Source organism: Magnolia sinica, chromosome 3, assembly GCF_029962835.1.
Source record: "Magnolia sinica isolate HGM2019 chromosome 3, MsV1, whole genome shotgun sequence".
NCBI lineage: Eukaryota > Viridiplantae > Streptophyta > Magnoliopsida > Magnoliales > Magnoliaceae > Magnolia > Magnolia sinica.
In genome coordinates, this window is record NC_080575.1 from 14940690 (window position 1) to 15012778 (window position 72089).

At 41.1% G+C, this 72089-nt stretch overlaps 5 protein-coding genes and 1 pseudogene across 23 annotated transcripts; 1 reads left to right on the plus strand and 5 right to left on the minus strand.

Moving 5' to 3' along the window:
• Positions 1-11177: 11177 nt before the first annotated feature.
• LOC131238814 (glycine-rich protein 2-like) lies at positions 11178-12688 on the minus strand (annotated as a pseudogene).
• A 722-nt stretch (positions 12689-13410) lies between these two features.
• LOC131241429 (putative germin-like protein 2-1) lies at positions 13411-14464 on the minus strand. Of its 3 annotated transcripts, none has more exons than XM_058240226.1 (2): positions 14228-14464; positions 13411-13949 (listed from the first exon to the last, which is right to left on the minus strand). In XM_058240226.1, exons 1-2 carry the CDS (start codon positions 14321-14323, stop codon positions 13446-13448), a joined length of 600 nt encoding a protein of 199 aa, XP_058096209.1. In that variant the 5' UTR covers positions 14324-14464; the 3' UTR covers positions 13411-13445. The 3 variants fall into 3 exon arrangements, with proteins under 3 accessions (XP_058096209.1, XP_058096208.1, XP_058096207.1); XM_058240225.1 differs by having other exon boundaries at positions 13411-13993; positions 14212-14464; XM_058240224.1 differs by having other exon boundaries at positions 13411-13988; positions 14204-14464.
• Positions 14465-31058: 16594 nt separating this feature from the next.
• On the minus strand, positions 31059-32030 carry LOC131241431 (putative germin-like protein 2-1). 2 transcript variants are annotated; one of them, XM_058240228.1, is made up of 2 exons: positions 31862-32030; positions 31059-31645 (listed from the first exon to the last, which is right to left on the minus strand). In XM_058240228.1, exons 1-2 carry the CDS (start codon positions 31971-31973, stop codon positions 31098-31100), a joined length of 660 nt encoding a protein of 219 aa, XP_058096211.1. In that variant the 5' UTR covers positions 31974-32030; the 3' UTR covers positions 31059-31097. The 2 variants fall into 2 exon arrangements, with proteins under 2 accessions (XP_058096211.1, XP_058096210.1); XM_058240227.1 differs by having other exon boundaries at positions 31059-31640; positions 31854-32030.
• Positions 32031-33161: 1131 nt separating this feature from the next.
• On the plus strand, positions 33162-39796 carry LOC131239585 (uncharacterized). 15 transcript variants are annotated; one of them, XM_058237363.1, is made up of 9 exons: positions 33167-33454; positions 33846-33943; positions 34507-34587; positions 36130-36399; positions 36531-36713; positions 37975-38021; positions 38839-38953; positions 39321-39377; positions 39496-39796. In XM_058237363.1, the coding sequence occupies exons 4-9, from the start codon at positions 36367-36369 to the stop codon at positions 39541-39543; spliced, it is 483 nt and encodes a 160-aa protein (XP_058093346.1). In that variant the 5' UTR covers positions 33167-33454; positions 33846-33943; positions 34507-34587; positions 36130-36366; the 3' UTR covers positions 39544-39796. The 15 variants fall into 15 exon arrangements, 7 of the variants coding, with proteins under 7 accessions (XP_058093342.1, XP_058093346.1, XP_058093345.1 ...); XM_058237362.1 differs by lacking the exon at positions 33846-33943; XM_058237364.1 differs by lacking the exons at positions 33846-33943; positions 34507-34587.
• A 6867-nt stretch (positions 39797-46663) lies between these two features.
• Positions 46664-47543, minus strand: LOC131241432 (putative germin-like protein 2-1). Of its 2 annotated transcripts, none has more exons than XM_058240230.1 (2): positions 47432-47543; positions 46664-47211 (listed from the first exon to the last, which is right to left on the minus strand). In XM_058240230.1, exons 1-2 carry the CDS (start codon positions 47541-47543, stop codon positions 46664-46666), a joined length of 660 nt encoding a protein of 219 aa, XP_058096213.1. The 2 variants fall into 2 exon arrangements, with proteins under 2 accessions (XP_058096213.1, XP_058096212.1); XM_058240229.1 differs by having other exon boundaries at positions 46664-47206; positions 47424-47543.
• A 13243-nt stretch (positions 47544-60786) lies between these two features.
• Positions 60787-61660, minus strand: LOC131241433 (putative germin-like protein 2-1). The gene is made up of 2 exons (XM_058240232.1): positions 61541-61660; positions 60787-61329 (listed from the first exon to the last, which is right to left on the minus strand). Exons 1-2 carry the CDS (start codon positions 61658-61660, stop codon positions 60787-60789), a joined length of 663 nt encoding a protein of 220 aa, XP_058096215.1.
• Positions 61661-72089: the final 10429 nt, after the last annotated feature.

Sequence of the window (72089 nt, forward strand, 5' to 3'; positions counted from 1 at the left end):
AAACTGCCTTGTACTCTTCTTGAAGTCTTGCAGCTTGAGTCTTGTCTTGTGAGCTGGTCATGCATTCAAGATTGATCCTTGTACTTGTGAGCTTTGCTTGTTGTGAGCTTAGCTTGTTCATGAATGTTGATCCTTAAGAGAGCTTCACTTATGCAAGTTATATATAACAGTGATTTTGGCACCACAAATTTGACAACAGACAGGGATATAAACTATAACACTTACAAAATGTCATACCTGATACAAGTTTCAATGAACTCAATAATCTCTTTGTGGCTAACTCTTGCGTGCATGTGCTGTATCAGCCCGTTTTCCAGCATGCCTCACGCCTTTGACATATTGAATGCAATCAGCCATCATTATTAGCCAGAATATTGATAACACCTAAATGTGGGCCTTATTTTCCTCCTAACTTGATGAGCTCCACACAACCCTTCGTCGACCTCACCTATCACTAGTATGGCTTCCCCTTTAACTAAACACATCTGTCACGCCCCATGCTCGGGAAGCAGGCTCACAAAATTTCCAACCGCTGAATCCGTGTAACGCCATGAAATTCGGGGGTCGAGCATAACTCAGCTCCCGAGTTCCAAAACATCACTTATGCAACATATGTAATGATGGATGTATGTTGTCTGTATGAGTGCATAAAATATGGAATAGATTAAGCCAAACTGCAAACATAATCAAGGGATAAGTGAAAAACGCAAGCGAAAGACTTAAAGAAATATATGTGTACATGTGTAAGTCCCTGTGGTATGTATGCTCTGCCAGGTCATAATACAAGTGTTTATCTTCAAAATACAAGTATCAAAATGAAGTTATCAATCCAAAAAGAAAACCCAGAATCCCCGTTGATCAGGACATGGCTCACATGAACCCGCCTGAGAACTGCATAACAGAAAACGCGTTCTCATCATCCTCGAACTCCTGCTCTGCCTCAGGTGTCCCGTCATCATCTGCATCTAAGACAGAGTCTGGTTGGTTTTGAAACACCGTCCCAGAATGTGGGAGTGAGTGATCAACTCAGTGGAACTATACGGTAAAAGTTAACATGATATCAAATCAATCAAGCAGTAATGATATGACAATATAATTAAACAAGTCTAAAGTACTCTTGTTAATGCAAGGATGTATGTATAAATGATGCATGCCCTCGCCTGCACTCCCTCAGCGTTTTCATCTTACGTTACGCATGACAACCTTCCGCAGTGCCAACGACTTCTATGCACATGCAATGCAGTGCATGAACATGATTACCAAGTTGTTATTAGTCCTTTTCATACAGCAGGATTGGGAAGTTAAAGTACCTTCCTCATATCAATTTCTACACAGTGATCCATTCTAGGGTCGTCAGTCCTAAGCAATGTCATACGATCATATGGTTCTAGGTTGTTGCAAAGGGCTCGTCACCAATCAATGCACGCCTATCATACCTTAGTTACTACGCTAAGGCTTGTCGCCTTAATGCAATATCGCGATATGCTCGAGGTCACTACAAAGGGCTCGTCACCAATCAATGTAGGCCGACAGCGCGAATATAGTATCCCATACCACCATAATCGGCTCATGAGTCTGGTGTGCTCACTGGTCACTATGGGGAGGCTCGTCACCCCAGCGTAGGCCGACAGCTCGACCACGGTGTCCCATACCACCATGTTCGGCTCATGAGTCTTAGCGGATCAAGGTATAATGGTTAACGGGATTTCATCGGTAAGTTTGGTACCCTATATTCAAACAATAACATCCATACATGGTGAACATATATCGGATAATCAGGTTACTTGACGAACTCGACTAGCACGAGCGCACGTTGGGTTGAACGACATAGAGTGCGCAAATACTCTGTGTTGCCAAACCACTGCCGACAACTCTAATACGACTCGGGTTCGTCAAACACGTCCTTCGTGGCGAAAGCAACCTCAGCCACGAACTCAAGGCCGATTATCGATTTCCTGGACTATTCCATAGTTTTAAACATATTCCATTACAATAGATATTCATATCAACACTTTAGAACAGTAATGGAACAACAACCCAAATCATACAGTATGTGAGCATTTGAAGAATATCAACTTAACATGGATTTCAACATAAGTAGTGCTTGAACTTAAAGAACAAAGATTGTAAATTGAATGTAGGAAATCATACACACCGATATGAGAGTTGAGAATCTCTTCTCAACGCCCGTAAATAGGATAATATATTACACATTAGATCATGCAGACATTTCTACAAACACTTAGACTACATATTCCAACATACATAACATATGTTGGTGATAACACACATTTGGACAATTTCTTTTGCCAAGGAGTTGACACACATACAACTAGCACAAGTATACGACAATTAATCATGGCAAACAAATGTTCGTATTATACACGTACACGATACTTTCTACATATACATAGAATACACAAATCTCAACATAACTCATATATATCAGGAACGCAATATAAACATCGCATTTGGCATATGAAATTACACCCACAACAATAATAAATCATTATCTGACATTGAAAGCCTTGAAAACCATAACCTATACGATTATAGTCTGCACCTTAAATCAGAAAAAGCGCACCGAACTGATTCAGACGATATGTCTTTGTCAACGGTGACTAGATAACCTAAGGCAAGAATAGTAATGAGCTACATCAACACAAAGACTATTCTAAGCTTTAAAACAGACTAGGGTTAGATTAACTTACCTAAGGATGAACTTAGAATCGTCGACATAACGATTCAGAAGTGATAGTTTAAGGATGCAGAAAAACAAGAAAGAATCTCCAATGATTCACCAACTTCTTTCTTACTTTCTCTCTCTTTTCCTCTCTCTTTTAGCTAGGGTTTAGGAAATTCGTATGGAATAGAGAGTGAGGGTTTTAAGGTCTTTATATAGGCCTAACATTGATGAAAATAGCCCCAGGGCTAAGGTATACTTAGGTTATAACTAAATTAGGCCTCTCTCGATCCAACGGAGCACTTCCGGTAGTCCTTTTTTCACGTGTAGTCGGACTTAAGCTCACTGACCATGGATCTAGGTCAGACTAAGTTTTCATACCAATCGAATTTACAGATCAGCCGTGGCGGACCAATCTCAGTTCAACAGTCACCAAAACTCGATCAGCTCCACAAGCACTATGACATGCCTGGGCCACCTTCCCTGATCCGAGGGTGAAATTGGGTCAGAATCCAATGGTCAGATTGCTTAAAATCGTCGCGCAAGCGACACGACTTAGATTTTATAAAATCATATTTAATTTCTCATCGTTCTCACCCTCTTCATTCCGGACTTAAGCAAATCGACTCAGGACATCATCTAGACTTAATTTCTGAGGTGATGGTTAAGCTCAACAAGGTGACCATAACTGTCTAAGATCATCGCTAACGGACTTTTGACGCGTGGTCCAGGTCCGATCCAAAGCTTCTAAAAATTTTCGAGAGCAACTGGATTTAGCGTTGAATCCCAGATTTCAGAGTAACATAGCGCTAACGATTCTACAGGTTTTGAGTCCTGCAGATCAAATTTAAAGTGATTGATGCTAATTTATCAAGCAATCGAGTTTAGCGCTAATTAACCCACACAAAACTTCTCAAGGATGTGAGGTAGTACTCAGGTCTTAGCACGAAAATTTTCAGGTCATTACAATCCGGTACCGACGGCCTTCATTGTACCCTATTCCCGACTCCCAACTCTCATACACCAGGTTTTGATCTTGGGATCGTACAAGAAGAATTTTTAGGGTGTTTTTTTTAATTATTATAAAGGAGAATAACCACAAGTGAAATACATGATATAATAAAACTCCAAAAGATCAGGAACATGCTCCTGTCCCAATGCTGATACGGTCTAACATAACCTGCATGTAAAGAACATGCCTAAGCTTACTACAAAGCTTAGAGAGTGCGTGGATATGTGCGCAATGCATGTGCCAAGCATACAAATGTCAAAGTAAGTGGAAATGATGGAGGGATAAATTGGTAAGTCAATAAATGGTGTTAGGCATACCAAGGCTATGCAATGCAAGGCCTACGTGGCCGAATGTCATATGCTAGAGATGCAATGAAAACATACTGATCCTCAAATAGTCCACATATCAGAACAGTTCATTGCTGGAAATATTGTCGGGGTCTAGTACACTCCGACACTGGCTGTCGTCTGTGACGCACACGACGAAGTGAGTGTAAAATACTTCACTATCCGCCTCATCAGTGGTATGCCAATGCCCACCCGGCTCGCCGATAGCGGACCTATTTACGAGTTGGTCAGACTTAACCTATTTTATAACCCTCTACCCTCGGGTAGATAAAGTCACACCCTTTTCAACCAACTACGACACAGTGGGAGACGCGACCTACTAGTATTTGGCACTCGGGCACTCATGCTATTTACTCGGTTTCAATGTTGAAAATTCAAAGGCTTCTTCCAAGGAAGCCAACACTGCCGAATCTGATGAAGGTACAAGCGGAAGTGACATGTTGTTAGTATCTATGGTCGGACACTTATACGATGATTGTAGGGAAGAGTGGATTTTGGATACTGGGGCATCATATCACATGTTGTAACATCCCTAACTTTTAAATATCTAAGTATTGAAAGTTCTCGAGTGTTACCATAAAATCTAACTTGGTATATACATGTGTATGATACCCATTTAACTATCCTAACCTTACGCCTATTCTCCATCATGAATTTGACCGTTGGGAATGATCTTCATCCATATATCAAGCCGTATCTGACCGTTAATTTTAAGACAAGATCATTATATGTCCAAGTATTCTCACTTGTCCATTATAATCAACCGTTCAGCCAACTATCCACCGATATGTAAAGATATCTAACCGTCCACTTTGAGTTTCGACCACCCGATCATAGTAAACTAATTACTTGATATTTGTATCCGCTCATATATATAAATTTGAAATTCTGATTCGTTCATCTTGTTCACCACCTATGAATATGCTTAACCCACCATGGAAACTACAATCTGAGAAACTAACACATGTGAACAAGTTACTTGAATCTAACAGTATACTTGTGATCATCCGTTTACAAAATTGACCATACGCCCACTTACATACATGATTAGAGTACTAACCATCAAGTTTTTCTATTTTTAACATGTCATCTAACCATCTATTATGTTGGTTGATATATGTACATTCCCTTAATTAATTTGGTGAATAATTCTTTATTCATAATGATTTAGATATAAGTTCTTTTGTAAGAATTACTTAGAAACGTGCCTATAACCATGTAGAACCATTAGATTTTTTAAAACTCTCATATCAGTAATAATTACGAAAATGTCATTGACCTAGACCCCTAAATTTTAGATCATGTGGTTCTTACAATCCGTTTGATGTGAAAATTTATACCATACCTATGTATCATAAATTAACCATATATGCCAAATTTCAGCCCTTAGAACATTGTAAAAGTGACCCAATTGATAAATCAGCCCCTTAACTGTTGATTTTGGTGTCCATTGAGTGAAGAAGCCTCGTGAATAGTCGTTGTAGTATATTTCTCTTCAGATGAATGACTTAAATTGCACATAATATGAAGCAAGTATGAAATATGAAGACCCCACTTTGGTAAGCTTTTCCTTAGGTGCGAAGTTATCCTTTCGAGGCTTACCAGCTCCTTATAAATCTGGATCTTCCGATTTAACCACTTTCTGCCGTCCATCGCAACTCAAATTTAGACTACACTTTGGTCTAATATGACTATGAGGTTATACAAAATTTAGACCCCGATCATGATCCTACACCGTTGAATGTTGAAGCCAGTTCATTTTATTTGGTACAAAGGGTGAAATTTTAGATTTAGACTTTTTTCACCATCGATCAACCACCAAATTTTATCTAACCTTTTGTCTATCCTGACAACACATTTCTCTCAAAATTAGGCTATGATCATTAAGTGTGGACCGTTAATTAAGAATAAGTTTGTTTTGGCACCCGTTAGGAGAATTTTTAAGATTAGTCAATCTAAATTTCAGATCACCAAGAAAATCATATACCCCGGCCCTATTCGACGACCCCGACACACTAGACGAATTAGATTTAAAGAAAGATGGCTAGAAAATGTTAAATTGGAGAAACCCAATACAAGTGGGATGTGAAACACACCCCCTCTCACACGCACTCCTTTTATAAAGGGGGTGTGCATTCTCCTCTTCACTCACATGCCCAATCCCCTAACACCCAAGGAAGAGAGAGAAAGAGAAAGATAAAGAGAGAAAGAGAGAGAGAGAGCCTAGAGCCTAGATGCTATCATTCTCTTCCTTCTCCACATATGTGGTGTCTTCCTCTTGCTCAAGTGATGTCGTGATTTATATGAAAGCTTTTCTACATGGATATCTACCTAGGGTTTAGATCTAAGAATAAAGTGAGAGATTCCTTTAAGCTTATACTAATTTAAATTGATATGATTTATCTTGTTTTGCATACCTTCATGTTATTTTGATTATCTATGCAATTAATTGATTTACCATTAATAATTATTTATCTTTTTGAGAATTATGGTTAAGGAATAATCTTAATTATGCGTTATTTTTATTAATTTATGTGGGAAGATGGATATAAGCCTTGCCCTTTGCCAATTTTGAGAGCGACGCATGCTTCCACTCTATATCGAGTTGGTCTTTTGCTTCTCTCCCCTTATTCTTGTTGAGTTAGACTATTTACTACTCTCCTCTTTTATTGAGAAAGCTAAATACTACTTTTCTCTTTTATTAAGTTAGCCTTGTGCTACCTCTCTTTATGTCTTGGTATTCCAAAACTCTTGTGGTTTGATTTATTTCCCCTTTGGTGCAAGTGATGTTTTAAAGGTCTCATAACTAGTGAATCTAATATTTTATCATGGATGTAATGTGCTCTGGGTAGTGACCCTCTTGGTCGACACGTAATTTCATGAATTTTGGATAGTGGTGCACAAATTGATGTAAGTAATCCGCAATGCGTGTTACATCACTTTCGGGATTGGATGTTACAAATAGTCCCTCCATGAACAAATTGTATCTTGTAATTCATCTGATTCATGTGTTGTATCGTCTCAAGGCGAGGCAAGCCGGGTTTTCTATGAATTATATTCCACATTGTGATGATCACTACATATGATGAGCCACACATACTTTACTAGGCATGCATTTATATATATATATATATATATATATATATATTGGTTGCGCATACTGATACCACTCGTAGTGGTGGAGTACGAGACATATCAGAATTCTTATATTACTCTTATGAATCTCTTGAATTATTGTTAATCTTAAAGGATAACCATTACTATGAGTAGGGCATTGACTCTCTCCAACCGTACAGATGATGCAGGTGATGTGCAGATTGAAGACAATGATGACAATCTCCCCGCGGAAGATTATTCTGAATAAATAAAGAGATAGCTTTATGTTTAGTTTTATTTATTTTCGCTGTAAACTTTGATAATGTAATAAACTCCCATTGAGAGAGCATTTGATAATGTGTTGAATTCTTTTAATCTAATGAAATAATAAATACAGTTGATTTTACTTTCGTGAATGTAACTAGATGTGATATAAATGAAAGAAAAAATAAAGTGCGATTTTGAAGCATCCAATTTTTATATTATTGACACCCGAAATTCTCAGGCACGAATATATATATTCGGGCCACGAAAATTCGAGATGTTACACATGACTTCTCATTGGAGTTGGTTTACCAGTTACAAGGGTACAATGGTGGCCAGGTATTTATGGGCAATGACAATGCCTGTAATGTGGTGGGTGTTGGATCGATGCGCATTAAGATGTTTGATGGCATGGAGCATACCTTGACTGAGGTGAGATATGTTTTTGATATGAGTAGGAGCTTGATATCTCTAGGAGCACTCAAGGCACTAGGGTGCAAATTCACCAGCTTTGATCGTGTCCTTAAAGTTTTAAAGGGGCATTCGTTGTTATGAAGGCATAAAGGAGCGGGAACCTTTACAAGTTGATCAGGAGCACGTCATTAAGTGAAGCTACAATGTCTATAATAGATTTCACGTCTGTACGTATATGGAATATACGTTTGGGTAACATGAGCGAGTGGGGCATGAAGGTACTATTTGACTATTTTTTAATTCCATTTTTTAAAGTTTTTGACTTAAGTATATGTAAGTATTGTATATATGGTAAACATTGAAGGTTATCTTTTAAATCTATAAAACATGTAAGGGTGTTGTTGATTATATGTGCATTCTGATGTATGGGGGATGTTGTCCCTAGTTTTCGATGGAGGGTCGTCTTGGTTTGTCACATTCATTGATGACTACTCCAAGAAAGTGTAGATTTATTTCATGAAAAATAAATCAAATGTTTTCACCGACTTCAAGCAATGGAAGGAAATGGTGGAAAAATAGTTAGGGCAAAAAGTGAAGGTTCTAAGGACAGATAATAGTGGAGAATTTATTCAGGTGAATTTAATCAATATTATAACGATGAAGGGATCATGAGGCATAACACAATGCACTACACACTTGAACAAAACTGTGTGGCTGAGTGAATGAATCAGACTCTTTGGAGAGAGCCCGATTCATGATTAATAATGCTGGGTTGGGTAATTATGAACTGAGGCTATTAATACGGCTTGTTACTTGGTAAATTGGTTTCCTTCTACGGCCATTGGTTGTAAAATTTCAGAAGAAGTATAGAGTGGTCGGTAGGTAGACTGCTCGGGTTTATGTGTATTTGGTTGTGAAGCTTACTCTCATATACCATCAGTTGAGTAGATAAGCTATAATAAAGAGCTAAGAAATATATGTTTGTCGGATATAGTAGTAGTGTGAAGGGATATAGGTTGTATGACCGGGTCATACAAAAAATCATCTTTAGGCGTGATGTCGAATTCGACGAAGGATCCTTATTTCGTAAGGATGAGCAAGATGAACCGGAAAAGTTGGTAGTGGATGTTCAGTTAGACAGAGATGAAACTCAGGTTGAGACAGGAACAAAGATAGAGGTACAGGTGCAGGTGGAGCAGCCACCTGTGAGAAGGAATCCACCGCAGAATCGTAGATTACTAGTGAGATACAAGGATGACTCAAATATCACATATGCCATCATTATAAATGAGGGGGATCCGTCTACTCTTCAGGAGGCTCTTGATGAGTCAGGTAGAAAGGTGAAAAGCAACGATAGACGATGAGATAAACTCATTATACAAGAACGAGATGTGGGAGTTGGTGGAGCTTCCCGTTAGCCGATAAACGATTGAGTGTAAGTGGATCTTCAAGAAGAAACATGATAGGTACAAGGCAAGGTTGACAGCGAAGAGATATGCTTAGAGGGAGGGTGTCTAATTTACTAAGATATTCACACCGGTTGTGAAGCAAGTATTTATCATATTCGTGTTAGTGCTAGTTGCCCAATACGATCTCGAGCTAGAGCAAATGGATGTGAAGACTGCATTCTTGCATAGAAAATTTGAAGAACAAATCTACATAAAGTAACCAAAAGGTTATGAAATATAAGGGGCAGAGAACAAGGTTTGCAAGTTAAAGAGGTAGTTGTATGACATGAAACAGCTGCCTAGGTAGCGGTACAAAAAGTTCGATTATTTCATGTTGAGTCAGAAGTTTACCAGGAGTGAGTACGATCACTGTGTCTATTACAAGACACCGAGTGATGGCAAACTCATCATCCTGGTGTTTTATGTTGATGACATGGTGATCGCCAGTGGTCTTTGGTTATCTCATGAAGAAAACCTTGAGAAGGTGTTGATCAAGTATGGGATAAACAAGGTAAAGCCCGTTAGCGTTCCACATGTGACTTACTTCAAGTTATCTTCAAAATAATGTCCTAAAACAGATGAAGAAAAGCAGGGTATGTCTTATGTGTCTTATTCGAATGTGGTTGGCAGTTTGATGTATGTTATGGTCTGTACAAGATCGAATATTTCACAGGCGATTTATGTTGTTAGCAGATATATGTCTAACCCTGGAAAGTAACACTGAGAAGTGGTGAAATGGCTACTTCGATACATTCGAGGTACACACGACTACTTTTTATCTTTTGAGAAAACATGGGCCAAGTTAGTTGGATATGTGAATTCAGATTACGCGGGCAGTGTGGATTCTAGAAGTCAACTTCAGGTTACTCATTTGTGCTATTGGGTAGAGCAGTCAGTTGGATGTCAAAGCTTCAGTCTGTGGTGGCTCTTTCCACAACCAAAGTTGAGTATATGACAGTGACAAAGGCATTCGAAGAAGATGTTTAGTTGAGAGGGATGATAAATCAATTGAGACTTCAGCAAGAGGCCGTGCTGGTTAATTATGATAGCGAAATCACTATCAATTTAGCTAAAACTATATTTATCACTCACGTACTAAACACATTGATGTTCGTTACTATTTTATCCGACAGGTGCTTGAGGAAGGAGTCGTGACTCTGGAAAAGATTCACATGAGCGTGAATCCAGCGGACATGCTCACTAAAGTGGTTCCTATAGAGAAGTTCATGTTTTATGCAACTTCTCTGGGCTTGGTGAAGCTGTAAAGGAAGACGGAGTGTGCATGAGAAGTGATGGTCAAGCTATGATGCAATGTGCAATTAAAGAAGAGGGAAAAAGAGCTATGAAGAATGACGATTGAAGACATGGTGAAGATTGTTGATTGATGTCTTAAATATGTAAATCAACAAGTTTGTCGATGACAGTTTTGATGCCATCGAGCAAACTTCGATGTCATCGAAATCTTGGTCGATGCCATCAAGAAAATCTAGAATTTATCTTGTTAGTTGCGAGACACATGAAGTGCCTTGCTCGATGCCATCGAAGGTTGTTCGATGACATCGAAGGCTTGCTTGATGTCATCGATAAAATCTAGAATTTTCATGTTTAGTCACTGAAACATTTTGGTGTTTAGTTCGATGCCATCGTAGTGGGTTCGTTAACATCAACAGTCTGTCGATACCACCGAAGTCCCATCAAAAGTATCATCGAACGATCGCGCAGAGTTACACAGAGTTGCATATTTGCAGGATTTGTTTCCTATTTCGAGTGTGTTTCTCCTCTCTCTCTCTCTCTCTCTATATATATATATATATATATATATATATGGGTGTAATCGGGATTAGGGTGTATCTCAGATCTTTCTAATTCGTTCCTAAGGGTTTCAAGGGCTTATAAGGAGAGATTTTTTTCCTTCCCTCCACATTAAAGCACGATTGCTCCAAAAATAAGTCCAAAAAACGCATATCAGCAGAAAAAGAAAAGGAGAAAAATCGGACCCACCTCCATCGACGGTCAGATTTCCACTACCAACAACCCAAAAAACCAAAACCCAATTCAAAATATCTGATGGGAACCCAAAAAAAGAGCCAAAAAAAGAGAAAAAAGAAAAAAAACCTACCCACTTCATTTCATCAAACCACTAGGGCACTCCCTAGCAAAATGTCCCTGCTCCCCACAGTTATAACACGATCCACCACTGCCACCGCCACTGCCACCACCTCCGCCACCTCTGTACCTCCCGCCATCGCTGCCCTGTTAACAGTCCCTTGCCATATGGCCTGGCTCACTGCAATTGTAACAAGTTCCACATCTGCCATTGCCGCCGTAGCCACCACCGTACCCGCCACCACCATCGTCGTTCCTCCCACTGCATCCGCCTCTTCCGCCTCCATCTCTTCCGCCACCACCGTTGAAGCCATACCCACCGCCATCGTACCTGCCGCCACCTCCGAACCCGTACCCACCCCCTCAGCCTCCGCCACTGCGGCGCCTCCGCCACCATCGCCTCCTCCACCCCTCCAGTCTCCTTGCATGGAGGATCCGTTGGGCCCACTCACATCGACGGCCTTGGTCCGTCCATCATCGCCCTGCTCGATCTCGAACTCGACGGCTCCCCCCCTGCTCGCTGACGGCTTCCCCCTCAGCGAGGCTGCAGTAAGGAGAGATTTAAGGCTCGTTCGAATCTGGTATTCTCTCTATCTCTTGTAATTTCTGATTTCATAGTGCATCATCGTCGCTTTGTGCCATGGTTTTTTCTCAAAAGGGTTTTTTCACGTTAAATTCAATTTCTTTGTGATTGGACTTGGTTGTGCGATTGGACTACTTTGCTTGATTCATCTTTGTGTGCTTTCGCAATCCCCCAGCACTATTTGGATTTTGTGACCACGTCACGCGTACAAAGGTGCCACAAGTTCTCACTTAAACTTGTGCTCACAAGTTCTCACTGAAAAGAGGAGCGCATGTGAGCGTTTTTCTAATGCACACAACTTAATGGAAATGCCCACTATTGCATTCTTCTTAGGACTCGATCACCGTGATGTTTACATGCCATCCAACCCGTTTATAAGGTGATTCCCACCGGGATGAAGTGATAATACTTCAATGGTGGTAGTTCAATTCCAATTGTTTCTTGTGGTGCGGCTCACTTGAGTCTTTGATCTGATTCATTTTAGAGCTCTTATCATAACATGAGCTAACAAAACTAATGGATGGAGTGGATTTTTCACGGACATCTCGGGGACCACATAGGGGTTTGAAAATCTCGCCTCACAGCTCTTTGAACCCCACGAAATAGACCTACGAAATCATCCTTGGATAAGTGTCCACTTGAGCTGTATAAGGTAGCAAATATATCTCGAAAATTGCCGTGGAAAGCATAGAAAAACAACTTCAAAGTGGGATGTTGGAACGAACATCCGTCCATGTCTGCGTGCATTTCCTGGACATGCTCACGCATTCCCCCGTCACCTGTGCTTCAGGAGTTTTGATGGCCTCGATAGTTTGCAAGAACAATTAAGATCTCAAGATTTATCCTAAGAACATGGACCCCTTTTCGATCTTGTACATTGGATCAATTTTGATAGTCGAACCAATGCATTAGGTGTTCTTAATTTTGGACGATCAGCAAGGATGGTCTAGATATCATCATCACTCTTCATGGTTCAGAGAAAATTCAGCCTCGATTTTGAATTAATTAATGTTCTTCTTAATTTTACGGGCTTCCATTGCATTGGATCATTCTGGGGGATGTTTTTCACATGGCTATTTCGATCCTCTTGTCATTGTGGTGAGAAGTGTACCACAAACCTGAACGTTAATCTTTCATCATGCATGCAACATTACAAGTATGGGTTGATCTCACCATTCAATTACCTAGATCACCATCTCTACAGTCACTTTGGTAGGTTCTTAGTTTCTAATATTTTTTACGAATGTGCAGAGAGAGAGAGAGAGAGAGAGAGAGAGAGATTTTCCAAACATGCTAAAATCCATTAGATACCATTAAACAAAAACTAATAAATAAAGAAATCAAAAGAAAGAAAGAAAGAAAGAAAGAAAATGAAAAACAAAACAAAAAAATGTGTTGCACTCGCATTTTATTCAAGCAACCACATTAGTAATGAAACTAATTGTGGATATGCCACATATTGCTGAGGGAGTTTACTGTAAGAGGGCATGCTCTAGTTTTTCATTCCAAACTGAGATTGCAGATAATCAATTATTTTCTTATCAACTTGGAATGCCTTGGCAAGAACATCATCTGAGATGGGTGGATTTGATCCGAACACAGCGTTTGCAATGGTGATGGTTCCCGGGTTCTGGCTGCTCAGCCCTGCAATCGCTATGGCATTGGTGTGGCCGATGTTAAACTGGAAATGAATCAAGTTTATTGGGAAGACAAACACATCACCCTTCTGAAGGATCTTTGTTATGAGGCGATTGTCAGGGTTGGAAGTGACAAATCCGACGTAAAGGGTGCCCTCCAAGACTGTTAAGATCTCGGTCGCCCTTGGGTGCGTGTGGGGTGCATTGAGACCATAGGGTGCATAGTCTATACGAACCAAAGAGACTCCGAGGGTGTTGAGTCCTGCTATCTGGGCTACGTTTACTTGGGTCACATTGGACCCAACCTTGTTATTTGTGTTGCCTGGTTTGTCAAGTCCCGTGAAGAAGAAATCATCAGCCTGAACTTGCTTTGGCTCCTTGCACACAAATCCATTCACCAACACTGCCATCATATAACACAAAAGAGTTGTAAGTAGCATATTCTTAATTTCAAGAATTATTAAAACAATATAAATATAAAATAACAGACAGTGAGGTAGGTGTTGTATCCCATTCATTATGTGAATCCTTTCACCAATGGGGTGGATTGCATTTACATGTAATATTATTTGCAGCAATGATGCAGTTACTTGATTTTTTTTTTCAACGGAGTGAAAATACCTGGGCTGTTGCGCACAGCAACACAGAAATCCTGTAAAGGGCTGGGATCGGATGCGGAGGTAAAGGAGAAACTAAATGCAATGAATGCTAAAAGAATAAAGCCGGTAGACATCTTGAAAATCTGTCTAGAATTGTGTATGTATGTATGCTAGGAAACTCTAAATGTTATAATGAGAAATGTTTTTGGCTGTGGGTTATGTAAGAGGATTAGGTTAGTATTTATAATGGGGTTACTGAAATGTTTGTCATTGAAATGGTCTTATTATTTTTATTATTATTTGAAATCCAAGACTTCTTCCTCTTCAGTCCAATGTAAAAGAAGGAATTGGCTCGGTTACGTGCAGAAAATATCATCATTTGTTTATTAATTCTTATTTCCTTGATGCTAACTACTCCAAATCAGATGAGTGGCATGAAATATCCTAAACTTGGTCATGCTTTGAAGAGTGGTGATATGGTCGGAATGGGTTCCTGATGTGCCCGTTCATGAGATTTACCTAATCACACGACCAGGCTAAGCATTAATTTAGTCAACAAAAGAAAATTAACCAAAGCTAAGCAAATGCATATATGCTTGGTCTATTTCTTTTGAATTGGAAACAACGACCTTTTCAACGAGACAATTGTGTGCCCTGTCTGCATGAGATCTGAGCCATTCATCATGTAGGCCCCAATTGGTATTTCGTTTATCAGTCAGTCCATATGCATGAAATAATCCACAGTAACGTGTAAATAGCAAGATTATTTCTCTAGTACAGATTGACGGTCAAAGGTAGACCACGCAAGGTGGATGATACAAATCAGTCATTGGTAGAAATTGGAAATGAATTGCTTGAATTAAGCTAATATTTAAGATCAGTGGTTTAATTGGTTTAATTGGATCGATATTGAAGATCAAAGGTTGCAATGGATCGAGATCAATGACAAGTGGTCTAATTTGAACGATATTGGAGATCAACGGTCTAATTACGCTGAAGTCGAAGATAAATATTTTGAATGTACCAATATAAAAGTTCAATGGTCTGATGTGGCTGAAATTGGAGATGAGAGGTTCAATCGCTCTGAACTTCAAGATTTGCTGTCTAATTTGTTCCATATTGAAAATCAATTGCTAGTAGAATGTTATCAAAAGATGAACAGTCTTGATGAGCCAAAATTAGAGAATGGTCCAATTTTACCATTACATAGGATTAAAGAAATGATTGGACAACTATTGAGGATGAAATGGATTGAGGTGAATATAACTGGTTTGATTTGATTGATGTTGAACTCGATCCGTCTGATTCAAATGATATTGATGATCAACTGGCATATTAGGCCAAATTTAAAGATCAATGGTCTAATAAGACCAATATCAAAGATCGATGGTTTGATTGGGCCAAAATTGGAGATGAGTGGTCCAAGGGGTTTGATATATGAGATTGACGGTCCAATTGAGTTGATATGAAAGGTCCATGACTGGAATGCACTGATATGAAAGATGAACCATCTGATTGGGCTGAAATTGGTGTTGAATGGTTTGATTGGACCAATACAGATACTGATGACTAATGGTCCAATTAGGGAAGAGGATTGGCTGGTTTACCACACACCACCAATATGGCTGGTGTGGGTACATGTTGTGCGAAGAGGTGCGCTGGCACTTTTGGAGCTCCGAGTTGTAAACGGCTCAAAGGAGATTAAAGTTACATGGGCCACATAATGATGAATTTATTATATCCACCCCGTTCATCCATTTGGCGAGATAATTTTAGATCATGAGTCCAAAAACGAGTCATATCCAAAGCTCAAGTAGACCAGACTACAAATAGAAGTGGGACAATGATTATCACAGTTAAAACGTTTGTAAGGCCCACGATCGCGTTAATTTTCCATCCTATCTGTTCGTAAGGTCACACATAACAAGATGAAGAGGAAAAGCAAATATCATATTGATCCAAAACTTCTATGACCCTAAAATGGTTTCACTGGTAGATGTTCAATCCCCCGCTGCGCTTTTCAGTGTACTCCACTTGATTGGATCTGTCCTATCCCAAGCCTTACTACTAGCTCTCCAAATAGACTGAGGGTTTGGATTAACACATATCCCCATGATGTACCCATAGAACTTGGTGACACTACAAGAAACAACGCTCTTATTGATGAACTTTTTGCTGACGAAAAACATTTCCTTGGTAAAAGTAGTGTTTTACATGTGAACATTTTTTCCATCGATAATAATGTTTTTACCGATGTTCATTTTTGACGGTAAAACTTATATAATTTTTAAGATAGAAAAATTTGGCGCTATTTTGAAAACTTCGCGGTAAGACTTTTACCAAGAAAAAGTTTGGTACGGAGAAAGCAGAAAACCACTTTTACCGACGACAATTTTCGTCGGTAAAAGTGTTATATTTTTACCGACGCACTAAAACTGTCGGGAATAATGTTTTTACCGACAAAAATTTTTCGTCTGTACGAAAGTTATCTTTTCACTCTGAGTTTACCGACGAATTAAAACCGTCGGAAATAATGTTTTTACTGACGAAAATTTTCATCTGTAAAAATGTTATATTTTTCAGACAAAATTTTCATGCCAAGTTTTATTGACGAACTATTTCATCGGTAAAAAGCAGAAAAATAACTTTTACTGATGAAAATTTTAGTTGGTAAAGTTGTTATATTTTTCAGATAAAAAATTTTCATGCCGAGTTTTATCGACGAACCATTTCGTCGGTAAAAAGCAGAGTTCGTCGGTAAAAAGTAGAAAAACAACTTTTACCAACGAAAATATTCGTCGGTAAAAATGTTATATTTTTCAGATAAAAAGTTTTCACGCTTAGTTTTATTGACGAACTAAAACCATCGGGAATAATATTTTTACTGGCGAAAACTTTTGTCAATAAAAAAGTTATCTTTTTCAGATAAAAAATTTTCATGGTGAGTTTTACCAATGAACCATTTCGTCGGTAAAAAGCAGAACAACAACTTTTACTGATGAAAATATTCGTCAGTAAAAATGTTATCCTTTTCACTCGGAAAATTTTCACGCTGATTTTTATTGATGAACTAAAGCCGTCAGGAATAATGTTTTTTCCAATGAAAATTTTCGTTGGTAAAATTATTATATTTTTCAGATTAATACTTTTCTTGTTGAGTTTTACCGACGAAACATTTCGTTGGTTAAAGCAGATAAACAACTTTTACCGACGAAACTTTTCGTAGGTAAAAAACGTGAGTGAGACTTTTATATGACGTCAACACACCAGCAATATTAGTTGTGGTACACCAGCCAATCCCATTTCAGAAATCTTGTGCCATATATATATATATATATATATATAAAATGGATCCCAAGTGCATATATATATATATATATATATATATATATATATATATATATATATATATATATATATATATATATATATAAACGTGGAAATATGCGTATTTCCTCTGTGTACAATGAATTTCTCTGTTTAACAGGATGAAATCTTTTGGAGCGTTAATCTTCTGTGGGCCCCACCATGATATATCTGTTAGATCCACACTATTGAACCATTTTTCAAGATAGGTCTGAGACATGATCTAGAAAATGAGGCAGATCTGGAGCGAAATTGAACCACATCACAGAAACCAGGGATTGTCGGAACCTTCCTAGGGCGGACATGACGTTGATTTGCTATTCTACTTGATTCAAATAGACCACACAAACCTGGATAAAGGGAAAGAAAAATATGAGATTGTTACCCCCAAGTAGTTTTCAACGGTAGGTATACAATTACCATTGTTTCTGTTTTGTGGTCCTGTTGAGATTTAGATTTGCATGGTTTTGGGTTCATGCCATAAAATGATCTTGAAATATGGATGGACGTTGTGGATCTAACACATACATCATGGTGGGGCTCACGCAAGTTCCACGCCTGGTAACATGGACATCCTTTGTTCTTTCTGAACACAATAACCAATAGGCGTCTCTCTGCGAATCCTCCGGATACGTGGATTCCGGGTGTATGCCTTTCGCACTAATATAGGTCAACCGTAACCTAAATGGGAAGATCGTGATTTTTTCAAGAAATCCGACCTGTTAATCAATTTAACAGATCATGTTTGGATAAGAGCCCAAAAATGAGCCAGATCTAGCTATCAAGTGGGCTATACGACAGGAAACAGTGAAGATTGAACGTCCACCATAGAATCATTTATAGGGCCAGAGTAGTTTTTGGATAAGGCTAATATTTTTGAGTTTTCAGTTCATCCCAATATGAACTTATGAACAGTATAGATGGCATGTAAATATCACAGTGGACTGTATAGAGGTTTTAACATTAGGAATTTCTCACAAACAAAAAAGTGGGCCCCAGCCATCGGTCCACGTTACTGTGAAAGGATTTTGCTGGAAATCCACGCCCAGGGTTTGGAGAGACAGGAAGCCGACTGGGAAGGAAGAAAGGATGAACATGTTTCCAGAAGCAGAGCTTCTGTGGGGCCATCATGATGTTTGTATTAGATCCACAGCGTTAATCCATATTTCGAGATCATTTTATGGCGTAAGCTGAAAATCGAGTCGGTTAAGACTCTCATACCGTAAAGTAGCATAAACGCAACTGTTTTTGCCTTGAAAATTCTAATTTATTTTTGGTGAGGACTCATGATATATAGAAAAGTTAAGCCTATATATTGAACAAGTTTTCTAAACGGAGGTAACAGTGATGAAACGTACATATTTTGACTTTGGATATGCAAGTTTGCTTAATAACAAGTGTTGCAGCTCCAACTCAATTATAGGATTCAAGTAGTTGACCCCGAAAAAGACATACCCTAGAATTCACAAACTCAGTAGATATGAAACTCAAGAGAACTTCTTCGTCGATGCCCTAGATCGTTGATGACCTAGCTAGTCGATGAGGGAGCGCGCAGGGTCTGGCCAGGCCAGACCCCTCGATGAATCGCAGACAGCTCGTGGGAGAGGTCGTTCTGCTGCAAGCAAAAGGCTCTCTCTCCAACATGGACTGTTTTGAAACGAAGAGCACCCCTCGCCATTCTACCCACTCAGATTCAGAAGAGCAGAGACTTCAGCTTATTCATTCGGAACATCACCTATGACACCACCATGGTCGATCTTTTTTGGATATTTAGTAAATACGGGAAGCTGATTGATGTTTACATCCCCACTTTCCCTTGCACGCTGAAGCCGAGAGGATATGGTTTTGCTAGATTCAGATATGAACAGGAGGCAAAGAATGCCATGGACGTTCTCAATGGCAAACGAATCGATGGAAGAATTATAGAGATCAGATGGGCCAGATCTAGGGCAATTCTTGAAAGATCAGCTCCCAGTCGGCGTAACTCAAATAAGGGGAAATAGGGAAGACAACTGTCTCCAACAAACACACACCGGCGAAGCTCAAATCAGAGGAACCAGGGAAGTTAGCCGTGACCAACCAATACCTATGTCGAGGCAGTTCGAGCGGCGGCCAGTGCGGGATCGTGGGAACTGCCCCAAGAGGTCGATGAAGTGACAATAGCTGATCAACGTGTGGTGGAAACCAGCCTCTACGCCTTAAGATTAGGAGTAGTAGTTACGGCTTCCACCCCATATATTTCCATTCTAAGGGTCAGGAGTGCTATCATGGCATCCTCTTACAGCTCTTCTATCATGGAAGTTACTCGAACATTCCCAGAAAAATTTCTCATCACTTAGAGATCAAAGAAATACTACGATAATTTCTTGCTTGATTCCGATGTTCACCAGAGCATGAGTATCATCTCGGTCAGAAAATGGAAGCCAGAGGAGGTGTTTGGAGGTGAAGGTATTTGGCTGCGATTATACGGCATCCTAGCTCATGCCTGGATGGAATCAGTGATTCTGGATTTGGGAAATCAGATGGGCAGGGTCACCTAGATCAATCCTATCAGTGCTTACGGTATTTTTCAGGTGTTTGCTCAGATTAAAGTTGTCATAAGGCCGGGAGTTCATATGCAAACTGTTTTGAAACTTGTAGTTCTTGGGAAAATCTTCCCCATATTCATGGAAATGGAGACAATGATGTCTTCATATAAGGCAAATCCCAAATCTACAACTCCCAATAGGGAGCCAGCGGCAAAGGAGAGCACGAGACAATGGGTGGAGAGAAATTTCAGCTCCAAACAGATACCTCCTCAGGAATGCACAGCAGGTGTTTGTGAAAAAGCCAAGGCGGTAGAGTTGGCTGCTGAGACTCTGGATAAGGACGATGATGCATACTCAGGCAAACAGGATATGATTGTAGAAGAGAATGCTGACCCTACGGTGAAAGTTAGTGATGAAATTCCAGCACATGCAGTTTCTTGGGTTGAGGAGTTTCAGGGATGTGAAGCAGGCAAGTTGGCTAATTCAATGGCTAAAACACATGAATGTGTAGAAGCGGTACAGGGCCAAGGTACCGAGACCGATACTATGGAAGAGGAGGCTGCATTTGCAAATGACCCTCTTCAGGAGCCCTGGTTAACTGAGATCAGAAAAACTGATCATCTAAAGGGATCTGCCCCAGAGATGGGTACACCGCAGACATGCTGTTCTAGCCAGTCCATTCTACAAATCCCAGAGATCTTTCCCTCTCAACCCCACCTTTCGGGAGTAGATAAGATCGGTAGGTCTGATACCACCAGAAATCTGTTTCTCATGGAAAATGAGGCTGTCCTAGCTCATAGACAGCAGGTCTCTTTTCTAGCAACAAACAGATTAATCAGACAACAGACTCCAACACGTTGCGCAAGATCATTTGGAAACTCGACAATCAAATTCGCACCACACAGACAACAGATATCCAGGGAAGCACATCCAGACACTGATCTACATTCAACAGTCCCATCCAACGAGAGAGGAGAAGATCAGAACTTTTATCAGCTACAGGAGACAGAAGTTATTTCCTTCTTACCAGGAGAACATCTCTCTCCAAGGGGATTTGCAAGATGCAACAAAGAAAATTTTGAAATCGATCTATCCCCTTACTTCAGCTCTCCTTGCGAGGAGACTTTGATTCGAGGTCCAAGCTCTCCACCCCAACATCTAGATCCAACCACGGTACAAAAGCAAGGAATAGAAAAGGGGCAGTGTCACGCCCCAAACTCGGAAACCGGGCTTACAAAATTTTCGATCGCCGAATCCGGCGCCGACAGCCTCCGTAGAACCCCTTTCTCAGCTCCCAGCGCCCATTGTGATGTATTTTTAAGGCCCATGGGCTATGGCCCATTGCAATGTACATAAGGTCCATTGGTGAGGCCCATTAATGCGGCCCATTTGATAAATGTAAGGCCTATGTGATACGGCCCATTTGATATATTGAAGGCCCAATGGGATGTACCTAAGGTCCATTGCAATGTGTGATCCCATCATGGTTTATGCAATAATGTTTACGACGGGTTATGCTTTGGGAGTAATGTTGGTTTGACGTCCACATTGTAAGTAGAGTGTTGGTTAAATGTCCACATTATGACTCACCCTAGGGCTCGTTATAGGCCCGTACATGTAATGTGTAGGCTGTCTAAGCCCATCTTCGTTATGAACTGCATCCATTACCATATGACCTACTTAGTATAGTTCTATGATTCACGATCATACGCATCATATGTATGCTTGATATGAGTGACTGATCATAGCATATGCCCTTGGGCAGATTGTTTATGGGCTCCTGGATAGGCGGTGTTGCCCTACATGAGCGCATGATACGCGCAGGATTGCTGTATGACTGGATAGTATGATTTATGCATTCGCATCGTGTGATATGGTTACTGTACGCCCTAGTGGCATCAGGGCTGTAGTCTCCACTGACGTATCGTGGTTGACAGGATTAGATACCGAAAATATTGTTCCACATGGGGTGCTATAGATATCCCTGGGTGAAAGTCCCTAAACCCTTATGGTACCAAGAGGTTGCTCCAACGTCTAGATCGAGTGGGTGCATAAGCGTTGAGTGCCAATTACCAGACGGCTGTGCTTTCCACTGTGTCGTGGTCGGTTGGAAGGGGGTGCGGCCTTACCCGCCAGAGAGGAAAGGACAAAGCTAGGCTGAGTCTGACCAGCTCGAGGAATGGGTCCGCTATTGACGAGCCGAGCCCGATATTGGCAGGCGGATAGTGAGGTCTTTTTCACTCACCTTATTGCGCGCGATGGGGCGGCAATCTGGCTTGGAGTGTACTAGACCCCGGTGATATTCCAGATTTTGAGCTGTATCGATATGTGGACTTAGATGAGGATTTGTATGCTTGAGTCGCATTTCGCATTGCATGGCCTTAGTATGGTCGACATCATTCTTTGCACCGCAAGGCCTTCGTACTACTAATGGTATTCTTGGCATTCATCAGCATGTTCCGCATTACTCTGATACTGCATAATTGCATTACCACCTTGAGCATATACTTTCACCACCCTCTAAGCTTTCTATAAGCTTATGCATGACCGTTGCGTGCAGGTGACGTTGGATCACAGCAGTGCTGAGGCTTGGGCACGTGGCAGATCATTTTGGAGTTTTTGTTCATCATCATTGTATTTCCCTTTATGCTCATTGTACTTGTGAAGTTTTTGATCATAGTGGAAATGTGATGGAGTTTTTGGTTATTGTTTGTAGGTTATGCCTTTGGTTATGCTTATTACGAATCAAACTAATGTTGAAAATCCTCCTCGTAGCATCCCAGGATCGGAACCTGGCAAATGGGCGCTGGGAGCCGAGAATGGAGTTCTACGGAGGCTGTTGGCGCCAGATTCGGCGATCGGAAATTTTGTGAGCCCGGTTTTCGAGTTTGGGGCGTGATTATATATATATATATTTATATATATAATATTATATTATATATATAATATTGTATATACTATATAAAAAATATATATTATATTATATAAAATATGTGATGGTTGGCCTTCATGTGGACCCCCCACCAGGAGGCAGGTGCTGCATCCAATCTGTCCATCCATTTTAAAAAGGTTATTTTATGGCATGGGCTTAGAGAATGGGCCAGATCCATAGTCCAAGTGGACCCCACCTTGGCATGTTGTAAGGTCCATTAGATGCATTTATGGCCCATGGGTTAAGGCCCATTAAGATGTATTGGGGCCTATGGGTTGAGGCCCATTTGATGTACATATAAGGCTTAATTGGTGCGGCCCATTTGATAAATGTAAGGCCCATGTGATTAGGCCCATTATGATGTATTTTTAAGGCCCATGGGCCATAAATGCATCTAATGAGCCTTACAACATGCCAAGGTGGGGTCCACTTGGACGATGGATCTGGCCAATTCTCTAAGCCCATGCCATAAAATAACTTTTTTAAAATGGATGGACAGATTGGATGCAGCACCTGCCTCATGGTGGGGGGTCCACATGAAGGCCAACCATCACATATTTTATATAATATAATATATATTTTATATATAGTATATACAATATTATATATATAATATAATATTATATATATATATATATATATATATATATATATATATATATATATATATATATATATATATATATATATATATATATATATATATATGACGCAGGGGAGGACGTGAGGTCGAGCACCGTCTTCCTCAAGAGGATACACAAACATCACAGCGAGCTCCATCGTCCAGGCGGACGGTGGCAGTAAAACACATATGTCACTGTGGGCTCCATGTGGGGCCCACCATAATGTTGATATGCCATCCAACCCGTTGATAAGGTCACGTAGACCTAGATGAAGGGTAAAAATAAATTTCACCTTGATCCAAAACTTTTGTGGACCCAAAAAGGGTTTCAAGGGTAGAGTTCAATTCACACTGTTTCCTATGATGTGGGCCACCTGAGTCTTGGATGGACCTGAAATTTGGAGGGTGGTCCACTGCCCTTAGGGCCCACCATATGAATGGATTGGATGACAAATAAACATCAAGGTGGGGCCCACGGCTACAGCCGTGGGTGGCTGTCCGTCCGCCCGTCCGGCCGGGCGCTGGTGCGCAGGCAGCGCCTGCTGCTTTTCTGACACAGCAGCAGCGCCTGCTGCTGCTATTGTGTTTTTGTTTTTGTTTTTTTGATGTTTTCCTGTGGTTTTTCACAGGTGGGGCCCACGTCTGAGAATCCACTCCGTCCAATGGCCCTCCATGGCTCAAGACAAGCAAAACAAGCCCAATATTGGGCCTGTTTCGGTGTATAGAAACAACAGGGGATATTTCAACGATAGACCCGCTGTTTGCCATGTTATGGCCCGCCTGAAAGTCTGATTGGTCCCATCTTTCGGCTCAACGCCTAAAACGAGCTTGGGAAAGGAATGGACGGCGTGGATTTAATACATACATCAAGGTGGGGCCTACATGAGTGGGCCACCCAAAGGCTTGGAACCAAGCTAATATTTGTGTTTTCCAACAAACGTCCAGCGTCCAGGGACGCTGGACGGTCTGGCCATGCAAGGTGGGCCTGCTCAGGTGGGCCACCAATGATGGATGGTGTGGGTACTACACACATGAAGTGGGTCCCACTTATAGACGGCTTAGACAAAATACATACTTCATGGTGGGGTCCATTCAAGTGGGCCACACAATCATATCATGATCTTAAAAAAAAGAAATGAAAAAGAGAGGGAGAGAGAGAGATAGAGAGTGGGACACGCGTGATGGAGGGACCCCGGCACTATGGGCCCTCCCTTCAATGATCTACAACATAAATCAAGTGGGCCATTACATGTGGGCCCATTAAATCGAAATCCAACGGTAGAGATCCATTCTCCACTAAAATAGACGGTCTAGATGACCCTAGGTATGCAAGGAAAATAAACATCATGATGGGGTCCATGGAGAATGGCCCCATCATGGAATGATCATGATGATCCAAGTGGGCCATCGGCCACATCTTAGGGTCCAAAGTGAGATCCAAACCATTGATCGGTTGGCCTCACTTGGCCCATCTTAAAAATATTAAAAACTACCATATCAAAGCACCCACCGCTTGATCTTCTTGCTCCCTTGGCTTCCTTAGCTCCTTGTACTTCTCTTTGATGGAGGAAGATGAGAAATGGATGGCTAGGATGGGAGATCTAGGGATGGAAAGGTGGGCCTCACATATGCATTTTTCTCTCCATGGAAGGGCTTGGACGTGAGGAGTTCTTGGGTTGCTTGGATTGTAATTTGAAAATGAAGGAGAGAGAGAGTTGTAAAGAGAGATGGGTGATGTGTGATGGAGTGATGGATGGGAGAGAGAGGGATGGGTGTGTAAGAGACTTTTTGACTTTAGGGGTTTTTGGTGTAAGAAAGGTATGGGCTTGTAAGATCTTTTTGACTTTTGGGGCTTGCTTGGGAAAGGGTGAAAGGTGATGTGTACTTGACATGAACTTGATATGATGGGATTGATTGATGTGACATCTTGTAGAGATTCTCTTAGAATTCGCATGCGCGGTGTTTTCCTCGTACCGAACGCTGGCCCACATCTCCTGGCCAGAGCATCGCATCAATGCGCGAGTTGCGGCATCGGAATCGCAGCGACGACGTGGTCGCTATGGTAAAGGTCTTGGGTTGAGTCGACTTGGGTTGACGGCATGAGAATCAAGGTCGCGCGCAAATACCGGTTAAGGGTCGAAGGTTGTCAAAATTCGACCAGAAAGACCGCGAAAGTCTAAGGAACGGTACGGTCTAGGATATGGGGCTTACAGGCAGGCTGCTCAGACCACAGAATTACTGCAAAGGCCATTATATACAATTCAGGAGGCTCAAAATCTCAAGAATTCTACAGAACCTAAGAGGAGAGTACGGATTTTCTATTCCAGGGGCGACTGAAATTCCAGATTAAGAAGACTCAAACGGAGGGCAATGAACACAGGTTGTGTCACGGATGGATAACATCCTTGTATGGAATGCCCATAGCATTGGAAACCAGAGAACAATCAGAACTTTGAAAAGAGTAATCAGTCTTCATAACCCCTGGATTGTGAGGGATGCCATCAGAGTAAGAGTGGGTCTATCACTTGGCTTTCACCTCTCTTTTTCGAACGGGGAAAAGGGAGGGAAAATATGGTTTTTCTACAGAGAGATGATAACCTGTTTTGTTTAGAGTGACTAACCAAACATTGATAGTTAATATTGATGCACAGAATTTACAGTTGTCAACCCATTTAACTTGTTTATATGCCAGATATTCGAGGTTACTCAGAAGACCTCTTTGGGAGGAATTGGAAGCCCTGTTGACTTCTCTGCTTGGCCCATGGGGAGTGTGCGGGGATTTCAATGCCATTACAGAAGTTGCTGAAAGAAGAAGCAGAGGAGAGTTTGATGTCCGAAGTGCCAGAGAATTTTCAGAAGCGATTGAGAACGCGGGACTTATTGATGCCGGTTTCTCGGGGTCTCGCTACATATGGTGCAACAACCAATCAGGTTCAGCTAGAAGCTGGGCAAGGCTAGATAGGGTGCTTATCAACACCCCCTGGGTTTCCAATTTTCCATGGTTCAAAGTCGATCATCTACCTCGTGTAAATTCAGACCACAACCCAATTCTCCTGACTTTCCCTCCCCAACTGTCAAGCAGCCCAAAACCGTTCAGGTTCCAGAGGATGTGGACGAGGGACGATTCTTTCCTTCAGGTGGTTAAATCAGCATGGGACAAGGCAGAATCATACCACCCAATTTACAATTTGCTGGCCAAGATGAAAAGTGTGAAAATGGAGCTAAAGATCTGGAACAAGGAGAGTTTTGGCAACATCTTTGAGCAACTGAAGATAGCAGAGGCAAAATTAGCAGAAATTGAGATGCAAATGCAGTAGTCCAGGCCTACTCAAGAGCAGAACCATGATCTAATGATCACATTTCAAGAGGCGACTGATAGTCTTAACCAGTTAGAGGTCAAGCATGAACTTTTCTGGAAATAGAAATCTAGGATAAGCTGGCTAGAAGAGGATGATAAAAACACAAAATTCTTCCATGCGGTAGCTACGGAGAGGCAGCGAAGAGCGTCGATAAATAGGATAGAGCTCGAATTAGGAGAGATAGTAACCGATCTGGAGGAAATAAAACAGGATGCGGTGCGGCACTTCCAGACGTTCTTCTCAGGAAGCCCACGAGAGATAGTTACAACGTTGTTGGACTTGGTTCCCCCTTCCGTGATGCAGGAAATGAATGATATGCTATTGGCCCCTCCATCCATTCTTGAAGTTCATCAGGCAGTGCAGTCCATTCCGGTTGACAGTGTACCTGGCCCTGATGGTTTTTCAGGGATCTTTTTCTCGTCCTACTTGCATATTATTGGACAAGATATTCACAAGGCGGTCTCCTATTTCTTCCAAGGAGGAAAAATTCCTCACGCCATCTCTTCCACTTTGATATGTCTGATCCCCAAAGGGGTTGCTCCTAATAGATGGTCAGATTATCGCCCCATTAGTCTCTGCAATTGTATATACAAAGTTTTCTTAAAGATCATTGCAGTCAGGCTCAGTCAGGTTCTTCCTCACCTGATTTCCCCAGAGCAAGGAGCTTTTATAAAGGGCAGGTCAATATCAGAAAACATAGCACTCTTGTAGGAATTGTTCAGGGATATTAATAGGAAGAATAGAGGAGGGAATGTGGCCCTGAAGCTGGACATGGAGAAAGTGTATGATAAGGTGGACTGGGATTTTCTTAAGCAAGTTCTAATTCACTTTGGGTTCTCCTCCAAGTGGATCAGGATTGTTGAGAACTGTTGGGACAGTAGTTGATGTTCGTGCTAGTCAACGGCGAAGCTGAAGGATTTTTCAAGCCCTTAAGAGGACTGAGGTAAGGGGACCCACTGTCTCCAAGCCTTTTTATTGTTTGTGCAGATGTCCTAAGCAGAGGTCTTAATTGGTTAGTATCACAAGAAATTTTTTTACCTTACAACGTCAGGAGAGGCTGTCCTACTGTTTCCCACCTCCTCTATGCAAACGACACCTTGCTTTTTCTTAATGGAGGAATTGCTTCACTGAGAAAAATCATGGCATTAATGGAAGATTACCAAAGAACATCTGGTCAAAGCATAAACCGTACAAAAAGCTCCTTCTACTGCTCTGACAAAATATCGGCATCAGAATCAGGTCCATCTCGAACCTGTTAGGTATTAACAGGGCCGGTAGCTCTTTCTGTTATCTTGGGGTCCCGCTGATAGTGGGCAGGTTGAAAGTAAGCGCTTTTCAACCCCTGATAGAAAAAGTTGAAGGCCGCATCAAGGGTTGGAAAAATAGGTTCTTTTCTCAAGTTGGGAGAGCAGTTCTCATCAAGCATGTGTTGGGGAGCATCCCCATTCATTCCATGGCAGCTACCTCTCTTCCAAAGAGGGTAATCACAGAGCTAGAGAGCCGGTTCTCTTCCTTTTTCTGGGGTTGGAGTGATGGTAAAAGGAAGCTGCATTGGAGGAGTTGGAAATCCATAGCGAGGCCAAAGGAGGAAGGTGGGCTCGGAATTAAAAAATTATCGAAAGTTATGCATGCGTTTTAGATCAAAATGGCCTGGATCTTGAAATTTCAAAGGGAAACTAGCTTATGGGCCTCGTTCATGGCTGCAAAGTATGGTCTGAGGTAGGAATTATCGACCTTAGGAATCAACGATGAATATGGCTCTCCAACCTGGAAGAGGATGAGGAATCTCCTGCCATTTTTAAATGAAAAGGTACAATGGAGTATAGGTGAGGGAGAATGCAGGTGTTGGCAAGAGAATTGGACCGGTCTTGGGCCCCTTCAAAACGATGTAATAGGAGACATTCCAGCTGAGATAAGGACATTGAAGGTGAATCAGATTTTAGGCCCGGTTGGCCCTCTCCCTCCAACAGTGGTCTTTTTAATGCTTCCTCAACAGATTGTAGAAAATATTTTTCAAGGGGGTTACTGCTTATCAGAGGGTCCTGACTCTCCTGTGTGGCTGTTCACTCCATTAGGAAAATTTATAGTCAAATCAGCGTGGGAAGTAACCAGACCGCAGTCACCCAGGAAAGATTGGGTTAGGTGGGTTTGGCATGGAAAGTTGCCACCAAAAATCTCTCTTTTTGTGTGGAAACTCCTTAATAATTCGGTTCCGGTGGAAATGGCTATTCAATCTAGGGGCATTTAGTTAGCATCAAAATGCATCTGCTGCAGACTTGGATCGGATCAGGGCCCAACCGGTGAGTCATTGTCTCACTTTTTTCTGGATGGCGAGTTAGCTGCTTCAGTGTGAGACCATTTTGGGAGGTCTTTCGGTATCAATATTTTGCAGGCCTCCACGGTAGAAGCTAGGTTTACGCTATGGAGGAGGGCTTATTCGGTCAGTAATGCGTGCCAAGCCAACATGCAATTAGTTCTAGCTTTCATTTGGTGGGAATTATGGAAAGCAAGAAACATGTCGGTTTTCGAGAGCAAACCCCCTACAGCGGGTCCAGTGATAGCTCGAGTCTCTTGGTGGTTATCGAGAATGGGAAACAAAGAAGTGGGAAATCGGTCAGATTCCGTCTCTATCAGTCTCCCTTAGCGAGCAGTTGGCCCAGGCGGGGTGACGAAGGGCTGTCACTATATAGTTAACTGGCATAGACCACCTATGGGATGGGTCAAAGTGAATGTGGATGGCTCTTCTAGAGGTAACCTGGGCCTCGCAGGGGGCGGCGGTGTTTGTAGAAATGACAAAGGTCAATTCATATTCGCTTTCTCTCTCGGATATGGGGTACTGTCTAACATTGGGGCTGAGGTGCACGTGGCTCACAACAACCTAGCAATGTGTATAGAGAAAGGCTTTTCTAAGATGGTAGTAGAATTGGATTCAGAATTGGTGATGAAGGTGTTTAAAGAAAATTTCAACCTTGGGTGAAAATGGAAAGGATGGACGGCAAGGATGGAGAAGCTTCGCCTTCTTGGACAGATAGAGTTTCAGCACATCTTCAGAGAAGGCAACGCCCCGGCCGATGCGCTAGCTCACAATGGGAGTATGTCCCAAGCTCGATTTTCTAGCAGTTCATGGTCCAAGCTTCCCGAGCAGGTGCGTGGTCTTATTTTCTTAGACAAACTGGGTCTAGGAAACATTAGGGAGAGGTAGTGTTTTTCAGGTTCCTTTTAGTTGTGTGCCTGACTTTATTGGTTTTTAGATTCGTATGGATTGGAAGTCGTTACGATAGGTCTTCTTCAGGACCTTTTTTCCTGAGAAGACTCGAAATTGTAAGTTTGTGTTCAGAATGAAATATATTACGAAAAAAAAGAAGAAGAAGAAGCTCCAACTCAATTTGCAGGATCACATTTCAAGGCCCATGAAAATTTACCTACGAAATTATCTTTGGATAAGTGTCCACATGAACTGTAGAACGATCGACTTCAAAGTGGGATGTTCGAACGAACATCCGTCCATGTCTACGTGCATGTCTTGGACATGCTCGTGCATTCCACCGTCACCTCTGCTGCAGGTGTATTGATGGCTTGGATATTTTGCCCGAACAGTCCAGATCTCATGATTAAGTGTGAGAATGTGGACCTCTCTTTGATCTTGTCCATTGGATTAGTTTTGATTGTCGAACCGATGCATGCATGAGGTTTTCCACTTTTGATTTGGACCATCAGCACGGACACTCTAGATATCATCATTCTCCCTGGTTCAAAGAAAATGCAGCCTCGCTTCCATTGTATAGAGTTATTATGTGGGATGTTTTTTAACATGACCATTTCGATCCTCTTGTCATTGTGGCGAATACTCCCCACTGGGTACTGCAAATCTGACCGTTGATCTTTCATCACGCATGCAACATTAAAGTATGGATTGATCCAACTGTTGATGCATCATCAATTGCATTTTTATAATTATCTAGACAGATATTTTCATAACGTGCTATAATCCATTAGATATCATTAAACAGAAACAAATAAAGAAAGAAAACAAGAGACAAAATAAATAAATAAATAAATAATAATAACGTTGCACTCCCATTTTATTGTATGGGGCATGCTCTAGTTTTTCATTCCAAACTGCGATTGGAGATAATGAACTATGTTCTTATCAACTTGGAATGCCTTGGCAAGAACGTCGTCTGAGATGGGTGGATTCGATCCAAACACAGCATTCGCAATGGTGAGAGTTCCTGGACTCTGGCTGCTCAGTCCTGCAATGGCTATGGCATTGGTGAGGCCAATGTTAAACTGGAAGTGAACCAAGCCAATTGGGAAGACAAACACATCGCCCTTTTGAAGGACCTTTGTTATGAGGCGATTGTCTGGGTTGGAAGTGACGAATCCGACGTAAAGGGTGCCCTCCAAAACTGTTAAAATCTCTGTCGCCCTTGGGTGAGTGTGGGGTGCATTGAGACCATAGGGTGCATAATCTATCCGAACCAAAGAGACTCCGAGGGTATTGAGTCCTGCTATCTGAGCTACGTTTACTTGGGTCACATTGGACCCAACCTTGTTACTCGTGTTGCCTGGTTTGTCCAGTCCCGTGAGGAAGAAATCATCGGCTTGAACTTGCATGGGGTCCTTGCACACAAATCCATTCACCAACACTGCCATCATATAACACGAGATTGTAAGCAGCATATTCTTTCAAGAATTATTAAAACAATATAAACAGAAAGTAACAGACAATGAGGTTGGTGTTGTATCCCATTCATCATATGAATCCTTTCACGAATGGGGTGGATTGCATTTACATGTAATATTATTTGCAGCAATGATGCAGTTACTTGATTATTATTTTCTTTTCAATGGAGTGAAAATACCTGGGCTGTTGCGCACAGCGACACAGAAATCCTGTAAAGGGCTGGGATCGGATGCGGAGGTAAAGGAGAAACTGAATGCAAAAAATGCTAAGAGAAGAAAGCCCGTGGACATCTTGAAAATCTGTCTAGGATTGTGTATGTATATATGCTATGAAACTCTAAATGTTGTAAAATGAGGAGTTTTTTGGCTGTGGGTTATGTAAGAGAATTAGGCTAGTATTTATAATGGGGTTACAGAAATGTTTCTCATTGAAATGGTCTTATTATTTTCATTATTATTTAAAATTCATGACTTCTTCCTCTTCAAGTCCTGTGTGAAAGAAGGAATTGGCTCAGTTACTTGTAGAAAATATCATCATCTGTTTACTAATTCTGGATTTTATAAATGCTAACTATGTGAGAAGGAATATAATAAGCACAGTCATAATGCCACCGGTGGTGATGTGGTCAAAAGGGGATCCTGATGTGCCCTCTTGACTAATCATCGTTCATGAGATTTACCTAATCTCACTAATCTAAGCATTCATTTAAAAATTAATCAAAGCTAATTAGTAAAGGCATACTTGGTCTACTTCTTTTAAATTGGGGTTTCCCAAGACCTTTTCAATGAGACAAATATGTGCACTGCGTATGTCTGAGATCCGAGCCATTCTTCTTGTGGGCCCAACTTTGGTGTCTTGTGCAACATAATCTGGCATTTCATCTATCAGTCGCCTGTTGGAGAGCATGCCCCGCACGATATCACATTGAGGACCACGTTGTCTGGCCCACCATGATGATTATTTCCCATTTAACATATTGATTAGATCACACATATATTGAAGAAGTAAAGATTCAAATTTTGGCTTGGTTAGTAGTTCTTGGGCACACCATGAGTTGGCTCAGTAGACGGCCTAGATTTCTCAGGTGGATCCCACATACTTGCCCTTTCTTTAAAATATATATACAAAGTAAAAAATAAAAAAAAAAAAAACATTTAAAAAAAAAAAAAAAAAAACATTTCCGGATGCTGGGATGTTCTCAGCGTGAGACTCCATTAATACAAAGGGGATGGGGCCTCCACTCTTGAGCTCCACCATGATGCTTATGTCCCATCTTCGCCATTCATCCGAACTTCCATCTAATTTTGGCCATTGGACCCAAAATTGAAGGCAAGCCAAACACTACAAGAAATGTGGGAATTCCCGACCCGTTTTTACTGGCAGCCCGTCGTGTGGGAAACCTTGGCCGGCGAAATAAACGCTCACGTCCAACCCCCCCCCCCGCTTTTTTTTTTTTTTTTACTTCTTACATCAAAAGCCCTCTTCTTCTCCATATCCCTAATCGTTGCTATCTCCGAACCCTAAACCTCCTCTTCTCCAAACTTTCACAGTCGTCTGCCGCGCCTCCATCGCAAGCAGAGTAACATTGCTGTCCTACTTTCTACTCCAAATCCTAACCCATCAACCATCGATGATGTCCATAGTCTTCCCCATCTGCGGTAGCAGCGGATCTTGTCCCAATACATGGTCGCCCAACCTCCATCAACAACAACTACCATCACAAGAGGTTGTTCGTCCTTCATTGTCAACAACAGCTACCATCAAATCGAAGGTACTCTCTCTCGATCTCTCTTCCTTCATCTCTATCTATCCCACTTCCCCTTTCGATTATCAGAATTTGCGCAGCAGCCATGGCAGCCACAGCCATATCTGTTGCTGTCCATGGCCGCCGACATTTGCATGTTCGTTGTTTGAAGAAATGCTTCAATCGATAACGTGTACCACTGTTGTACATTTATTCTCTCTGTTTCTTAGTGGGCCCCACCATTTAAGCAAAAGAGACATGATGCAGTAAATCTGGACTCTAGTCATTTGAAGAAATGCTTTAACCAATACCTGTCAATCTACTATCGCCTTTCCTCAACCATATCTTCAGATTTTACCTCTGTGATTGACACAACATGGAGCACACAATTGAAGTGTATGTTTCCTCACTTAATTAGGTCTTCTGAAGCTTCAGAAGCAGAATAGAGCATGCTTGATCGATGGGACTGTTTTATGTAGCATTTTGAACCAACTCAGCCCTAGCTCTGTACTCAAGGTTGAGTTCTTTGCATTTGCTCTTCATGAAGTCATCCTCATTTTAGATTGGAATTTATTTTTGTATATATGAATTTTCATTTACAATTTTCATTTATTTTTGTATATATGAATTTTCATTTACAATTTTCACTTAATAGTTATGTGCAATTAGGTTTTTTCTGTGGGAGAATGAGTAGGGATGTGTTGCTTGCAGCCTTCCGTGAGTGCAGACACCCTAATATTATAATTTTCTGAATCATTTTATCCCAAATGGATGGAATTATTATTATTATTATTATTTTGTTGTGATGGGTGCTTTTTCGCGTTGTCCTTTTTTTTTTTTTCCCCCCATTGTGGTATTCATATGATTTTCAAGTGATAAAAACTAAAACCGAACTTAAAAACTAAAGCCGTGACAAGGGTGTACTTATTATTGTATCACTACGTACACCGACTGGGCCTGGTTTGCCTTTCCTCTCCTTTGTGTATTAGTTGCATCTTTGTAGTTGAACTATTTAGTCTTCCACATATTCTTGGCCTTTTCTACACTCTGGTGATAACGATTGTTTGTAATTTTTCTAGCTTGGTGCCAAATGCTATGCTAGTAGCCTTAGTTGTTGTTTGCAAAGCAGGGCTGGTGTAAAGAAGGTCCCCCTTTACAAGGTATATAACACATCTCTATTTGTTATTTATTTTATGATTTTGACTTTTAGAATTCTCTTATGGTGATTTTAAATTCCAAGATGGCAATTATGCTTTTAGAATTGCATCTGATTCATTTCAAGTCCGACTTTTGAGTTCATCTTTATTAAATTAATTATCAAAGATTATAAATAATGAGGATGTACCCATTTAGGGTGATATAATTGTAAAACGGTGTGGTTCAAGCCTTTAGCTATTATCACCCAGTTGTTTAAATCTTGCTCTTTCTGAAACTACACAAGGTATTTAAGTCGACAATTATCAACTTAAAATTTTGCATCTTTTGGCCCTCCAAATTAATGCAGAGATAATACTTCGGAATAAAAAGAAGTTTTCTTGAGTTTGACGAAGTTCCAGAGGTAAGCATTCAGTACTTTGCCTACCACACAAGATTCCACCAAAACAAGGGTAAATAATGTTGGGGTTAATTGATACTCTAGGAGGGTGTGGCACTTGACATACAACCACTTACAAATTTTACATGTTGCACCTATGGACTCAAATTAAATTATCTGAATCACAAACCTACTGTCATTAAGTTACAATCCAAAAATTAAATTGGTTGTGCAAAACTAATTTCTGATTTTTGGACACTTGTTTAGTGAAACAGGCCCATTGGATATTTCCATTTTTAACTATCCAATAGATGTGGATGAGTAAGTTTTAATTTCATAATACATCTAAGTTGGAACCCGCAAATTAGAAAGTTTAATTTGAATTACTTTAATGCCACATGCAATTTCTACAGCTAATGGTATCATCCATCATAGCCAGCCAGAGTATCAAAGATTTTCTCAAACGTTATTGGCACCCTAACTTCTTTGGACATGCTTTTGCAAAGAAAGGAATGCAAAAGCATAAAAACAGTAGAGTAAAAGGGTGAAACGCATGAAAAGAAGTGGGGCTACCAATATCTTGCTCAAGTGACACTTGGGTACAAGGTAGTGTGCCAGATCAGAACCATTCACCGGGTGATCCCAACAATGACACATCATTGAACCCTCTCATACATCCATTCGTGAACAACTGGCCCTTGTACATTCGCCGTGGTTGGAGCTTGTTTATAAACTCTGAATTTGCATCCATAGTAGTTGGTAGGAATCTTATCATTTGACTGTAGTTCAACATTGAGATCTATCCATGCTTTTGATTGTGATATGATTAGAAAGTTGGAGTCCCTACATTTTTCTAGCATTGAACATGTTGCTTGTGGTCAAAGAATTTCTACTGAAGAAGATCGGCTATGGAGCTCTGTAAGGGCTATATCTGGACTTCAATTTCTGGACTGCTATCAATGAGCGACAGAGAATGATTAAAGATCTGGGGAATCCAACCGTCTATATTGATTAAAGATCAGCCATGAGTTTGCTTTCACCCCTTTTTTTGGGGGTTTTATGTAGAAACGTCACCTGCAGCTGTGCAACATTAATTTCTGTTTGGTCTATTTCAAAATGTTGTTCCCTATCATTCAAGTAGCTGACCTTCTTCTTCTTATTTCTGTAGACATGTCACCTCCATTGTTACAAGATGGTGGACAGAAGTTCCATCTGGTTAGAAGCAAAGTTAGATTTTTTTTCTTTGCCTAAAAAATTAGGCCATTTTACTCCTCGGTGATACAGGACAACTAACCACATGGGCTTGTTCTGATGGTTTACCAAGAGTGGGATCTTTCGTGCATCCGCTTCTTCTCAGTCATGGGTGAGGGTCTGTTAAGTTTAAACATGGTTGCTGGCTTGCAATATGCAAGGGTCATTTGGTCATGTGGTTTACTTAGTTGAGCATTCTTTTTACGCTTATATGAAAATGGTTCCTATTTTTTTTTTTTTTTCAACCAGTTCCTTCGTCAATATTCTCTAATAGTATGGATAGGCAATGATAATGGCTCTTTTGATTCTTTTGAACAGGTTGGTTTCAAAATGTTCTTAGGGGTCACTGCTTCTGTAATGAATTGGGATGCTGATGGGACAAGTTGCAGTCTTGTTTTGGAAGACAAACCTCTGGTAGACTTTGTTGAGCTTCCTGATACATGCCAAGGTCTATGTTATTGCAACATCTTGAGTGGAGTTATCAGGGGGGCACTAGAAATGGTGAGAATTTCATCTCTCTCTCTCTCTCTCTCTCTCTCTCTCTCTCTCTCTCTCTCTCTCTATCTATCTATCTATCTATCTATCTATCCATCTATCTACATCTTTAACTTTTACAATAAGCTTTTAGTTGCTTCTGTTTGATAGCAGTTGAACTATTTTAGTTACTTTGAATTGCAGTCACTTGTATGGAGAATTCGTCTTTGACTATTCTTGGGCTGATGCCTACTACAGCTATGGCGCTCAATATTATCCAAAGTCGCAATGTTGTGTTCCTTTTACTCCAGTAACAGGTTCCTGGAAATTATCCATGGCGGCATGCAAGGACCAATGGCCTGGACTGCTGAACCATGGTGCCACTTGTCCGAATTGAAAACTTGCGTATAGTGCTTAAATTATCATCCAATCACTGTCTTACTCGGCTTCCTCTTCAATGAAGGTTCTGACATGAGTCTTGGACTTTGTTTACCTGAATACAACAAAACAGAAAATACTTTCATTTCGAACTATAAATTTTATCAGGATTAAAGACAAAAAGGAAGAGGCTTCGCTGATCTTCCGTTCTGAAGAAAATCAGGTTGGTTCACTCATCAGTTGTGGCTAGCATACAAAACTAATGTGTAGCTAGAGAGAAAAAAAAAATGTTTTTTTTTTTCCTTAGCAATCCACTATTTTGTACGCTATGAACCACCATGAATTGACCAGCCTAAAATAGTGGATCTTAGCAATCTACTATTTTATGCCCGGTATGCAATTTCTAATTTTCTAAGTGCTTGTACGTATATCATCCATCATTCTCTGCTACTTTATTAAAGTTTTTCCTCTTTCTCCCTTTTTAAAAAATTGTCGTTGTTAGCATGTAATATTTCTTGGATTTTTATGTTGTTGTTGTCGTTGTTGTTGCCAGTGAACCAGAAACATCAGGGCAGATGTTCAGAGAAGATATGAACTCTGCTGGGAGCTTTTATGAATCCATTGTTAACACTGAGCTCGCTCTGGTGGATGATGCATTCAAAACATTGCCTATTCCAGTTCTATGTGATAGATAAAGAGATAATGTCTCTTTCTGTGATTGATGAGCTTGTTCTTCTTTGTCAAATTTCACTATTTATGTTTTATGGATTATTATGGCAGGAAGATTTAATTTTCCATTTTATTTTTCTTTGAATGGTTGGATCTTAGAACTGTACAATGAATCTATATATTTCCATTAACCTTTGAAAGAAGTCTATCTAATGGGCTTTGGCACATTTTTCTTTTGCAGACTTATCCAAATCCTTTGCAAGATAATGCAGCATATTCAGTTGTTAAGTAAGTTAATTTAGCTTTTCTACTCAAGCTGATTTCCTTTGCTCTTATTTATTTATTTATTTATTTATTTATTAAATAATTACCAACAGCTATGGCATATCTTCTCAGTCATTTAAACTGATGGATGATTTATTGAAATAACTTTTTGTTTACAGGGAATTGAAATAGCTGAGTTGGCAATGATGTTCCCATGCAATAAATATTATTTAAAAAAACAATATTTGAACACTAGAGAATGTGATGGGTTGGAATGTATTTAATTTGGACACAAGCACTGCATAGGCATAAATTTGGCATGCCACATCCGGATACAATTAGATTATCAAGCTAATGTGCACATTGGGTGTGGTTTCACCTATTATGGAAAGAGGCAGATATCTCACAAACAAAAGTTGTTCATCTGAATTTGCAACTAAATGCAGTCTTTAATACCCATGATTTTCTGAGGGTTTTTTTTTTTTTTTTTTTGGTTGTTGTTATTGTTATGGTGTGTTTCAAGACTGTGCTTGCTAGGATTTTGTATTATACTGGACTAGAACAAATTTCGTCGACATTTGCATATGTCATGTCCAACTTATTTCCATCAATGACCTTCTTGTTGGCTATCATCTTCGGGTTTAACCCACTCATCTCAGCATTTTAAGTTAGGATTTGTTTTGATTCATATAACATATCGAATTTTGGTACTTTCCAAAGGATCATGTAGATTTTGTAACAAGTAGAGAAGCATTGGTTTCTATTTTTGGAACATGGATTTTCAAGTTTGGTGGATAGATGGTCTTCATCCAATTACTTATGCCCATTTCATGTTATGCAGGAAAAAGCGGAAAATGAACCTAAACTATGTCAAAGCCTTGGTTTCAGGTAGCTTGGTGCCTTTAGTTGTTGTTGACGATGCGCCAGAATATATAAAATTGGGACAAAAGCAAGAGGTGGGCAACTAGCTACTGATACTCATTGATGATTAGTTCATTACATTGTTCATGCTAAATATGGAATATCTATATTAATTCAGTTGGCATTTTCTGGTATCATTTTCTTAGAAACATATGAGTAATTCAGATTTATTTCCCAAATTAAAATGATCATGAAAAGGCATTCTATTAAGCTTCTGAAAATTTGTTTTCACTGGTAAGAATGATCTGTCATCCTTCGATGTGCTTCATTAGATAAAAGTTTTCTTAATATTTCTGATATGGGTTTCTCTAGTCTTCTGATTTTTCTACAGTTGATTCAGAATTTCTTTCTTACTTGAATTGGGTTCTTATTTTTCTTTCTTAATGTTGTTCCCATGTCCAGGTGGGGAATGGTGCAATGCCTGCTTCGATTAGCTCACATAACCGATTTATTTCCCATGTAGAATACCCTGTCTCTCTTCCATATCTTCTTTTTCTTTCTTTCTTTCTTTTTAATGTTGCTTACATTTGAAATTTACATGCTTCATCAATGCTGATACAAACCCTCTCTGTGACAGGAAGAGGCACAGCCAATCCTCCCAGTCTTATTCTGCGAAGAAAAATAACATGGCTATTCACAGTAGTTAGAACCACTTATTTGTTATGATGCTGCATACCATTTTGTCAATCTCTAATTGTGATAACAACAGAGTTTAGATCTCATCGTAATCGCTCTTATATGCCATCGTGGTACATGCAATCTCTTCACACATGCGCATAAGCAATTGCATTCGACAACGTTGCTCTATACTTTATCTCTTGTGAAATGGGGGTCCAACTGTAACCAGCAAATACCTGCAATGACGCTTTCAGCTTCCATACTTTGGCCTAATTCTCTGTATTTTACAAATTTTTTTTTTCCAAAAAAATCTCTTGTATTGAATTGAAGTTGAAACTTTATAGAGACGCTAGAAATCGGGCGCCCCAGGGCAAAAGACTAGGGAGCCAAACAAAAGGAGGCCACCCTCGGCCTCAAAAAAAAAAAAAAAAAAAAAAAAAAACTATACAACTACACGGGAGAAACTCTGATAGAGCCGAGACCAATCTTGTCGAGGAAAAGGAGACCTCGAATATGGGGAGGGAGAAGCGAAGACTGCTCAAACACCTTACCAGTCTGCTCAATACAGTCTATTTTTGCCATACCATTAGCTGGCCCATTCCCTTCTCTTAGTAAAATTCTCTGTATTTTACATAAATTGCTACTTTTTAAGTTTGTTAAAAGATTAGTCAAGCCATGAATTTTATGTTTTATATTTTACATAAATTGCAGCTTCCATACCTGCAATCGTTTTTTTCCCAGTGGTGAAAGTGGGCAGGAAAAACTGAAACAACAAAAATCACAGTAGCTACGGATTTTCGGTAACCATAGGCTCTATCACTACGGATTTTATCCATAGCTTTTTATCCTTTTTGGCATAACTGACAATATAGGGGCACCCCGCAAAACCGCCGGTAAAACATTTACCGACGGACGGTTTACCGGCAGTGGCCTGACCGCCAGTAAAACTTTTACTGGCGGTTTTGACCACCGGAAAAGGCCAATTTGTTGTAGTGTTATCTCAGGTCGGTCACACCGTGATTATCATGGCTATCAAGCCCATAGTATCTATATGGGAGAGTTGAGAGAGTGGGTTCCCACTCATGGGACCCACTGTGATGTATTTCATAGATCCACACTACCAATTTGTTTCTCAGCTCATATTAGCCATGGAGCCTAAAAATCAAATTGATCCAACCATCAGGTGGACGGCACCAAAGGCGACGATGGGGAGTTGGGAGCACCCCCTCACGTCAGCCATGGCTACGTCGGGTGGTGCCGTGGGGGCGTCCCACCCGTGGCTCCACCTTGATGTATATATTTAATCCACATTGTCCACCAGTTTCTCCAGATTATTTTAGGCCATGGGCCGAAAAATTAGGCGGATCTGAGTCTTGAGTGAACCGCACTAAGTGAAATAAAGTCTCACAGTTGAAACCTTCCAAAGTATGCAGTGGGGTCACTAATCATCCAAACCATCCCAAGTAGCCCTGTATGCTGGCCGTTAACTCATCCTCACCAAGCATGACTCTCACAAGTGGAACCTATATTGATGCATATATTTAACTTGAGCCAACCACCAACTTCTCCAGATCATTTTGGGCCGTGGGCTGAAAAATGAGACAGATCCGAGTCTCAAGTGGGCTGCACTGAAGGAAACAAACTCCTACTATTGAAATCTTTCAAGGCCCACTGTGGAGTCCATGTTCATCTAAATCAGCCAAATAAGAGCTTATTGACCCCGCTCAAGCTGGCCTACGTGGTGAACAGAGTAGATTATCCAAGTGGGGCCCAATTTAATTGTGTGACCAAAATGAACAACACACACACACACACACACACATATATGGGAAATGTACTATGAGCTGTGTGGGCCCCACCCTGATGTGTGTCAAACATCTGCCCCATCCGTTAGATGCACCATTCCATGGTCAATCCATGACTTGGGTGGGCCACACCACATACAATATTTGAGAGGGGTTCTCCTCCCATTAAAACATTCATAATCATTTATTGGGTCCACCAAGATGTATTTCACAAATCCAGCCTAACCATTGTGTGTGTCCCACTTGGATGAGGGGTTAGACCAAGTTTCAGCCGCATCCAAAACTCAGTTGGGCCCCACCAAGTGATTTTATATGTTTCAGTCATGTCTTTACATGGTTTTAGATGGTATGGCCCACCTGATTGCCATATACATATGATTTTTAAGACGTCCCATAACCTAAATGGAACCCATCAAATGCACGGTTTTGATGTTCGACACACATCACGATGGGCCTACACAGATTGACCTCATGGGAAGTTCCCATGAGGTCGACCTCATAGTATAATTTCCACACACACACACACACACACACACACACACACACACACACACAATATGCCACCGGTGCCCAATGGACAGGCAGACGCCCAACCATGGGCATGGAGTGGGGCCCACTCGTGGGACCATCCATGATGCATATTTTTCATCCATGCCATTCATCCATTTTAATAGATCATGTTAGGCCACAAGCCCAAAAATGAGGGTAATCCGAATATTAGGTGGACTACACCAATGGAATCATTGGGCAGGGAGGGCTACCCATTTTTGCAGCACTTAGGCCCCACTTGTGGGACCCACCTTAATGTTTATGTGCCATCTACGCCGTTTATCATTTTCTTCAGATTATGTTGGGCCAGGGGCATAAAGTTGAGGCCAATCCAAATCTCAGGTAAGCCACACCACGAGGAACTATGGGGGTAGAAACCTCTTGGACTCGAGATTCCTTGGACTTGAAAATCCCTAGATTCGGAACCCATTATAATTTGGTTATGTTTGGCATACTTTATTCGAAATCCTTATAATCCTAAAGTGATATGCATAATATACTTGTAAAGGTTTGAAATTAAATCGATTTAAATCCCTAATTAGTGGGTGCATGTAATGTTAACACTATGGTTATATTAAATCTATTGAAGCATATACCTTGGTTGAAATGATAAAATCCCAAGACTCAGATGACCATAAGCTAATGAGCACATCCTAGTGACTAACCATCGATCTATAACCATCGATTTATGTCGGAAATGTTCAGACGGTGCAGATCATCCTAATAAAGTAATTATAGAGATGTCATTAATAATCTGATTGTTTTGGGATATCATCAGTGGGCCAATAGACTGGTAGCCTAGTGGAACGTATGTTATACATGTGGGTGTCCATCCAGGTCACTCCCAGTGGATCCCGCCTTTGTGTATGTATTTTACCCATGCCTTATACGCTACATGAGGAGCCGATGTTAATCTAATGTGAGCCACACCACATAGACCTTTATATTTCTAGTGGGGCTTGTTGTTCGGTTCCTACTTTCTATATATGATGTGCCAATTAAGGCCAATTATCTCATGATATGTTTGATAATATGCTGGTATATTTAACTTGTTCGGACACACTGATAACATGTCTAGTATAATTGATATCATGCTCATTTATATGCTCATATGCATCATTTGTATGCCTGTTGTGGATGACGATTAATCATATCATACGCCTTTCGGCTTGAGATACTTAGGGGACCCCATATGAGATAGGGTTGCCTCACATGATCGTGCGGTGCACTTAGGTTTTGTGCATGACTTGGATAGTATGACTCATGTATTTTGCATCTATATGTCGCGATCACTTTTACACCATAATGACATCGGGGTTGTGGCCTCGACAGGCTTATCATGGATGATTAGATTGGATACCAAAAATATTTGTTTTAGCACTTGGGGGCTTAAGATGTCCATGGGTGAAAGTACCTAAACCCTTGTGGTACCAATAAGATACTTCAACATTGAAACTGAGTGGATAACATGAGCACCCGAGTGCTAAATACCAGTAGGCCGCATCTCTCACTATTTCGTGGTAAGTTGAAAATGAGTGTGACCTTATCCGCCTGAGGATAAGGGGCTGTAAGCTATGTTGAGTCTGACCAGCTTGTAAATGGGTCCGCTATTGGTGAGTTGGGTGGGCATTGACATACCACTAGCAAGGTTGATAGTGAGGTCTTTTCCACTCACTTGGTAGTGTGCATCATGGGCGGCAGCCAATGTTGGAGTGTACTAGACCTCGGTAAAAATGTTATCTTTTTTACTTGGAAAATTTTTACACTGAGTTTTACCAATGAACTAAAACCGTCGGGAATAATGTTTTTACCGACGAAAATTTTCGTCGGTAAAAATGTTATAGTTTTCCGACAAAAAATTTTCACGATGAATTTTACCAACGAACTATTTCGTCGGTAAAAAGCAGAAAAACAACTTTTACCGATGAAAATTTTCGTCGGTAAAAATGTTATATTTTTCAGATAAAAAATTTTCACATTGAGTTTTACCAACGTACCATTTCGTCGGTAAAAAGCAGAAAAACAACTTTTACCGACAAAAATATTCATCGGTAAAAATGTTATTTTTTTCACTTGGAAAATTTTCACGCTGAGTTTTACCAATGAACTAAAACCGTCGGGAATAATGTTTTTACCGACGAAAATTTTCATCGGTAAAAATGTTATATTCTTCAGATAAAAAAATATAACGCTGAGTTTTACCAATGAACCATTTCATCGGTAAAAAGCAGAAAAACAACTTTTACCAACAAAAATATTCGTCAGTAAAAATGTTATCTTTTTCACACTGAGTTTTACCGTCGAACTAAAACCGTCGGGATTAACGTTTTTACTGACGAAAATGTTTGTTGGTAAAAATGTTATATTTTTCAGATAAAAAATTTTCATGCTGAGTTTTGCCGACGAAACATTTCGTCAGTACAAAGCAGATAAACAACTTTTACCAATGAAACTTTTCGTCGATAAAAATGTTATCCTTTAAACATAGATGAGACTTTCACCTATGAAAATTTTCGCAGGCAAAAAACGTGAATGAGACTTTTACATGACATCAACACACCAGCAATATTGGTTGTGTGTGGTACACCAGCCAATCCAATTTCGAAAATCTTGTGCCGTTTTTTATTATCTATCGATGACACAGGTTTTGACGTAAGTGCAGACACACACACACACACACACACAAACAGGGGAATATGCGTATTTCCTGTGTACAATGAATTTCTCTGTTTAACAGGATGAAATCTTTTGGAGCGTGGATCTTTTGTGGGCCCCGCCATGAATATCTGTTAGATCCACACTATTGAACCATTTTTCAAGATAGGTCCAGGACATGAACTATAAAATGAGGCAGATCTGGAGCGAAATTGAACCACATCACAGAAACCAGGGATTGTCGGAACCTTCCTAGGGCGGACATGACGTTGATTTGCTATTCTACTTGATTCAAATAGGCCACACAAACCTGGATAAAGGGAAAACAAAATATGAGATTGTTACCCAGAGTAGTTTTCAACGGTAGGTATACAATTACAATTGTTTCTGTTTTGTGGTCCTGTTGAGATTTGGATTTGCATGGTTTTCGGGTTCATGCCATAAAATGATCTTGAAATATGGATGGACGCTGTGGATCAAACACATACATCATGGTGGGTCTCACGCAAGTTCCACGCCTGGTAACATGGACATCCTTTGTTCTTTCTGAACGCAATAGCCAATAGGCGTCTCTCTCCGAATCCTCCGGATACGTGGATTGCGGGTGTGTGCCTTTCGCACAAATATAGGTCAACCGCAACCTAAATGGGACCATCGTGATTTTTTCAAGAAATCCGACCCGTTAATCAGTTTAACAGATCATGTTCGGGTAAGAGCCCAAAAATGAGCCAGATCTAGCTATCAAGTGGGCTATACGACAGGAAACAGTGAAGATTGAACGTCCACCATAGAATCATTTATAGGGCCACAGTAGTTTTTGGATAAGGCTAATATTTTTGAGTTTTCAGTTCATCCCAGTAAGTATGAACTTATGAACGGTATAGATGGCATATAAATATCACAGTGGATTGTATATAGGTTTTAACATTAGGAATTTCTCACAAACATAAAAGTGGGCCCCAGCCATCGGTCCACGTTACTGCGAAAGGATTTTGCTGGAAATCCACGCCCAGAGGGTTTGGAGAGACAGGAAGCCGACTCGTGGGAAGGAAGAAAGGATGGACATGTTTCGAGAAGCAGAGCTTCTGTGGGGCCATCTGGATGTTTGTATTAGATCCACAGCGTTAATTCATATTTCGAGATCATTTTATGGCATAAGCTGAAAATCGAGTCCGTTAAGACTCTCTTACTGTAAAGTAGCATAAACACACCTGTTTTTGCCTAGAAAATTCTAATTTATTTTTGGTGAGGACTCGTGATATGTAGAAAAGTTAAGCCTATTGAACAAGTTTTCTAAACGGAGGTAACAGTGATGAAACGTACATATTTTGACTTTGGATATGCAAGTTTGCTTAATAACAAGTGTTGCAGCTCCAACTCAATTTGCAGGATCACATTTCAAGGCCCATGAAAATTTACCTACCAAATTATCTTTGGATAAGTGTCCACATGAGCCGTAGAAGGTAGCATATATAGGAAAACGATCAACTTCAAATTGGGATGTTCGAACGAACATCCGTCCATGTCTACGTGCTTGTCTTGGACATGCTCGTGCATTCCACAGTCACCTCTGCTGCAGGTGTATTGATGGTCTGGATATTTTGCCTGAACAGCCCAGATCTCATGATTAAGTGTGAGAATGTGGACCTCTCTTTGATCTTTTCCATTGGATTAGTTTTGATTGTCGAACCGATGCATGCAAGAGGTGTTCCACTTTTGATTTGGACCATCAGCACGGACACTCTAGATATCATCATTCTCCCTGGTTCAAAGAAAATGCAGCCTCGCTTCCATTGTATAGGGTTATTATGTGGGATGTTTTTTCACATGACCATTTCGATCCTCTTGTCATTGTGGCAAATACTCCCCACTGGGTACTGCAAATCTGACCGTTGATCTTTCATCATGCATGCAACATTAAAGTATGGGTTGATCCAACTGTTGATGCATCATCAATTACATTTTTATAATTATCTAGACAGATATTTTCGTAACGTGCTATAATCCATTAGATATCATTAAACAGAAACAAATAAAGAAAGAAAACAAGAGACAAAATAAATAAATAAATAAATAAATAATAACGTTGCACTCCCATTTTATTGTATGGGGCATGCTCTAGTTTTTCATTCCAAACTGCGATTGTAGATAATGAACTATGTTCTTATCAACTTGGAATGCCTTGGCAAGAACGTCATCTGAGATGGGTGGATTGGATCCAAACACGGCATTCGCAATGGTGATAGTTCCTGGACTCTGGCTGCTCAGTCCTGCAATGGCTATGGCATTGGTGAGGCCAATGTTAAACTGGAAGTGAACCAAACCTACTGGGAAGACAAACACATCGCCCTTTTGAAGGACCTTTGTTATGAGGCGATTGTCTGGGTTGGAAGTGACGAATCCGACATAAAGGGTGCCCTCCAAAACTGTTAAAATCTCTGTCGCCCTTGGGTGCGTGTGGGGTGCATTGAGACCATAGGGTGCATAGTCTATCCGAACCAAAGAGACTCCGAGGGTATTGAGTCCTGATATCTGAGCTACGTTTACTTGGGTCACATTGGATCCAACCTTGTTACTCGTGTTGCCTGGTTTGTCCAATCCCGTGAGGAAGAAGTCATCAGCTTGAACTTGCATTGGGTCCTTGCACACAAATCCATTCACCAACACTGCCATCATATAACACAAAAGAGATTGTAAGCAACATATTCTTTCAAGAATTATTAAAAAAATATAAAGAGAAAATAACAGTTAATGAGGTTGGTGTTGTATCCCGTTCGTCATATGAATCCTTTCACGAATGGGGTGGATTGCATTTACATGTAATATTATTTGCAGCAATGATCCAGTTACTTGATTATTATTATTTTTTCAATGGAGTGAAAATACCTGGGCTGTTGCGCACAGCGACACAGAAATCCTGTAAAGGGCTGGGATCGGATGCAGAGGTGAAGGAGAAACTGAATGCAAAAAATGCTAAGAGAAGAAAGCCCGTGGACATCTTGAAAATCTGTCTAGGATTGTGTATGTATATATGCTATGAAACTCTAAATGTTGTAAAATGAAGAGTTTTTTGGCTGTGGGTTATGTAAGAGGATTAGGCTAGTATTTATAATGGGGTTACAGAAATGTTTTTTATTGAAATGGTCTTATTATTTTTATTATTATTTAAAATTCATGACTTCTTCCTCTTCAAGTCCTGTGTTGAAAGAAGGAATTGGCTCAGTTACTTGTAGAAAATATCATCATCTGTTTACTAATTCTGGATTTTATAAATGCTAACTATGTGAGAAGGAATATAATAAGCAAAGTCATAATGCCACCGGTGGTGATATGGTCAAAAGGGGATCCTGATGTGCCCTCTTGACTAATCATCGTTCATGAGATTTACCTAATCACACTATTCTAAGCATTCATTTAAAAATTATTCAAAGCTAATTAGTAAAGGCATACTTCGTCTACTGCTTTTAAATTGGGGTTTCCCAAGACCTTTTCAATGAGACAAATGTGTGCACTGTGTATGTCTAAGATCCGAGCCATTCTTCTTGTGGGCCCAACTTTGGTGTCTTGTGCAACATAATCTGGCATTTCATCTATCAGTCGCCTGTTGGAGAGCATGCCCCGCACGATATCACAATGTGGACCACATTGTCTGGCCCACCATGATGATTATTTCCCATTTAACATATTGATTAGATCACACATGTATTGAAGAAGTAAAGATACAAATTTTGGCTTGGTTAGTAGTTCTTGAGCACACCATGAGTTGGCTCAGTAGATGGCCTAGATTTCTCGGGTGGATCCCACATACTTGCCCTTTCTTTTAAATTTTATATATATATATATATATATATATAAAGTTTAACAAAAAAAATTAAAAAAAAGACATTTCCAGATGCTGGGATGTTCTCAGCGTGAGACTCCATTAATACAAAGGGGATTGGGGCCTCCACTCTTGAGCTCCACCATGATGCTTATGTCCCATCTTCACCGTTCATCCGAACTTCCATCTGATTTTGGCCGTTGGATCCAAAATTGAAGGCAAGCCAAATCTCAGGTGGGCCACACCGTGATTATCATGGCTGTTAAGCCCATCGTATCTATTTGGGAGAATTGGGAGAGTGGGTTCCCACTCATGGGACCCACTGTGATGTATTTCATAGATCCACACTACCCATTTGTTTCTTGGCTCATATTAGCCATGGAGCCTAAAAATCAAGCTGCTCCAACCATCAGGTGGACCACACTAGAGGCGACGATGGGGAGTTGGGAGCACCCCCTCACGTCAGCCCTCGCGACGTGGGGTGGGCCGGGCCGTGGGGGCGTCCCACCTGTGGCTCCACCTTGATGTATATATTTAATCCACATCGTCCACCAATTTCTCCAAATTATTTTAGGCCATGGGACGAAAAATTAGGCGGATCTAAGTCTTGAGTGAACTGCACTAAGCGAAATAAAGTCTCACAGTTGAAACCTTCCAAAGCCTGCAGTGGGGTCACTGATCATCCAAACCATCCCAAGTCAGGGCCTATTGGGCTCCGTTCGAGATGACCAAGACAGTGGATGGAGTAGATCATTCACATGAGGGCCAACCTTGACGGTGTATACAAAATAAATATACATATATAATAATACAAAGAGTAGCCCTGCATGCTGGCCGTTAACTCATCATCGCCAAGCATGACTCTCACAAGTGGGACCTATATTGATGTATATTTAATTTGAGCCAACCACCAACTTCTCCGGATAATTTTAAGCCATGGGCAGAAAAATGAGACAGATCTGAGTCTCAAGTGGGCCGCAGAAGGAAACAAACTCCTACTATAGTAATCTTCCAAGGCCCACTGTAGAGTCCATGTTCGTCTAAATCAGCCCAAATTAGAGCTCATTGACCCCGCTCAAGCTAGCCTACGTGGTGAACAGAGTAGATTATCCAAGAGGGGTCCAATTTAATTGTGTGACTAAAACAAACAACACACACACACACACATATATATATATATATATGGTAAATTGTACTATGAGCTGTGACGGCCCCACCCTGATGTCTGTCAAACATCTATCCCATCAGTTAGATGCACCATTCCATGATCAATCCATGAGTTGGGTGGGCCACACCACATACAATATTTGAGAGGGGTTATCCTCCCATTAAATCATACATAATCATTTATTGGGTCCACCGAGATGTATTTCACAAATCCAGCCTATCCATTGTGTGTGTTCCACTTGGATGAGGGGTTAGACCAAGTTTCAGCCGCATCTAAAACTCAATTGGGTCCCACCAAGTGATTTTATATGTTTTAGTCATGTCTTTACATGGTTTTAGATGGTATGGCCCACCTCATTGCCGTATACAGATGATTTTTAAGACGACCCATAACCTAAATGGAACCCATCAAATGCACGGTATTGATGTTCGACACACATCATGATGGGCCCACACAGATTGACCTCATGGGAAGTTCCCATGAGGTCGACCTCATAGTACAATTTCCATATATATATATATATATATAAAATACGCCACCAGCACCCAATGGACAGGCAGACGCCCAACCACGGACGTGGAGTGGGGCCCACTCGTGGGACCATCCATGATGTATATGTTTCATCCACACCATTCACCCATTTTAATAGATCATGTTAGGCCACAGGCCCAAAAATGAGGGTGATCTGAATATTAGGTGGACTACACTGATGGAATCATTGGACAGGGAGGGCTACCCATTTTGGCAGCACTTAGGCCCCACTTGTGGGACCCACCTTAATGTTTACGTGCCATCTACGCCGTTTATCATTTTCTTCAGATTATGTTGGGCCAGGGGCGTAAAGTTGAGGCCAATCCAAATCTCAAGTAAGCCACACCATGGGGAACTATTGGGGTGGAAACCTCTTGGACTCGGGATTCCTTGGACTTGAAAATCCCTAGATTTGGTATCCATTATAATTTGGTTATGTTTGTCATACTGGATTCGAAATCCCTATAATCCTAAAGTGATATGCTTAATTTACTTGTAAAGGTTTGAAATTAAATCGATTTAAATCCCTAATTAGTGGGTGCGTGTAATGTTAATACTATGGTTATATTAAATCTATTGAAGCATATACCTTGGCTGAAATGATGAAATCACAAGACTCAGATGGCCATAAGCAAATGATCACATCCCAGTGACTAACCATCATTCTATAACCATTGATTTATGTCAGAAATGTTCAGACGGTGCAGATCATCCTAATAAAGTAATTATAGAGATGTCATTGATAATCTGATTATTTTGGGATATCATCAGTGGGCCAATAGGCTGGTAGCCTAGTGGAATGTATGGTATACATGTGGGTGTCCATCCAGGTCACTCCTAGTGGATCCCGCATTCATGTATGTATTTTACCCATGCCTTATACGCTACATGAGGAGCCGATGTTAGTCTAATGTGAACCACACCACATAGACCTTTATATTTCTAGTGGGGCCTGCCATTCGGTTCCTACTTTCTATATATGATGTGTCAATTAAGGCCAATTATCTCATGATATGTTTGATAACATGCTGGTATATTTAACCTGATCAGACAAACTGATAACATGTCTAGTATAATTGATATCATGCTTATTTATATGCTCATATGCATCATTTGTATGCTTGTTGTAGATGACGATTGATCATATCATATACCTTTTGGCTTGAGATACTTTGGGGACCCTATATGAGATAGGGTTACCCTACATGATTGCACAGTGCGCTTAGGTTTTGTGCATGACTTAGATAGTATGACTCATGCATTTTGCATCTGTATGTCACGATCAGTTTTACACCATAATGACATCAGGGTTGTGGCCTCCACAGGCTTATTATGGATGGTCAGATTGGATACCGAAAATATCTGTTTTAGCACTGCTTAGGATGTCCATGGGTGAAAGTACCTAAACCCTTGTGGTACCAGCAGGATGCTTCAACATTGAAACTGAGTGGATAACACGAGCACCCGAGTGCCAAATACCAGTAGGTCGTATCTCCTACTATTTCGTGGTCAGTTGAAAATGAGTGTGACCTTATCCACCTGAGGATAAGGGGCTGTAAGCTAGGTTGAGTCTGACCAACCCGTAAATGGGTCTGCTATTAGTGAGTCGGGTGGGCATTGACATACCACTAGCAAGGTTGATAGTGAGGTCTTTTCCACTCACTTGGTAGTGTGCATCATGGGCGGCAACCAATGTTGGAGTATACTAAACTCCGGTGATGTTTTCATATACTAACTATACTTATATGTGGACTAGTATTGCCATGTTTTACATTGCATCTCTAGCATATGACATTTGGCCACGTAGGCCTTGCATTGCATAGCCTTGATATGGCTAACATCATTTATAGACTTGTCAGTTTAGCCCTTCGTCATTTCTGCTTACTCTGACATTTGTATGCTTGGCACATGCATTGCGCACACACTCTCTAAGCTTCTTAGTAAGCTATCAAGTAGGAGAGATGACTACACAAATCAAGTGAGTCTGAGCTGAATCAAATGCTTGAGCGAGTTTCACAGCGACTAAACTTGATTTCTGATTGAGTCAAGTTGACTTGGCTGAGTTTTGAGTTGACTCACTGAATTTTAGAACTATGATTCTTAGCAGTATATAAACTTTTACAGATTTATCATGGCTTTAACAAATAAATAGTAAATTTTTTAAATCAATTCATTTTTACCCATATTTTAAATTTTCAAATAATTTACTAATAAATAATAAATATTTTATTTTCAATGAGATTTTCTCCATAACATTGTAAGAAAAACATCAAAAACTGAAAATCTTCCGAAATTTAAAGAGAGACCGAGAGAGATAGAAAGTGAGAGAGAGAGAGAGAGATTTTTCACTATTTCTACAAGAGTTCAGAACTCAAAAAGGAAAATGCTTTGTGAACAAAGTAGACAACATTTCAGTTAGATACTCTTATTTTAGTGAAGGTATCAACTTTACCACATGGTCCATATCAAATCGTAGATATGTGAGGAAAAGAGCACTTATCTGCAGCAAAATTGAGTGTATGTATGTTGATATTCTCATGATCGTGGCCATTAACGATCACATTGATCTGTTTGGATTCTTAGTAAAAAGAGTTACGCCTCGGTTGAGATTTAAATCTTCAAAAAATTTGTTAAGCATGTCTTACTCGCGTGCTATACATCTCCGCGGCAAAAGAATTGATAGAATGGATGGCCTTACAGTTATCGTCGGGTCTGATCAGGCAACGGGACGATATGTGCAGGGAAGTACGACTATGGCCATATCATCCTCTCGGATTCAGCGCAATCTCAATGAGACTTGGAGAGACGTGGAGGATGATTTTGAGGATACCATTGACCTCTCTGTGGACCACGTAGCGGACTCATCAGGTGAGAATTTTTCATCAGAGACGCTGTTTATGCAGCATGCCAACAACGCAGTGAACCGAGATCCAATCTCCGGTCTCACCCACAAACGATAAACAGAAAGAAATATAATCTAGAAGTAGAATCAAAACATACTAGACAAACCACAAGACAAGATATATTTGTAAAAACCTCAAAAGGGTAAAAAACCACGGGTGCAAACTTTCACTATGAAGAAAACGAGATTACAAGCAATATACTAACCTTTTCCCTTAGATGTATAGAGAAAATCCTTTGCCCACACCTTATAATAACTCCCAATACCCTATAAAAATCCTAGGGAACCCTATTTATAGTTTAGGCAACTTCCTTTTTGCACCCTTGCGAAACCGACTCAAATTTCTGCAGTCCGTATCAAATCCGTAAAACGAATCTACGTAACCTTGATTGGTCGAGCACCTCAGACTCCAAAAAACATAGCTCGCTGGACTTTGAGTCGAGCCAGTCCTCAAGCAGCGCCCTGGTGTGGCTCCACACCTCAACAATCTCCCACTTGGAGACACATCACCATAAACCTTCGTCTTTTACATCTGGAGTGCACCACCTCCCCGTCTTCAAGCCTAAAGACCAATCAAAGCTAAACAGAGCTTCAACTTCTCCCGTGTGACCGCCTTGGTCAGCATATCCACAGGATTCTCACTTGTATGAATATTCTCCAGAGCAATCGATCCATTTTCCAATAATGGACGTATGAAGTGATATCTGATGTCAATATGCTTAGTCCTTAAATGAAAGATTGAATTCTTAATCAAGTGTATTGCACTCTGACTGTCACTGTACAGCTTGCAATCTGCTTGCTTCTTACCCAACTCTTTCATGAAACCTTACATCCATACCATCTCCTTACACGCTTCTATAGCTGCAACATATTCTATTTTCGTCGTACTGATAGATACTATCTTCTGTAATTGAGAGACCCAACTGACTGCAGCACTACCCAAAGTAAAGACATAACCTGTAGTGCTTCTTCTCCTGTCGATATCTCATGCCAAATCTAAATCTTCGTAACCTTGTAGCTTGATTTCTAATCCACCATAACATAGCCCTATATCCATAGTACTTACTAGGTATCTGAGGATCTACTTCACAGCTTCCTAATGTTCCTTCCCGGGGTTGTTCATGAACCTGCTAACAACTCCTACTACTTGAACAATGTCTAACCTCGTGCTCACCATAGCATACTTGAGACTCCCAATAGCTGACGCGTATGGGACTTTAGCCATATAGTCTCGTTCCTCCTGCGTCTTTACACCTTGCTCCTTAGAAAGCTTGAAATGGTTGGCTAATAAAGTGCTAACCGGCTTAGCACCTCCCATATTAAATCGATCAAGTACCTTGGCTATGTACTCTTCCTGTGACAAAACAAGTTTCTTATTTTTCCTGTCACGCTTTATCCTCATGCCTAGGATTTGTTTTGCAGCTCCTAAATTCTTTATGGTAAATTCTCTACACAGTTGTCTTTTGAGATCTGAGATGTCATTCATGCTTGAACCGGCCATAAGCATATCATCAACGTACAGAAGAAGGATGATGTAGGACGTATCAAACTTCTTTAAATAACAACAGTGGTCTGCATGACATCTGGTAAAATCGTTTTCCGACATGAAACTGTCGAACTTCTTGTACCACTGTCTTGGGGCCTACTTCAGGCCATATAGACTCTTCTTCAGTCTACACACATTGTTCTCCTTTCCTGGTGCCACGTATCCTGTCGGCTGATGCATATATATCTCTTCTTCAAGGTCCCCATGAAGAAATGCTATCTTAACATCTAGTTGCTCTAGATATAAGTCCTCTATAGCCACTATACTCAAGACCATACGAATTGTAGACATTTTCACCACTGGTGAAAATATTTCGGTGAAGTCGAACCTGTCTTTTGTTGGAAACCTTTTATAACCAATCTAGCCTTATACCATTTCGAACCATCATATTCTTCCTTCAGTCTATAAACCCACTTGTTATAAAGAGCTTTCTTACCCTTAGGTAGAGTGACTAGCTCCCATGTACGATTAGACTCAAGAGAGTCCATCTCATCATCCATGGTCTGCTCCAACTTAACCCATATATCTGACTGTAATGCTTCTTCAAAATACTTTGGTTCACCATTGTCTGTCAGCGGTAGATAATGTAAGGAGGGTGAGTATCGGACCGTGGGTCTCCTCTCCCGATAAACCTCCTCACAACCGGTGTCTGTGGCTCTGCCTCATAATTCTCCTGTGCATGATCATCATGTGGCACTATAACACCCGTGTCCGATAACTCTTCCAACTCTACGAATTCTTTCTCCTCGGCCTTATTTTGTTGCATATTGTCTTTATGCATCACCTTTTCATTAAAGACTACGTCCTTTGCTTCTGATGATTTTCCCGTTTTCTACATTCCAAAATCTGTAACCAAAATCATGTTTCCCGTAGCCTATAAACATACACCTTTTGGATTTCGCATCCAACTTGTTTCTTTGCTCTGCATCAATGTGATCATACGAAGTGCAATTGAACACTCTGAGATGTGCAAGGTTCACTTCTTTCCCAATCCACGTTTCTTCTGGTAGCCCACCATCCAATAGTGCTGAGGGACTTCTATTGATGAGATATACGGCAGTATTCATAGCATCTGCCCAAAACGTCTTGGGCAACCCTGCATGTACCTTGATGCTCTTAGCGCGCTCAAGGATGGTCCTGTTAATGCGATCAGCCACACCATTCTACTGCGGTGTCCCTGGAATTGTTTTCTAATATTTGATTCCATTTGCTGCACAATACTCCTCAAATCTCTTATCCCAGTACTCTCTCCCATTATCAGATCTGAGACATTTTACTGTTTTACCTGTCTCATTTTCTACCATTACTTTCCATTTCTTAAATACATCAAATACATCAGATTTGTAATTTATGAAATAAACCTACAGTTTTCCACTAGCATCATCAAAAAAGGAAACAAAATAACGTGAGCCACCAAAAGATGATACCTGTGCCAGTCCCCACATATCAGTGTATACAAGCTCTAACAGATGCGTCTTTGGAGCACGTCTTGTCTTCTTAAAACTTACCCTCTTCTGTTTGCCATAAACGCAGTCCTCACATTCCAAGTTAATAGACTTTAGCCATGGTAGCTTCCCTTTTGACAATAGCACTTTCATCCGCTTCTCAATCATATGTCTCAACCTCCGATGCCACAACTGCACATTTACTCCAGTTGACGCGACTAAGAGTGAACTATACGATCTTGAAGTCACGTACAAAGTTCCTTCCTTCTTGCCTCGAGATATCACCAAGGCACCTTTTGTGATCTTCCAGGAATCACTAGTGAATGTCGTCACATATCCTGTATCAGTCAACTGCCCCACTGAGATCAAATTTCATTTCAAACTCGGTACATGTCTGACATCCTTTAATTTCAAAACCGTTCCATCTTTCTGATTTATATGAACATCTCCCTTTCTAACAATACTGCATGGCTCATCATCACCCAGTTAGACTCCCCCGAAGTCACCTGACACATAATCATGGAGAACTTCCTTATACGAAGTGGCATGAAATGAAGCACCTCAGTCTATGACCCAAGACTCATTTCTCACATCAAGAGACAAGATCAACATCTCTGTATCACTCTCTTCAGATAGATTCATTGAATCCTTCCCACCTTGATAGCTTCCTTCTTGTTTCTTAAACGCCTTGTAATCACGTTTCATATGCTCCTTCTTACCGTAATGCCAACACCTGTCTTTGTCTTTGGGTCCATTGGACTTCTTCCTCGACTTAGAACGTCCGTATTTATTGCCTCCTTTGTTCAACAATCTTCATCTTCCTTCAACGTTTAGAGCATTTTTTGAGTCCCTTGAAACTCCTGATGCCTTTCTTCTAGATTCTTCGCTAAGAATTAGCCCGACCACATCATCAAATTTTAGCTTTGTCAACCCTGAAAAATTGCTCACAGCAATCACCAAACCATCTCAACTGTCTAGCAAACTGGACAAAATCAATAACACCCTGACCTCGTCCTCAAAAACAATGTCAATGGATTTCAACTGGCTCATGACTGTATTGAACTCGTTTAGATGTTCAGTCACGCTTCTACCATTTGACATCTTTATGTTGAATAGCTGCTTCATAAGATGAACCTTGTTGGACGTTGAAGGTTTTTCATACATTATACCTAGGGCTTCCATTAATGAAACTTTTACCTACGAAAATTTTCGTAGGAAAAAAACGTGAATGAGACTTTTATATGACGTCAACACACCAGCAATATTGGTTGTGCATGGTACACTAGCCGATCCCATTTCGGAAATCATTTTTTATTATCTATCAATGACACAGGTTTTGACGTAAGTGCACACACACACACACACACACACACACACACACACAAACGTGGAAATATGCGTATTTCCTCAGTGTATAATGAATTTCTCTGTTTAACAGGATGAAATCTTTTGGAGCATGGATCTTCTGTGGGCCCCACCATGATATATCTATTAGATCCACACTATTGAACCATTTTTCAAGATTGGTCTAGGACATGAACTAGAAAATGAGGTAGATCTAGAGCGAAATTGAACCACATCACAGAAACTAGGGATTGTCGAAACCTTCCTAGGGCGGACATGACGTTGATTTGCTATTCTACTTGATTCAAATACACCACACAAACCTGGATAAAGGGAAAACAAAATATGAGATTGTTACCCCCAAGTAGTTTTCAACGTTAGGTATACAATTACCATTGTTTCTGTTTTGTGGTCCTGTTGAGATTTGGATTTGCATGGTTTATTATAAAAAATGTTGATTTTATATAAAATATATATTAAAATAAATATAATGTAATATATAAAGTGTTTGAAAAACACCTTTTGGGGGTTTTTAAGAATAGTTCCACATGGGAAAGGGAAGAAAAGAAAAAGTGGTTTAAATGAAAACAGTGGAGTACCTTATTATTTGCTAACATAGTCCATGGACCATGGGACTTGCGCACGCGCATGCGCACGGGCTCGGTCTCGGTCTCGGTCTCAGTGCGAGGGCGTGAGCATGTGAGGCAATATGGTTGTAGAGGCGCTAGTGGCACACTTTGCACTTCGCACGTTCGCAGAGGGTCACTTCCTTCGCGAACCGAAGTGAGACGTGTGCGAGTCGTGGTGTGACTAAGTGGCTAAGGTAGATGGCTGGGTGAAGGAGAGACTAGAGGATTGAATAAGAGTCCTCCAGAATATATAGAGGGTAGAGGGTCGCTCTCTTCACGAACCAAAGCGAGACGTGTGTGAGTCGCGATGCGACTAAGTGGCTAAGGCAAATGGCTGAGTGAAGGAGAGATTAGATGACAGAATGAGAGTCCTCCAGAATATATAGAGGGCTGAAAAAAGAGCTATTGTAGAAAATCTGTAACAGCTGTGCCATAAGTGCAGGGTCTAGCTGAAACTGCTGCATGGCTAGCCCAACAGCTAGAAAACGGCTAGCTGTTGTCTAACAACTGTTAGCATGCAGCAGATTAATGGCCCATGTACAACAGTCAGAAAACGGTAATAAAATGGCTAGTTTTCTCCAATAGCCAGAAAACGGTCATGAGATTTATTTCCCTGGACCATTACTCCCAACCACCATAGCCTATAAAAGGAGGGCATGGATGGGTTTCCAAACCATCTCACAACTCAATCCAACACTACCATACGAATTGAGACAGCTCACTACTCCTCTCTCTATACTCCAGTAATTCCAGCAAGATAGCAATGGTTAAACCTTTGCAAGAAGAACAGACCAACGGTGTGGTCTAGAACGGTTCAACTGAACCAGTGGCTGAAGACTTGACCAGTGCAGTGGTCTAAATCACAATTTTCTTCTTTTTCTTTCTTCTGGGATTTTTCTTTTATTGTATTTCTGCCAGACTAAGTGTAATAGAGTTCCAATAGGTGGGCCTTCGTGTTTGCTGAATGCAGACCCACACCAGGCTCGTCGTATCCTAGAAGCAGTTTTCCTGTAACCTATTAGCATACTCAATTCACTTGAGTAGGGGCAAATAACGCTCTAAGGACAGCGTTTCAGACATGCTTCAGCCTGTTCATATTTCAGATTTATTTGTAATTTTCGGTTTCCACATTATACAGAAATTCTATTAACCTATATAATTTCCAACATGGTTTTGGGGTTCATGCCATAAAATGATCTTGAAATATGGATGGACGTTGTGGATCTCACACATACATCATGGTGGGGCTCACACAAGTTCCACGGCTCGTAACATGGACATCCTTTGTTCTTTCTAAACGCAATAGGCGTCTCTCTCCAAATCCTCCGGATATGTGGATTGCAGGTGTATGCCTTTCGCACTAATATAGGTCAACCGCAACCTAAATGGGACCATCGTGATTTTTTTCAAATCCGACCCGTTAATCAGTTTAACTTATCATGTTCGGATAAGAGCCCAAAAATGAGCCGGATCTAGCTATTAAGTTGGGTATATGACAGGAAACAGTGAAGATTGAACGTCCACCATAGAATCATTTATAGGGCCACAATAGTTTTTGGATCAGGCTAATATTTTTGAGTTTTCAGTTCATCCTAGTAAGTATGAACTTCTGAACAGTATAGATGGCATATAAATATCACAGTGGACTGTATAGAGGTTATAACATTAGGAATTTCTCACAAACATAAAAGTGGGCCCCAGCCATCGGTCCACATTACTGCGAAAGGATTTTGCTGGAAATCCACGCTCAGAGGGTTTAGAGAGACAGGAAGCCGACTGTGTGGGAAGGAAGAAAGGATGGACATGTTTCCAGGAGCAGAGCTTCTGTGAGGCCATCATGATGTTTGTATTAGATCCACAAGCGTTAATCCATATTTCGAGATCGTTTTATGGCGTAAGCTGAAAATCGAGTTGGTTAAGACTCTCATACCGTAAAGCAGCATAAACGCACCTGTTTTTGCCTGGAAAATTCTAATTTATTTTTGGTGAGGACTCACGATATATAGAAAAGTTAAGCCTATTGAACAAGTTTTCTAAACGGAGGTAACAGTGATGAAACGTACATATTTTGACTTTGGATATGCAAGTTTGCTTAATAACAAGTGTTGCGGCTCCAACTCAATTTGCAGGATCACATTTCAAGGGCCAAGAAAATTTACCTACGAAATTATCTTTGGATAAGTGTCCACATGTACATGAGCTGTAGAAGGTAGCATATATAGGAAAACGATCGACTTCAAAGTGGGATGTTCGAACAAACATCCGTCCATGTCTACGTGCATGTCTTGGACATGCTCGTGCATTCCACCGTCACCTCTGCTGCAGGTGTATTGATGGCCTGGATATTTTGCCCGAACAGCCCAGATCTCATGATTAAGTGTGAGAATGTAGACCTCTCTGTGATCTTGTCCCTTGGATTAGTTTTGATTGTCGAACAGATGCATGCATGAGGTGTTCCACTTTTGATTTGGACCATCAGCACGGACACTCTAGATATCATCATTCTCCCTGGTTCAAAGAAAAAGCAGCCTCGCTTCCATTGTATAGGGTTATTATGTGGGATGATTTTTCACATGACCATTTCGATCCTCTTGTCATTGTGGCAAATACTCCCCACTGGGTACTGCAAATCTGACAGTTGATCTTTCATGATGCATGCAACATTAAAGTATGGGTTGATCCAACTGTTGATGCACCATCAATTGCATTTTTATAATTATCTAGAGATATTTTCGTAACGTGCTATAATCCATTAGATATCATTAAACAGAAACAAATAAAGAAAGAAAACGAGACAAAATAAATAAATAAATAAATAATAACGTTGCACTCCCATTTTATTGTATGGGGCATGCTCTAATTTTTCATTCCAAACTGTGATTGGAGATAATCAACTATGTTCTTATCAACTTGGAATGCCTTGGCAAGAACGTCGTCTGAGATTGGTGGATTCGATCCAAACACAGCATTCGCAATGGTGATAGTTCCTGGACTCTGGCTGCTCAGTCCTGCAATGGCTATGGCATTGGTGAGGCCAATGTTAAACTGGAAGTGAACCAAGCCTATTGGGAAGACAAACACATCGCCTTTTTGAAGGACCTTTGTTATGAGGCGATTGTCTGGGTTGGAAGTGACGAATCCGACGTAAAGGGTGCCCTCCAAAACTGTTAAAATCTCTGTCGCCCTTGGGTGGATGTGGGGTGCATTGAGACCATAGGGTGCATAGTCTATCCGAACCAAAGAGACTCCGAGGGTATTGAGTCCTGATATCTGAGCTACGTTTACTTGGGTCACATTGGACCCAACCTTGTTACTCATGTTGCCTGGTTTGTCCAGTCCCGTGAGGAAGAAATCATCAGCTTGAACTTGCATTGGGTCCTTGCACACAAATCCATTCACCAACACTGCCATCATATAACACAAAAGAGATTGTAAGCAGCATATTCTTTCAAGAATTATTAAAACAATATAAAGAGAAAATAACAGATAATTAGGTTGGTGTTGTATCCCATTCATCATATGGATTCCCGAATGGGGTGGATTGCATTTACATGTAATATTATTTGCAGCAATGATGCAGTTACTTGATTTTATTTTTTTTCAATGGAGTGAAAATACCTGGGCTGTTGCGCACAGCGACACAGAAATCCTGTAAAGGGCTGGGATCGGACGCGGAGGTATAGGAGAAACTGAATGCAAAAAATGCTAAGAGAAGAAAGCCCGTGGACATCTTGAAAATCTGTCTAGGATTGTGTATGTATATATGCTATGAAACTCTAAATGTTATAAAATGAGGAGTTTTTTGGCTGTGGGTTATGTAAGAGGATTAGGCTAGTATTTATAATGGGGTTACAGAAATGTTTGTCATTGAAATGGTCTTATTATTTTTATCATTATTTGAAATTCAAGACTTCTTCCTCTTCAAGTCCTGTGTGAAAGAAGGAATTGGCTCAGTTACGTGTAGAAAATATCATCATCTGTTTACAAATTCTGGATTTTATAAATGCTAACTATGTGAGAAGGAATATAATAAGCAAAGTCATAATGCCACCGGTGGTGATATGGTCAAAAGGGGATCCTGATGTGCCCTCTTGACTAATCATTCGTTCATGAGATTTACCGGATCACACTAATCTAAGCATTCATTTAAAAATTAATCAAAGCTAATTAGTAAAGGCATACTTGGTCTACATCTTTTAAATTGGGGTTTCCCAAGACCTTTTCAATGAGACAAATATGTGCACTGTGTATGTCTGAGATCTGAGCCATTCTTCTTGTGGGCCCAACTTTGGTGTCTTGTGCAACATAATCTGGCATTTCATCTATCAGTCGCCTGTTGGAGAGCATGCCCCGCACGATATCACAATGTGGACCACGTTGTCGGGCCCACCATGATGATTATTTCCCATTTAACATATTGATTTTTTTATTTTTATTTTTTTTTTAAAGATCAATTCATTTCCTGAGAGGATGATTACAACTTCGGGTTGCCCAAGAATCCTCAAAAACCGACAATGGGCACCGTCTTCCTCAAGAGGATAACTATTCCGAATCCACGGAACTTCTCTGGACTCCTCAAAGAAACTTCTCGAATCCACGAGGAAAGAAAGCAGAAAATAGAAATAAATCCTAATAAAATCGAAACTGATTGATGAATCATTAAAATCGAGTTCACAACCCTTTAAATAAGGGTATCAAGCAATGGGAAAGAAATCATAATCAAACTAAAACTTATTATTTATAGTAAAAACGAAATTAAAACAAGGAAACGACCGTCGATTCCGGGGTTTTTCACAATTTCGGGCTACGCAACCCAGCATAGCGGGGTTGGTTGGCTAAAGTAGCTCGTTCTACCCCAAAATTATATATTTTGCGTCAGGTAACTCATTTCGGATTGCAAGATACGCCCGATCTAAGTTCTAACGGTCCGGATCACTTCTGTCGTCGACCGGGCCTTTCTGATCCATCTTGGCCATGAAACTATCCGCGATCCGCTCTACATCAGTCCCCTCCACTTCAAAAGAACTCGTCCTCGAGTTCTCATTCTGCGCTGGTTCATGATACTCGGTCAGGTCCACGACGTTGAAAGTCTATGAGATCGTCATGTCATCTGGAAGATCAACAACATAAGTGTTATCATTGATCTTTCGGATGATTGGTACCGGTCCAATCTTTTTATTCTTCAACTTGTTGTACGTTCCGGTCGGAAATCGTTCTTTGCGCAGATGGACCATTACTTGGTCACCCACCTCGAACACTTTTTGTCGTCGATGCTTGTCGGCTTGCTCCTTGTATTTTTCGTTCGAGGCATGTAGCTTGGTTTGTACCTTCGCATGAATGCCCATGATCTTGTCAGCCATATGTTCTGCTGCAATGCTCATGCCTGGGAGCTTGGGCAGAGGGACCAAGTCTAGTGTGTGGCGAGGTACTCGTCCATAAATAACCTGGAACAGGGATTTTCCTGTCGAGCGGTTCACCATGTTGTTGAATGCAAACTCCGCTTGAGACAAAGCCAAATCCCACTGCTTCGGTTTTTCTCCTGAAATACATCGAAGGAGGTTTCCCAACGTGCGATTCACAACCTCAGTTTGACCGTCAGTCTGTGGGTGGTAGGCGCTGCTGAACTGAAGTCGTGTATCGAATCGAGTTCACAAAGTCCGCCAAAAGTGGCTTATGAACTTTGTGTCACGATCAGAAGTAATAGTCTTAGGAACCCCGTGTAGCCGCACAATTTCTCTGAAGAATAGATTCGCCACGTGTGTTGCATCGAGAGTCTTCTTGCATGGAATAAAGTGCGCCATCTTGGAGAAACGATCTACTACCACGAACACCAAATCCATACCACGTTATGTTCGTGGGAGACCAAGCACGAAGTCCATAGATAAATCCTCCCAAGGGCTGTCAGGCACGGGTAACGGGGTGTAGAATCCCGTATTATGAGATTGCCCTTTGAAGGTCTGACAAATATAACAATGTTAGACTGCCTTTTCCATATTACGTACCAAATGCAGCCAGTAATACCATTTTTTCACAAGAGCTTGCATCTTGTCTCGCCCAAGGTGTCCACTGAGGCCACCTCCATGTAGCTCTTGGATTCTCTATTCCCTTAGCGAACTGTTTGGGATGCACAATCGATTTCCCTTGAAAAGGAACCCGTCTTGCATATGTAAGTCATCGGGGTGACCTTCTTGGCATCTAACCCATGCGTCCTTGAAGTCGTCGTCATCGGCATATATGTCTTTGAGGCGCTCGAACCCGACAACCTCATTGCTCATGGTGACTAACAAAGTTGCGCGGCGACTCAGTGCATCAGCTACCTTGTTCTGTTGCCCTGACTTATGTTTTAGTACGAACGTGAATTCCTGCAAAAATGAGATCCACCTAGCATGCACACGGTTAATGTTAGCTTGACTATTAATGAATTTGAGAGCTTGATGGTCCGTGTAAAGTATGAATTCCCTTTGAATCAAATAATGTCGCCAGTGCCGCAGTGCCTGGACCACCGCGTATAACTCGATCTCATATGTAGACCACTTCTTACGTGCATCGCTGTAGAAGGCTACCGGTCTACCTTCTTGAGACAAAACTCCCCCAATTCCGACATATGAGGCATCACATTCGACTTCAAACAGTTTGTCGAAGTTGGGAAGTACAAGAACCGGGGTCGTGGATAGTCTGCACTTGATTTCGGCAAAGCTCCTGTCGGCTTCGTCAGTCCACTGAAACTGCCCTTTCTTCATGCAATCTGTGATTGGTGACACAATGGTATTGAGATTTTTCACGAACCGACGATAAAATGTCGCCAGTCCATGAAACCTTCGCACTTCATAAATATTTGTAGGAACCGGCCATTCTCTGATTGCCTTCACCTTGTCCTCATCCACCCGAATGCCCGTGGATGTGACGACAAAACCCAGAAACAATAGGCTATCAGTCATGAAGCTGCACTTTTTTAAATTGAGGTACAGTTTATTTTTAGTGAGCACTTGAAGGACCTTCTTGAGGTGTTCCATATGGGTGGTTTCGTCTTGACTGTATATTAAAATATCATCGAAGTAAACTACAATGAACAGCCCAATGAAAGGTTTCAGAACTTGGTTCATCAATCTCATAAATGTGCTAGGCGCATTCGAAAGACCGAAGGGCATGATCATCCATTCGTATAATCCTTCCTTGGTCTTAAAGGCTGTTTTCCACTCATCACCCGACCGTATTCGAATCTGATGGTAGCCGCTCCTTAGGTCCAATTTAGAGAATATTTTTGCACCCTCTAGCATGTCCAGCATATCGTCCAACCGTGGTATAGGAAACCTGTATTTTATGGTGATTTTGTTGATGGCTCAGTTGTCAACACATATACGCCAACTCCCATCTTTCTTTGGAGTTAATAGAGCTAGTACAGCACATGGACTCATGCTCTCCCAAATAAGACCCTTACGGATCAACTCCTCTACTTGTCCCTGCAGAATCTCGCACTCATTCGGACTTATTCAATAATGGGGACGATTCGGTAAACTGGACCCATGGACAAAGTCGATATGGTGTTGGATATCCCGCATGGGGGGTAACCCATCGGGAAGGTCATCGGGCCAGATTTCTTTGAATTCATGTAGCAGGGGCCTTAGTATTTCAGGGATGTTGGTAGGCTCGAGTTCTTCCCCTTTTACAATTAATGCATAAGTCTGTCCTGTTTCCTTTGATTCTTCCACAAAGTCCCATATGGTTAAGAGAAAACGACCCTCCACTTTAGAAGTTTCAGGTGGTCCCTCTGGATCCATAGGGGCCAATATGGTCTTTCGGCCGTCCTTGACGAAGATATATATATTATCTCACCCTTTATGAGTGGCATCACGGTCAGATTGTCAGGGCCGACCGAGTAGTATGTGACATGCTTCCATGTCGACCACATCGCATACTACTTCATCCTTATAATGTTTGCCAATTGAAAAGGATATGGTGCACCGTTCAGTTACCTTTCATTGACCTTCTTGATCCAACCGATTGTATATGGAGAGGGATGACGCTCCGTTTTCAATTGTAATTTTTCCACCATGACCTTGGAGACGATGTTCTCGCTACTCCCACTATCAATGATCACGTCGCAAACCTTTCGATTCACCGTACACCTAGTGCGGAAGATGTTATGCCGCTGTGGATGCACTTCTTTTCTTGGCGCATATAATAGTCGCCTCACGACGAGCGACTCGCCGTGATCTTGCTGAATCCAACCTGAATCATCTGCCTCGTCCTCGGTGGTATGCTCCTGTTCTTCAATATCTGGATCTTCATAAGCGTTATCAGCACTACCATCATTGATGGCGAGGTTTGCCACTTTTCGCTGGGGACAAGTATTTGATAGGTGGCCCAGTTGGCCACAACGATAGCAGTTATCGGGCCTTAGCCGAGCATAAGAGCTCGAGATTCTACTTGGACCAGCAGTAGTCGATACGCCCCTTTGGGGTCTAGCTTACCCGCTTCCCTGATCTCAGTTCTCAAACGTAGGAGGTTGAGTGCGTGCTCCTACGGGCTCCTTCCCCTTAGGCTGTGCAGTTCCCTGGGGCAGACTTGCCACAGGGATCCTTGCAGTAGGATAGGTCCGTGTGTTAGGACGTTCAAGTTGTGCTTCTACCCGAGTAGCCAACTTGATCGCATCATTCATCGTCCAGACGGACTGCATCTGGACCCAATCCTGAATAGCCATACGCAATCCACCATTGAATCGGGCGACTTGCTGCGATTCAGTCTCGACCAAATCGTTACACGCCGACAAGTGGTAAAATTCTTCTGCGTATTCTCTCACAGACTGACTACCCTGTCGACAATTTTGGTATTGTTGGAATAATACCTGATCGTAATCGCTAGGGAGGAATCGGGCACGTAGTAGCTGCTTCATCCGCTGCCAGGTGCGGATTGGTGCTTTCGTCTGCCTGGTTCGCGCGAGTTGCAGTTGTTCCCACCAAGCCGAAGCTCCTCCTTTCAACTTGTAGGCCACAAGCTTGACCTTCTTTACTTCAGGGATGTCCATGTAGTCAAAAAATCGCTCAACTTCAGAAAGCCAATCGAGGAAATCCTCAATGTGTAATTGGCCATTGAAGCTAGGAATATCAACCCTCATCTTGAATTCTCGATCCGTTCGATCTACTCGATCGCCACCATGTCTGGGGTGTTGGAAGAGTATATCGTCGATTTCCTCCTCACTGGAGCCCCCTTCCTCAGGAATGACCCTTGGATGCACTGTCGGTACTATCCTGCGATCAGGGCGATTAATTGGGGGTGGAGGATTGACACCAGGAACACGGAGTTGCCTTAGGTTTTCCGCCAAGAGATCCGCTATGCGGTCGATGGAAGCCTGCAGCCCTTGCATGGCTTGCTGATTCTCTCGTTGCGCTACTTCGAAAGCTGCCGCCGTTAAAGGTAAATTCCCCGGAACACAGCCCATGGGATTGTTGCCCGACCCGTCGTTAGAAGCCATCAATCCGAGGAGAAACCTCGCTTTGATACCAAACTGACGCAGGGGAGGACGTGAGGTCGAGCACCGTCTTCCTCAAGAGGATAACTATTCCGAATCCACGGAACTTCTCTGGACTCCTCACAGAGACTTCTCGAATCCACGAGGAAAGAAAGCAGAAAATAGAAATAAATTCTAATAAATTCGAAATTGATTGATGAATGATTAAAATCGAGTTCACAACCCTTTAAATAAGGGTATCAAGCAATGGGAAAGAAATCATAATCAAACTAAAACTTACTATTTATAGTAAAAACGAAATTAAAACAGGGAAACGACCATCAATCAAGGGGTTTTTCGCAATTCTGGGCGGCACAACCCGGCATAGCATGTTGGTTGGCTAAAGTAGCTCGTTCTACCCCAAAATCATATATTTTACGTCAGCTAACTCATTCCGGATTGCAAGATACGCCCGATCTAAGGTCCGATGGTCCGAATCACTTCTGTCGTCGACCGGGCCTTTTCTGATCCATCTTGGCCATGAAACACAACTTCGGGTTGCCCAAGAATCCTCAAAAACCGACAATGGGCAACCTATCATAAGCAAGAAAAGATGAACTATACATGGGGAATTTTCCTAATGGCACCAATGCCCGCTGAATCTAGAATCACCCTACCCCTAATCTCATGTGGAAGATTCTGAAGGGACATATACAAGCGATGAGATTGGGTCCTACAACCCTCCTTGGCCAGGCCATCAGCTAGGCCATTGCCCTCTCTGAAGATGTGGGATAACCGGAAGGAACCGAGGCTAGTTATGTTAGAGATACGGGCAGTCCAATGCGACCATTTCCAGCCCCCCTGTGAGACGCCATTAACCAGCTCCACCACAAGTTTGGAGTCCGATTCAACAAGAACCTGCCAGAGCCCCATGTCGATACAGATGGAAAGACCATCGTGTAGGGCCGAGAATTCCGCTGAGTTGGCTCAGTAGACGGCCTAGATTAATTAGATCACACATATATTGAAGAAGTAAAGATACAAATTTTGGCTTGGTTAGTAGTTCTTGGGCACACCATGAGTTGGCTCAGTAGACGGCCTAGATTTCTCAGGTGGATCCCACATACTTGCCCTTTCTTTATAATTTAAAAAAAAAGAAAAAAAAAAAAAAACGTTTCCAGATGCTGGGATGTTCTCAGCGCGAGACTCCATTAACACAAAGGGGATTGGGGCCTCCACTCTTGAGCTCCACCATGATGCTTATGTCCCATCTTCGCCGTTCATCTGAACTTCCATCTAATTTTGGCTGTTGGACCCAAAATTGAAGACAAGCCAATTCTCAGGTGGGCCACACCGTGATTATCATGCTGGTAAGCCCATCGTATCTATATGGGAGAGTTGGGAGAGTGGGTTCCCACTCATGGGACCCACTGTGATGTATTTCATAGATCCACACTACCCATTTGCTTCTCAGCTCATATTAGCCATGGAGCCTAAAAATCAAGCTGATCCAACCATCAGGTGGATCGCACCAGAGGCGAGGATGAGGAGTTGGGAGCACCCCCTCACGTCAGCCATGGCGAGGTGGGGGCGTCCCACCTGTGGCTCCACCTTGATGTATATATTTAATCCACATCGTCCACCAGTTTCTCCAGATTATTTTAGGCCATGGGCCGAAAAAATTAGGCAGATCTGAGTCTTGAGTGAACCGCACTAAGCAAAATAAAGTCTCACAGATGAAACCTTCCAAAGCCTGCAGTGGGGTCACTGATCATCCAAACCATCCAAGTTGGGCTCCGTTTGAGATGACCAAGACGGTGGACGGAGTAGATCATTCACATGGGGCCAACCTTGACAGTGTATACAAAATAAATATACATATATAATAATATATAATAATACAAAGAGTAGCCCTGCAAGCTGGCCGTTAACTCATCCTCGCCAAGCATGACTCTCACAAGTGGGACCTATATTGATGTTACATTTAATCTGAGCCAACCACCAACTTCTCCGGATCATTTTAGGCCATGGGCCGAAAAATGAGACAGATCCGAGTCTCAAGTGGGCCGCACTGAAGGAAACAAACTCCTACCATTGAAATCTTCTAAGGCCCACTGTGGAGTCCATGTTCGTCTAAATCAGCCCAAATTAGAACTCATTGAACCCACTCAAGCTGGCCTACGTGGTGAACAGAGTAGATTATCCAAGTGGGGCCCAATTTAATCGTGTGACCAAAACTAACAACACACACACACACATATATATATATGGGAAATGGTACTATGAGCTGTGTGGGTCCCATCCTGATGTGTGTCAAACATCTGCCCCATCAGTTGGATGCACCATTCCATGGTCAATCCATGACTTGGGTGGGCCACACCACATACAATATTTGAGAGGGGTTATCCTCCCATTAAAACATTCATAATCATTTATTGGGCCCACCGAGATGTAGTTCACAAATCCAGCCCATCCATTGTGTGTGTCCCACTTGGATGAGGGGTTAGACCAAGTTTCAGCCGCATCCAAAACTCAGTTGGACCCCACCAAGTGATTTTATATGTTTCAGTCATGTCTTTACATGGTTTAGATGGTATGGCCCACCTGATTGCTGTATACAAATGATTTTTAAGATTTCCCATAACCTAAATGGAACCCATCAAATGCATAGTTTTGATGTTCGACACACATCACGATGGGCCCACACAGATTGACCTCATTGGAAGTTCCCATGAGGTCGACCTCATAGTACAATTTCAATATATATATATATATATATATATATATATATAAAATATGCCACCGGTGCCCGATGGACAAGCAGACGCCCAACCACGGGCGGGAAGTGGGGCCCACTCGTGGGACCATCCATGATGTATATGTTTCATCCACACCATTCATCCATTTTAATAGATCATGTTAGGCCACAGGCCCAAAAATGAGGGTGATCCTAATATTAGGTGGACTACACCAATGGAATCATTGGGCAGGGAGGGCTGCCCATTTTAGCAGCACTTAGGCCCCACTTGTGGGACCCACCTTAATGTTTACGTGCCATCTACGCCGTTTATCATTTTCTTCAGATTATGTTGGGCAGGGGCATAAAGTTGAGGCCAATCCAAATCTCAGGTAAGCCACACCACGAGGAACTATGGGGGTAGAAACCTCTTGGACTTGGGATTCCTTGGACTTGAAAATCCCTAGATTCAAGATCCATTATAATTTGGTTATGTTTGGCATACTGGATTCGAAATTCCTATAATCCTAAAGTGATATGCATAATATACTTGTAAAGGTTTGAAATTAAATCGATTTAAATCCCTAATTAGTGGGTGCGTGTAATGTTAACACTATGGTTATATTAAATCTATTAAAGCATATACCTTGGTTGAAATGATGAAATCCCAAGACTCAGATGGCCATAAGCAAATGATCACATCCCAGTGACTAACCATCGATTTATGTCAGAAATGTTCAAACGGTGCAGATCATCCTAATAAAGTAATTATAGAGATGTCATTGATAATCTGATTGTTTTGGGATATCATCAGTGGGCCAATAGACTGGTAGCCTAGTGGGACGTATGTTGTACATGTGGGTGTCCATCCAGGTCACTCCCAGTGGATCCCGCCTTCGTGTAATATTTTACACATGCCTTATACACTACATCAGGAGCCGATATTAGTTTAATGTGAGCCACACCACATAGACCTTTATATTTCTAGTAGTGGGGCCTTCCGTTCGGTTCCTATTTTCTATATATGATGTGCCAATTAAGGCCAATTATCTCATGATATGTTTGATAACATGCTGGTATATTTAACCTGATCGGACACACTGATAACATGTCTAGTATAATTGATATCATGCTCATTTATATGCTCATATGCATCATTTGTATGCCTGTTGTGGATGACGTACGATTAATCATATCGTACGCCTTTCGGCTTGAGAAACTTAGGGGACCCCATATGAGATAGGGTTGTCTCACATGATTACGCAGTGTGCTTAGGTTTTGTGCATGACTTAGATAGTATGACTCATGCATTTTGCATCTATATGTCGTGATCACTTTTACACCATAATGACATCGAGGTTGTGGCCTCCACAGGCTTATTATGGATGGTCAGATTGGATACCAAAAATATCTGTTTTAACACTTGGGGGCTTAGGATGTCCATGAGTGAAAGTACTTAAACCCTTGTGGTACCAGTAGGATGCTTCAACGTTGAAACTTAGTGGATAACATGAGCACCTGAGTGTCAAATACCAGTAGGCCGCATCTCTCACTATTTCGTGGTCAGTTGAAAACTGAGTGGATAACTAGAAGAATATTAGGGAAAAAGGAAGGACTCTTTGAAGTTCTCCAACACCTTGCTTCGCTCTTCTAACCCTAATTTGTGCTTAGAAACAATTAAGAGACCCAAATTTATTGTATTTTCTTCGACCGACTTTAAAATCGCCTCAAATTTATGCAAAAACTTATGCTTCGGTCGGACCGAATTAAAGCTGAAAATCCAACTCTCTCGCTGGACAATTCTGTGCGATTTTAGTTGGACCGAAGTTGGCTTCGTTGGACTGAATTAAGGCTGAAAATTCTGCTTCTCGCTGGACTGATGACTTGGTGCATGACTTGGATAGCATGACTCATGTATTTTGTATCTATATGTCACGATCACTTTTACACCCTAGTGACATCGGGGTTGTGGCC

Excerpts from the sequence above, each read along its gene's own strand:
- LOC131241431 (XM_058240227.1), bottom strand. The coding sequence starts at position 31,973 with ATGTCCACGGGCTTTCTTCTCTTAGCATTTTTTGCATTCAGTTTCTCC. Across the intron at positions 31,641-31,853 it reads GCAACAGCCCAGGTATTTTC|GTGAATGGATTTGTGTGCAA; the intron begins ACTCCATTGAAA and ends ATGGCAGTGTTG.
- LOC131241432 (XM_058240229.1), bottom strand. The coding sequence starts at position 47,543 with ATGTCCACGGGCTTTCTTCTCTTAGCATTTTTTGCATTCAGTTTCTCC. Across the intron at positions 47,207-47,423 it reads GCAACAGCCCAGGTATTTTC|GTGAATGGATTTGTGTGCAA; the intron begins ACTCCATTGAAA and ends ATGGCAGTGTTG.
- LOC131239585 (XM_058237359.1), top strand. The coding sequence starts at position 33,367 with ATGGTCGCCCAACCTCCATCAACAACAACTACCATCACAAGAGGTTGT. Across the intron at positions 36,714-37,974 it reads TCAGGGGGGCACTAGAAATG|ACTTATCCAAATCCTTTGCA; the intron begins GTGAGAATTTCA and ends TTTCTTTTGCAG. Across the intron at positions 39,378-39,495 it reads ATAACCGATTTATTTCCCAT|GAAGAGGCACAGCCAATCCT; the intron begins GTAGAATACCCT and ends TCTCTGTGACAG.
- LOC131241433 (XM_058240232.1), bottom strand. The coding sequence starts at position 61,660 with ATGTCCACGGGCTTTCTTCTCTTAGCATTTTTTGCATTCAGTTTCTCC. Across the intron at positions 61,330-61,540 it reads GCAACAGCCCAGGTATTTTC|GTGAATGGATTTGTGTGCAA; the intron begins ACTCCATTGAAA and ends ATGGCAGTGTTG.
- LOC131241429 (XM_058240224.1), bottom strand. The coding sequence starts at position 14,323 with ATGTCTACCGGCTTTATTCTTTTAGCATTCATTGCATTTAGTTTCTCC. Across the intron at positions 13,989-14,203 it reads GCAACAGCCCAGGTATTTTC|GTGAATGGATTTGTGTGCAA; the intron begins ACTCCGTTGAAA and ends ATGGCAGTGTTG.